Source organism: Drosophila guanche, unplaced genomic scaffold, assembly GCF_900245975.1.
Source record: "Drosophila guanche unplaced genomic scaffold, DGUA_6, whole genome shotgun sequence".
Classification (NCBI taxonomy): Eukaryota; Metazoa; Arthropoda; class Insecta; order Diptera; family Drosophilidae; genus Drosophila; species Drosophila guanche.
The window spans coordinates 313714-383964 of record NW_022995758.1 but is presented as its reverse complement, the minus strand read 5'-3'; the positions used below and the strand labels follow the sequence as shown (position 1 = coordinate 383964).

General features: G+C 43.7%; 8 protein-coding genes, 1 long non-coding RNA gene and 1 other non-coding gene across 10 annotated transcripts in view; 7 read left to right on the top strand and 3 right to left on the bottom strand.

Moving 5' to 3' along the window:
* Positions 1–9081, top strand: part of LOC117590555 (trypsin eta) — a 16807-nt gene extending 7726 nt beyond the window's left edge. The window contains exons 3-6 of the mRNA XM_034283295.1: positions 4620–4814; positions 4902–5172; positions 5239–5583; positions 8959–9081. Coding sequence (XP_034139186.1) covers positions 4620–4814; positions 4902–5172; positions 5239–5583; positions 8959–9081 — 934 coding nt within the window. The remainder of the gene's footprint in view (positions 1–4619; positions 4815–4901; positions 5173–5238; positions 5584–8958) is intronic.
* Positions 9082–26079: 16998 nt separating this feature from the next.
* Positions 26080–26150, top strand: Trnag-gcc. The gene has a single exon. It is a non-coding gene; the product is annotated as a tRNA-Gly (tRNA).
* Positions 26151–34872: 8722 nt separating this feature from the next.
* LOC117590497 (protein a6) lies at positions 34873–37216 on the top strand. Its single transcript, XM_034283159.1, has 2 exons — positions 34873–35274; positions 35352–37216. Exon 2 carries the CDS (start codon positions 35354–35356, stop codon positions 36773–36775), a length of 1422 nt encoding a protein of 473 aa, XP_034139050.1. The 5' UTR covers positions 34873–35274; positions 35352–35353; the 3' UTR covers positions 36776–37216.
* A 1634-nt stretch (positions 37217–38850) lies between these two features.
* On the top strand, positions 38851–40294 carry LOC117590482 (zinc finger protein 74). Its single transcript, XM_034283138.1, has one exon. The coding sequence runs from the start codon at positions 38912–38914 to the stop codon at positions 40253–40255; it is 1344 nt and encodes a 447-aa protein (XP_034139029.1). The 5' UTR covers positions 38851–38911; the 3' UTR covers positions 40256–40294.
* Positions 40247–40528, bottom strand: LOC117590485 (uncharacterized protein C12orf73 homolog). Its single transcript, XM_034283142.1, has one exon. It carries the CDS (start codon positions 40494–40496, stop codon positions 40326–40328), a length of 171 nt encoding a protein of 56 aa, XP_034139033.1. The 5' UTR covers positions 40497–40528; the 3' UTR covers positions 40247–40325.
* Positions 40460–41044, bottom strand: LOC117590484 (small integral membrane protein 4). Its single transcript, XM_034283140.1, has 2 exons — positions 40665–41044; positions 40460–40606 (listed from the first exon to the last, which is right to left on the bottom strand). Exons 1-2 carry the CDS (start codon positions 40816–40818, stop codon positions 40506–40508), a joined length of 255 nt encoding a protein of 84 aa, XP_034139031.1. The 5' UTR covers positions 40819–41044; the 3' UTR covers positions 40460–40505.
* Positions 41045–41115: 71 nt separating this feature from the next.
* On the top strand, positions 41116–43065 carry LOC117590483 (AP-3 complex subunit mu-2). Its single transcript, XM_034283139.1, has 6 exons — positions 41116–41228; positions 41291–41378; positions 41447–41772; positions 41845–42004; positions 42063–42515; positions 42581–43065. The coding sequence occupies exons 1-6, from the start codon at positions 41194–41196 to the stop codon at positions 42764–42766; spliced, it is 1248 nt and encodes a 415-aa protein (XP_034139030.1). The 5' UTR covers positions 41116–41193; the 3' UTR covers positions 42767–43065.
* Positions 43066–50784: 7719 nt separating this feature from the next.
* Positions 50785–57508, bottom strand: LOC117590463 (innexin inx2). Its single transcript, XM_034283100.1, has 2 exons — positions 55637–57508; positions 50785–51907 (listed from the first exon to the last, which is right to left on the bottom strand). The coding sequence occupies exon 1, from the start codon at positions 56858–56860 to the stop codon at positions 55757–55759; it is 1104 nt and encodes a 367-aa protein (XP_034138991.1). The 5' UTR covers positions 56861–57508; the 3' UTR covers positions 50785–51907; positions 55637–55756.
* A 132-nt stretch (positions 57509–57640) lies between these two features.
* Positions 57641–59604, top strand: LOC117590464. Its single transcript, XR_004574295.1, has 3 exons — positions 57641–57746; positions 58252–58739; positions 59064–59604. It is a non-coding gene; the product is annotated as an uncharacterized LOC117590464 (long non-coding RNA).
* A 4260-nt stretch (positions 59605–63864) lies between these two features.
* On the top strand, positions 63865–65615 carry LOC117590462 (innexin inx7). Its single transcript, XM_034283099.1, has 3 exons — positions 63865–64298; positions 64440–65152; positions 65210–65615. The coding sequence occupies exons 1-3, from the start codon at positions 64065–64067 to the stop codon at positions 65559–65561; spliced, it is 1299 nt and encodes a 432-aa protein (XP_034138990.1). The 5' UTR covers positions 63865–64064; the 3' UTR covers positions 65562–65615.
* Positions 65616–70251: the final 4636 nt, after the last annotated feature.

Below are 70251 nucleotides of genomic sequence, written 5' to 3'. Positions count from 1 at the left end.
GACCATGGCCAAAGTCTGGACCAGCACCGGCACACTGACATTGATGGACCGCAATTCATGGCCCAAGCCAGTGCCTCGCCTCTCCCACACTCACTCTGGAGAGTGTCAAATGCATGTCCTGCAAAAGCGGTCAAGTGCAGTGTCAGGCCAAAAGTCGTTGCCCAACAAACGGATTTGGTCCAGTATTCATGAAGTAAAAACTAAATACAATTTTTGGTAAGGTATTGCTGGGAAGGGATTAATTTCAAACGTGTGTAAAGATGAATCACACATGGAAATGTTTGCACCACACTCACTCTCACTCTCTCCCCCTCTCTCTCTCTCTCTCTCTCTCTCTCTCTCTCTGTCTCTGTCTCTGTCTCTCTCCTGTGTGTATGTGTGTCCTTGATGTATCACTTCCGCTGTCTGTTAAGTTACGAGTATGGCCATAAATACGCTCGGCGGCCAAGAGCACACGCGCCAAGCGATTCAGCGATGGCAGCGACCGGAATTCAGACCATTTAATAGCAACACGTCTTTCTGGTATTTTCACACGCTTGAGCATCACATTGGATTCAACGTCACGTTTTAGTGTCGTCCCCTCTACCACGCCACTCACCCAACACCCCAACATCCACACTGACACCCACATCAGTGACAGTGCCAGCAGCCTCATCCTCCTCCCACACTCCCGAAGTGGCAGAGGCGATGCCTAATATGCTTATGTTGAATGGTTGGCTAGCTGGCTGGCTGGCTGGATAGTTGCCTGTGTTTGTGTGTGGCAGACAGACAGTCAGTCGGATTGAACCCTTTCTCACTTACCATTTTAAAATGCCCCAAAAACAGGCACCACGCGCCATGCCAAATAGCAGCAACAGCAGCAGCCACAGAGCCGCAACAGCCACACGCAGCACATTGGATGGATGGGCGGGCGTCAATGTTGATATTTCAACTACAATATTATTTTCACTTTTAGACAGACGTGGACGTGGACGTGGGAGAGAGGAGAGTGGAGAGGGGAGAGGGGAACCCAAAGCACACAGTTAGTTTATTTTGGAAATTATAATAAGCCACTTTGTGGCGGCGCCAACGCCGCCAACGCCGCCTCATCCAGCGGTGTCATGGAGTAGGCGGGATGAGTGGTGCGTGTGTGAGTTTTTGGCTGTGTGGGTGTATGTTTGCCAAAAGTTATACCAGATTGAACGTGCCGTCTACGACGACTGCTCTATGCATGTCTCCCGTTCCGACACATAACTTTCTGTGCACCGTCATCGTCGGCAGGCAGGCAGGAAGGCAGGCAGGCACTCTTCCGGATGTCGATGGTCTTCTGTACAGGCACAGCTAGCAGCATCCAGCAGCCAGAAGTCTGTGGAAGTCACATGGCGGAGTTCTCAACGCAGGACATCGTGTGGGCACTGGGGGGCATATCTATGACTGTACTTAATAAGATAAGCCGCCGCGGCCTCGGTGCAACTAATGTAATTTGTGAGGACAGGGACCCGGACAGAGAGGACAACTTGCGCAGTGCAGCCGACAGCATTTCCAAATTCAATCAGCCGTGCAAAAATGCTTCAGAGTGCATTCTGTTGGGTATCCTTCTCCACCTGCCTTGTGGCTGAACACAAAAAAAAGGAACAAAAAAGAAATGCAATTAAGCTCGCAGCTTGGAGCTTCAAAGGAGTGGCACCAATGGATGTTGTCCACACCGAATGCGGTCACTCGAATAGTTCTAGAAATGGACATTGGCATGGACAGACAGCAGACAGCACGACAACTGGCAGAGATAATTAGGATGATGCTCATTACTCTCGTAACTCTCGTCGAGCGGAAAAGTAATTTGCAGCTGCAGTACTTGGAGATGGTCCCCCAAAAACAATCCGATCTGCCTTTGCTCACACTATCTGCAATCAGCAATTGCTAAGCTACTCTATAACGGAAGAATCAGACACACTTCCCTCACATGTACGTGCATTTTCCTTGGGGAATATTTCATCATCGGCTATCGGGAAACCGATGACCCACGCTGACCCAACTACCATTGACCTTCACCAAGGCTGAGCTGTGGCAAAATGAGAATTGTTGCCGAACAAAATGGCGGAAGTGGCAGTGGAAGTGAGTTCCCCTATCCACCATCCACCCCTACATTTGTTTCACGGTACGTGGGCACAACTTTTATCATAAATTTGAGTGGAGGAGCCCCGCAACAGAAATAAACGGGGGCAATGCTGCGAGTGGGGAGTGTGGAAGGGGAGTAATGTAAATATATTACCAGTGGCCCAGCCACCGAGCCCGCCTGGGAGCACCCAAAGCCAATGGAATGCTAGCAACATACAGTCGGTCGACTTAAAGTTTATTGTAAATATTTTCTTGCTACTCGTACTTGCCGGGATCCGCGAATCTGTGTGCAACCTTCAGGCAAAACCCCCGTGTCATAGCGGAAAGTCTTTACTTTCCCACAGCAACCCAACGGGACAGATAATTTTAATTTTTCAGCGCTTACGCAACTCCCATATGCGAATCAGAGAAAGGTCAGCTGAATCGGTGTTCTTACAAACAGATCCCAAGCAGCCCAATCCCTTTTCGAGCATATCCTGCACTGATGACAGCTGCCAGTTCCCCAGCGGGGAGAGCACACTGGTCGATGGCAATTACCACACCGGCTCGGCCTTGCACTTGGCCGTTGCGATGACGGGAGGGAATCAAATGTGTCATCTAGTGCCAGCACTCTGGAGTTTCCAGGCTTTTGCCTGGTTTGCCGTATGAATAGTTAATGACTCGTATGAGAGTCTGTGCCGGACCTGCTGCCCCTGTCCTTGCCAGAAACCACCGCACACACAGGGGCAGGGACATTAGCAATGGCAGGGTACGGGGTGCAGGGTGCAGTGTGCAGGTTGCAGGGCAATGTCTATCCACCATTGACTGAAACTTGAAAGCTGTAAAATCTTACACTGCAGTTTATGCAAAATTGCCGATAGCAATTTGCAAATTTAATGGCGTGAACAAATTCAATCAATGTATGCAAACAAACAACAGAGAGGCAGAAGCGTAGCCGGAACAGGGGTCACAGCAGTAGCTATGGCTAGATGCGGCATGTACGACTCTGTGTCTGGCTCTGTCTCTATCTCTGGCATTTTGGAAGCAGCAGCAGCCAGTCCTCTTTCTACATCAGAATAGGTTTTTGGCTGGTACTTGGATTTTCGGGCCCTGAATGCGTTTTAGTTAAAACTGCAGAAGGCAACAATAATCAATGCTTGGAATCGTCGTGCTACATCAAAAGATAAGTAATATGTATGGCAGTCCCCACTGTCCCCACTGTCCACTGTCCACTGTCAACTGTCTGCTATCTGTTGCCAGCCAGGTGCCATAACTGTGGGATGCTGGGGGAATCCAATGGGAACCTTTACAGCTGCTCCTCCACTGATTTTACTACTAACATCACATAAATTTCGATTGTGTTTCGGCATTTGCTCGCTTCGGCTCTCTCTCCCCCCCTCTCTCACTCTCTCTCTCTCTGTCTCTCTCTCTCTCTCTCTCTCTCTGTCTGTCTTTCTCTGCGAAAACCCATAGGGGCTGATCAAAGTTGTTAATTGTTGAAGGACAATTAAAAGGTTGTGTGGCCACAGCAGCACAGATAGGACTGGCTCTGGTTCACATGATTACTGGGAGGGAGTCTCAGTCTCACAGTCTCACAGTCTCAGTTCTAGTTTGAATTTGTCTCTGACTCTGAATCTGTGTCACTGCATATGAATATGAATGTGGGTAGTGGGTGTGGGTAGTCGCTTGGTAAAATATGGACACCATTTTTTGTGTTCGCACGGCACAAATTTGTCTTTAGTAAGCGTACAAAATGACAAGTCAACTTAAAAACTTGTGCGAGGTAAAAGCACTGGTCGTAGACTGGGAGTGGCCTGTCATCGTCATGGGGTATATCTGGTAAAATATTGTAAAAAAGCAGCAGGCTGCAAATTAATGATAACGGCCCCCGACCAACACCTACAACTCGGCAGACACCCAGCCGAAGGCGAAGGCAAAAGGCAACGACTTACTCGTAAGTGACATGAAACAACCAACCAACCAACTACTTACTCCAGAATTGCCTTGTGAGTGGTGTGGGCATGGGCAAGGGCAGGAGTGGAACTTGACAAGAGGAGCTGCAACCCATGTCGCCAGTTGGTTGGTTGGCAGACGGGGGAGGTGTGCGAATGCCGTCTTTGACTTGACAAAGTGCACCCAGGAATTTGTCTAACCTGCAGAGCGCAGTAGACCCAACTAAGTAATGCTTCCTGTTGCTCTACACACGCACACACACACTCCACATATAGAGAGAGTATTTACGGGCAAACATTTCTCATGCCTATCCAGATCAAGACGACAGACACCCTGGGATCAGTTGGGGGGGATACAGTAGGGCGTTTTCAGTCAGTTATTACTAACAAACAACATATACTCGCACTTATTTATGTATGTACAATGAGACCGTCTAAATTTGTTGTTTGCGTCGTGATGGCCGTGATGGGCATGGCATCCCACTGGCCACCATCATCCATTGGGAGTGATGATCTTGGCAAACGAGAGTCCGCAACGACGGCTGCTACTGGTCTGCCCGATGCGAAAATGCAGAAAATGTTGGTTACGAATCCCGACTATGGGAACACGTCCGAGTTTCACTTTCTAATCACTGGCGGATATCGGCCAGAGACGAATAATCTGGTCAAGTATGTGGTGTCGGTGCGGACCAACAGGGAGCGCAAGTTCTTTGGCGATAATCACTTTTGCGGCGGAGCAGTCGTATCCTCGACGGTTATATTGACAGCTGCTCATTGCCTCTACTCGGGGTGTGTACCGGGTACCTGATTTTCCTCCCCGCTCTGTTTGTCGTCTATCCTCGTGTCTCATGCTTTTGGTGTCTTGGTGTCTTGCAGCACCACGCGGATAAAGGCCAGCAGGATGCAGGTTGTGGCCGGTACACCGCGACGGCTGCAGCGCACAGGGCAAACGCAGGTGAGAGATGTCCATGCGGCGAAGCCTCATCCCAAGTACACACCAAAGCGACTCAAGAACGACATTGGCCTGCTGCTGCTCAAGAAACCCCTCAATCCCAACGGGCACTTTGTGCAAATAATTCCTCTATCCACCGCCACGCCACAGCCCGGCTTGAAGTGCACCGTCGTTGGCTGGGGCACAGTAATACAGGCAGGACATGCCCCACTTGCCTCACTTGTCCCCCTCTCTTTCATTTGTTTGTTTTTCCTCTCGCAGTTTGGTCCCACGCCCGACGAGGCCGTCAATGGTGATGTGTCCGTCAATGACAATGCCTTCTGCGACTCACTGGAGGGCTTTGGCAAGGGCATGATTTGTGCCTCGGACGCCGCCGATCACGAGGTGGACAGCTGCCAGGGTGACTCCGGTGGCCCCCTCATGTGCGATAACATTGTTGTTGGCGTCGTCTCATTCGGCGCCGGCTGCGGCGAACCCAATTCGGCCGGCGTCTACTCAAACGTTTACTACTTTCGTGATTGGATAAAGACAAACAGCAGCACTCGATATGAGGTAGCCGTCAACCTGCAACTACTCCTAAGCCAGCTGCTTTTGCTGCTGATTCATGTGTCAATAAATGTTTATTAGATTTCATGTTCCACGTTGCATTGCATTCTGGCCATTTGGGTTGTTCTTTGCATTCAACAGGCAGTGGAGTGACGTCAGCTACTAAGTAATCACCGTTTGCTTCTCATCGCGGTGTATCCGTGAACCTGCAACATACAAGCCAGGCAACCAGCCAGCTTGAAACCTGCAAGCGACAAACCAAAATTGACTAAAACCAGCGCGCTCGGCCTGTCAGGTTCCCGCGGACATACTGGACGTGGATGGTGTCCGTGTCCGTGTGAGGTGGAGGCAGGAGGTGGCCAATTGCAAAATGTGGTGCACTCTATGCTCATCTGTGTGTGTCTGGATCGTGGGACGACGGTTTATGGTTTCGCTGCAGGCGCATACACACAGCTGCACTGTTTGTGACAGCAATTATCGCATCAGGTGCAAACACACCTGCACCATGCCACTCGCCCCATGCCGTTCAAGCTAGAGCATTATGCAACAAATAGCAATTGTTAATTTCGCGCACTCACCAACTTTTGATTAGACCAATTAGGTGGCAACAGTATCCTCCTCCTCATCGACGTCCTCGAGCATCGCAGACTTGCGTTCGAGTGAAGTGGCCCAAGTGGCCAATACAGGTGGGCCCCAAGCCAGCCGGATAGGGGAACTTTCCTCATAATTATCATCTAAATGCAGATGCAGGTTCTAGTGCATAGCTTTTTGTATCACAAATGACGCTGAAGTGGAACGATAATCAAAGCTTATTTAATTTTCGAAATAAATTTAAATTAAGTAAAAGACATTTCATTTAACCAATAAACGTACAATTTCCTTAGCTTCGACGTGAAACCCTAATCAATTGATTTTAACTCAATTTCTTTTGTTATTTTTTGGTAGGAACGAAGGAAACAAATTCTTCATAAAAGTTGTACCCCAATGTCACTCGAACATTTTGGACTATCCTAAAACAAACTTTAAAAAAATGGCCCAAGCTCTGCTTACTTTTTTGGCGATGTGAGGCGCGTAACGTACATCAGATGCCACCGTGAAATTATTCAAACAAAACGAGAAGGGACGTGTGAGACGCTTCTTACGCGTCACAACTTTTATACCCGGCACTCAGTACTACATCTGCACCTTAGCGGTTATTTGCCAAATTCTACATTTTTTCTTCATCTATCATCTACATCAACAACACTACTCACACCAATACGCTCCTTTATCTCGCCGCCCTTCCATAAACCCACACACTGCACACTCGCGGCAGAGACAGAGGCAGCGCCCGCACACAAAAAAAAACAAATATAAGCTGCGGGACGGGGTGGGTTAAAAGTCGGCATAGGCAAAGGCAGAGGGACGGCAGAGGGACGGCAGAGGCAGGGGCCGAGTGAAGCAGAAGCAGAGTGTGAATGAGAGGTGGGTTTAGCCACTGCAAATTAATTTCTTCATTCTGGCTATAATAATGATCCAATCGGATCCCAATTTGATGATCTGATAAATATGGTATCTGTATCACTACAGAATGGCGTTTTTAGTTTTCTCTTATCTTCAAAACTGTAGGTTTGGGAGGTTTTCGCTCTTTTGCGGAGGCGGAAAGGGGCGGGGCTAAATAAATTTTGAAATACACTGGTTTCAGTGTGAGCATACAGCAGTCCGGAGCCAAAATTTGGTGGCTCTAGCTCTCTGAGAACTAGCCGGCAAACAAGACGGACGGACGGACAGACGGACAGACAGACATGGCTCTATTGACTCGGGTATTGATGCTGATCAAGAATATAGATACTTTATGGGGTCGGAAACGTTTCCTTCTGTGCGTTACATACAACCGTTATTCACACAAATACAATATACCCTATTTACTCTTCGAGTACCGGGTATAAAAAGGACTAGAGAATATTTTGTATGTTTACTAACTTGCAAAATATGCAGACACTCAATATTTCTGATATTCACACAAAAAATACCACACAGTTACAGTTCTACCCGAAACGCAGAGTTTTACAATTTCGTAAAGCCAAACTCGAATACCATTTGGGGTCATATTTTGGTTTCTTTCAAACTAAGCTTTCGAATAATGACATTTTTTGCTGCTGAATAAAATGATATTTGATGACTTTTTAAATATAAATAAATTGTCTTTAAAATGTTTTAACATTATCCCCCGATCCACTGCTCCAATCGGAGGTAATACAAGGGCGACTCTCGGAGTCCCAGCTGGAGCGTGACAAATGCAACAGTTCCTGGCAGTTAAGAAATGTGTTAGGGGAGTAGAACGACGACTCTCATCTGGATGTCAGTGAGAAATCAGTGCGGAAGCATGTTGATTTAATATCAGCAATGCAATTAGTAATCGCACACGCACACTCCAATCACTTACATATACAATTAGAAAAACCAAAGAATAACAAGTGCGATGCCCAGCCACAGCCGTAGTCCTTAGTCCTTAGACCTTAGCCCCTCAAGTACACTAGTCACGAACAGGGCCACAATGTGGGTGGCCAGAGCCAAGAGCAAACGCTAGACGATGGAAGGCGGCAAAACAATGTTAAATTGATGTGGGGCTGACTCCGACTCGACCCCCGTGTGTATGTACGTGTACATATATACGTGTGTGTGTCGGCCAACCCAGAGGCAAACACACACACAGATGCCATGCGACCAGGTCTGTCATTTCGCATTCGTATTGTGTGTTGTTCAAGTGTTCATAATGAATTTAATCGCGTATGTTTATTGCTCACTTTGCTATGGTAGACTCTTAACAGCCCAGTCTCTGCCTTGCCCTCACTGCTGCCTGCGCCTCCTCTGTCACTGAACGTCAAACACACTCACACACAAAACACTCTCCAAGTCGGGTGCCATCTCCATCGCCCATGGTGTAGTCGACACTTTATCATTTTGTCACGCTTCTTGTTTACCAAGTTGGCTCTTGGAACGGTCCCCTTCTTTTGCATATTGATTTATCATTGTTGTTGCCATTGTACTAGGACACAGTGGTTCTCAGGCTGCAGACAGGCCCTTTTTGCCCTTCGAAGCAAAGAAAATTGTTTGCATATATTAGACACATGTCTGAAATTGCATTTCCAAATGAACTTCATTTGAAAATAATTGCAGTTAAAGTTGTCGTCGTCGCTTGTCGTTTGTTGTCTGAACCAGTTCGTGTGTCCATGTGGTATGTGGACGACCCCAGAAGGCCCAAAAACCATAGACAGGCTACCTGTCTGTCCCCACTTTATCTCCATCACCTGCTTAACATTAGCCCCGTCGGGTATCCCAATCCTGTACCCAAATGAACACACATATCCCTCCCATTCCACAACACAGTGCGTATGGCTAATCGCCAGAATGTCGACGTGCTAAGTGGCAAAACCTACTCTTTATATTCCACAGGGCAACCAACCCCACATCCGGGAGCACCCCATCAACACGCTGGACCAAGAGGATGAAACAATCGCTGCAAAAGCCGCAAAAGGACAGGCGGGCATCCTCATCCAACGATGCTCCTCCTCATGAGCCTGTATTGGTTTATGTGAAGCCCAAGCACACACACACACTCACAGAAGGAGCAGCAGGTGGACCAGTACTTGGGACCTCAACTATGGAACATGCAACGTGAAACCTGAAACCTGGAACCGTACGAGTGGTTTACTCGCGATGCGTGCTGACAAACCGACGGCTAAGCCGAAACGTCAACACGACCAAAGTCAAACCAATCCAAAGCTCAAGCAGACTACTCTGAACCACAAGCCGGCCATGGGACCCAACGCCTGCCAGCGCCATCGACATGGCCATGCCCGTAGCTGGTACCGACCAAACCAAAATCACTATCAATTTGCGTTTGTAAATACATTTTAATGGCATTTCAAAGTGATGCCGAGTTGACCCCGGACCAGTGCCAGCAACAGCGCCAGTCCCAGCCCCAGCCCCAGCCCCAGCACGGCCCCAACCGTTCTCCGGCGGTAATCAATTTAGAAATTTAGGCGCAATAGTCGCGGTCGTGTGTTCAGCGTTGAATCGGAAAAGAGTAAGAGAGAGGATGTGGACGTGCGGGTGTGTGCATCTGGTGGGTGATTGAAGTTCGTGTTATGCCTCGGCATAGACAGATCCGAATGACACCGGAAATTCAAACTACTTCCTGTTTGTCGGTAGGATTCGTTAGGCTGGATTTGCTTTTGGTCTGACGGATGATGGCTTGGCCTGCGATTTGATTTGTTTTCATTGTAACGAGCCTTTTATTAGCCTCCGTGCCTACCCAGACCCATCAGCGTCTATCCTTTACTTTTGCCATATCCCCACCCATGCTTTCATGCTCCCATTCCATTCCACATCCATCCCAGCCATCCCATTCCCACTTCATCCGTGTGTCCTGTTTTATTGGCTCTATTGTTGTTTCTGTTGCTGTGTCGTTGTGGCGCTGTTCGTTAAATGCAAACACCAAAAGGGTTTTCAAAAACAACAATCAACGCCAGCAGTAGCCGACCGACCAACCGACCGACCGAGCATCCCACCGACCAACACCCACCCATACCTTTGGCCTTAGGCTAGAGCGACGGGGGAGCCAGGGACGCAGTGATAGGAACGCCAACGGCAGGCAACCCGTTTCGATTCTGTTTGCACAACATACTGACGGGGGCCACAGCAGTGGCCATCGGCACAGAACCGTCACGAACAGGAGGCCAAAGGCTTCTGGTCTCGGCTCTAGACAAGTTCCCTGTGGTGTATGCTTTTTTAATTGTCTGACATTTCGCGTGCGGCTGTGTGGGTGCTAGTGTGTGTACGCTTGCCTGTCTCTTTCTCTCTCTCTACGTATTTGTGTGTGTGAATATTCCCGTTATTGTCAGTCTGTAGCAAAGCGATTTGCATACAAATTTGGCACGAAGTGTAAATATTTAAGCAGATACAAAGTGTGAGTATTAAATTTTTGATACTAATTAATTATGCATGTGTAAATTTTGCATTGAAAATTATTATAGCGCCATATTTTGGCCATATTTCCCCAACTCTGACGCGCTTTTGGCCAAATCAAATCATATGTTTGACAAACAAGAATCGTAACAAAAATCTGATTTCCATGGATTCAGCCACCAATTGCACTTGTTAGCAGTCATCCGGGTACGGGCACAGACACGAACACGGATGAGCACGGACTCTCGACTTTATTGGCCGCATAGTTGCACTAATTATGTAATTGGATTAAGCACTAGTTGCCCTCCAGGAGAGGCGGGGAATGCCGAAGGATAGCTCATCCTCATCACGTATGCAGAGTAGAATTTGTTGCACGGACAAAATCAGACCACACCATAACCAGTGGTTCCCTCAGATTTTTGCCTTGCTTTCAGCTTTAATTATGAGAAACGCTATTAGACGCTTTAAGACGTGTCACTACTTGTCTACCCCGTACGCAGTCAGTTCGCGCACTCCTCCGCCAGATGGCGCACACGGCACAAGGCACTGTGGTCCCAATGACCACTTTTGTTGTCCTAAATTAAGAACTCGTGAACGAAAAAAGATATTTTGATTTAGTTTTTTGATATTAGTTAAGAATAGCAAGGGGCATGTTTTTTAAGGAAAAAAATTTTTTTTTCTCTAAATGTTAGAAGCAAAATAAGGATGGGAATATGTTTAGCAGTGGAAGATTCCATAAAAAAAAGTCGTAGCACGAATTAAAACAGCTTAAAAATCCAAGATAATCGAATGTTTTGTCCCACAAAGCATTCTCCTTAGGAGTTCTCATTATAAAACAATATTACACTGGACATCAAACTCTAGCCCTCCAAAATAGCTAGTGACTAATACTGTGGGACTAGGTGGCACTATATTAAAAAAACTGTTTCAAAAATGAGTCTTTACTACGAACTGATACATATTGAAGGCCTCACTTTAACATACAATTACGAAGACATCGCCAACTACTAGATGCCGTTCACATTACAAAACACGTAGTAAAAACCCTACTACCCTAATACAGAGCGCCAAAAACCACGTCTTGGTTTTAACTTTTAAAAATTAGCTTATGGCCAAGAAAAGTGGTCATTGGGACCATAGTGCAAGGCAAGGTGCGAGGAATGTGGAAGAGTTAGATGCCACGCTGAAGGGGGTGAGTGCTGATCCACCGAACATTAATTTCTTCATTCATTAACATTAATCCGATCTTCTCCAGATTTACCACTCTGATAGATATGGCCATCTTTAAATTTGTGGTTGCCACAGATTTTCTTCCTTTCGTGGCGGAAGAGGCGGCGAAAGGCAGTGTGGGTGCCACATATTTACATTCGTATGTACTTATGTACATAGAAATGTATGTACATGAATATGTACAGGTGTCATTTGTGCGGTCGGAAGAGGTCGAGTTCGAAATTTTGAAATCATTTTGTGCGATATCCAAGCAGTGGATTTGTGTAACGCACAGAAGGAAACGTTCCCGACTCCATAAAGTATATATATTCTTGAACAGCATCAATAGCCGGGTCTATATTTGTCTGTCTGTGTGTCCATCCGTCCGTCCTTCTTGTTGAAGGATTTCTGCTCACACTGCACTACGTGGCATTTGACCACTTTTTGTGGCATTAATTATTAACTTCCAAATGAAGCAATATTTTCTGATTTAGTTTTTTGAAATGAGTTTATAATAGTGAAAGGAAGGTTGGTTGGAAAAATGGGTGTGGCTCCACCTCTTCTTCAGGGTAAAATCGAATTTTTATTTTATTTTTAATTTGAATCAAACAAAAAATGATTTGATAATGTAAATCAATGGCATATTATACTACAACATTTTTACCCGGATTTGTAAAAGTGGAAAAGTAGAGTTGTTGAGTTTTTTAATGTTGGACACAATAGCACTGCACGTCAGTGCAGATATACTGGAAATGTCTCAACGTTATTATAATTGATCGATTGAGCACGAATTTAGCCAATCTGCACAGTTTTTTTCGATTTGTTTCAAGTTTTCCGTGAAATTGTTCAATTAAATCGACAAACTGTGAAAAAAAGTGTTTCAAAGGGTCTACAAATGAGACTTATCGTTTTCAAAGCTGGTGACAGGTATTACCACTTAAATGCAATGCGAATCGGCATCTTCTTCTGCAATTTTCTGCTTCACTGAGTTTAACATTGCAAACATCTCCGAAAATCCAAACTTAAGGTTATGTTACGAAAACTCAAATATCTACGAAAACGCTAAAAGCGCAATAAAAAATAACATAAATTAGATTAAGAATTGAATACCCTACAATAACTATGCAGTTTAATGCTTCCGGCGGAGACCAAACACTTTGTAAGTCTATTCAAAGACAAATATTCGTCACAAATATGGACTTTTTAATTCAATGTTAAGTCAATTTTTTAATTTCAAACTCACAAACACCTTTTTAATACCTGTCTGAATCGAGAATATTGTAAGAAACTCACTTAAATTGGTGAATTTAGCAATTTTTGCCTTTGCTTAGGTTTTAGATAATCCTTGGACTTCTTGACAACTTTTCCTGGCTGTGGGACAGTCGCCGTTTGTCGGACTCTCTCAACGGGCGGTACGCTAACTTTTTGTTCCTTTTTTCTTGTCATCTACAATCGTTTTGTTTTTTTTCTGCTCCGAATAGGCAGCATCGGTGGTCAGTCGCCTCTGCTCCGGTTTTAGATCATCCATGGACTTCTTGACAACTTTTCCTGGTTGTGGGACAGTCGTCGTTTGTCGGACTCTCTTAACGGGCGGTACGGTTACTTGTTCCCTTTCATCTACAATCGTTTTGTTTTTCTTCTGCTCCGAATGGGCAGCATCGGTGGTCAGTCACCTCTGCTTCGGTTTTAGATCATCCTTGGACTTCTTGACAACTTTTCCTGGCTGTGGGACAGTCGTCGTTTGTCGGACTCCCTTAACGGGCGGTACGGTAACTTTTTGTTCCTTTTTATATACAATCGTTTTGTTTTTATCTGCTCCGAATGGGCAGCATCGGTGGTCAGTCGCCTCTGCTTCGGTGTTAGATCATTCTTAAGCTTCTTGACAACTTTTAATGGTTGTGGGACAGTCGTCGTTTGTCGGACTCTCTTAACGGGCGGTACGCTAACTTTTTGTTCCTTTTTATCTACAATCGCTTTGTTTTTCTTTTGCTCCGAATGGGCAGCTTCTGTGGTCAGTCGCCTCTGTTTCGGTGTTAGATCATTCTTAAGCTTCTTGACAACTTTTTCTGGTTGTGGGACAGTCGCCGTTGGTCAAACTCTTTTAGCATGCGGTACGATAGCTTTTGGTTCCTTTTCATCTACAATCGTTTTGTTTTTCTTCTGCTCCGAATGGGCAGCATCGGTGGTCAGTCGCCTCTAATCAGATTTTAGATCATCCTTGGACTTCTTGACAACTTTTCCTGGCTGTTGGGCAGTCGTCGTTTTGTTTTTCTTCTGCTCCGAATGGGCAGCATCGGTGGTCAGTCGCCTCAGCTTCGGTGTTAGATCATTCCTATGCTTCTTGACAAGTTTTTGTGGTTGTGGGACAGTCGCCGTTTGTCGGACTCTCTTAACGGGCGGTACGTTAACTTTTTGTTCCTTTTCATCTACAATCGTTTTGCTTTTCTTCTGCTCCGAATGGGCGGCATCGGTGGTCAGTCGCCTCTGCTCCAGTTTTAGAACATCCTTGGACTTCTTGACAACTTTTCCTGGCTGTGGGACAGTCGCCGTTTGTCGGACTCTCTTATTGGGCGGGACGGTTACTTGTTCCCTTTCATCTACAATCGTTTTGTTTTTCTTCTGCTCCGAATGGGCAACATCGATTTTCTGTCGCCTCTGCTTCGGTGTTAGATCATTCCTATGCTTCTTGACAACTTTTTGTGGTTGTGGGACAGTCGCCGTTGGTCAAACTCTTTTAGCATGCGGTACGATAGCTTTTTGTTCCTTTTCATCTACAATCGTTTTGTTTTTCTTCTGCTCCGAATGGGCAGCATCGGTGGTCAGTCGCCTCTAATCAGGTTTTAGATCATCCTTGGACTTCTTGACAACTTTTCCTGGCTGTTGGGCAGTCGTCGTTTGTCGGACTCTCTAACCGGGCGGTACGGTAACTTTTTGTTCCTTTTCATCTACAATCGTTTTGTTTTTCTTCTGCTCCGAATGGGCAGCATCGGTGGTCAGTTGCCTCTGCTCCGGCTTTAGATCATCCTTGGACTTCTTGACAACTTTTCCTGGCTGTGGGACAGTCGTTGTTTGTCGGACTCTTTTAGCAGGCGGTACGATAGCTTTTTGTTTCTTTCCATCTTCAATCGTTTTGTTTTTCTTTTGCTCCGAATGGGCAGCAGAGGTGACCAGTCGCCTCTGCTCCGGTTTTAGATCATCCGTGGACTTCTTTACAACTTTTCCTAGCCGTGGGACAGTCGCCGTTTGTCAGACTATCTTAATGGGAGGTACGCCAACTTTTTGTTCCTTTTAATCTACAATCGTTTTGTTTTTCTTCTGCTCCGAATGGGCAGCATCGGTATTCAGTCGCCTCTGCTTTGGTCATTCTAATGCTTCTTGACAACTTTTTGTGGTTGTGGGACAGTCGTCGTTTGTCGGACTCTCTTAACGGGCGGTACGGTAACTTTTGGTTCCTTTCCATCTTCAATCGATTTGTTTTTATTTTGCTCCGAATGGCCAGCATCGGTGGTCAGTTGCCTCTGCTCCGGCTTTAGATCATCCTTGGACTTCTTGACAACTTTTCGTTTTTATTTTGCTCCGAATGGCCAGCATCGGTGGTCAGTCACCTCTGCTTCGGTTTTAGATCATCCTTGGACTTCTTGACAACTTTTCCTGGCTGTGGGACAGTCGCCGTTTGTCGGACTCTCCTAATTGGAGGTACGCTAACTTTATGTTCCTTTTCATCTACAATCGTTTTGATTTTCTTCTCCTCCGAATGGGCAGCATAGGTGGTCAGTCGCCTCTTCTCCAGGTTTAGATCATATTTGGACTTCTTGACAACTTTTCCTGGCTGTGGGACAGTCGTTGTTTGTCGGAATCTTTTAGCAGGCGGTACGATAGCTTTTTGAGCTCGTTTTATGTATTATCGAAAAGAACATAACAAGTTGGCCAAAGATTTGGAGCGGCATAGCAAACAATATTTTGCAGACATGTTTGTTTCTAAAAAATATTTAATTGAATAAAGATTCAATTACATACACATCCAAAACAAAATGCTAGTTGCATGCTTATTTCGTTGCCTTCCGCTTACGTCTTCGTTCGTAAACAATAAAAAGAAAGAAGAAGACAATGAAGAAATCGTGAACCACCCAACCTTATTTTTCGACGTTTGGCAAACGACTGAAAAGGTGGTCGTTCTCGAAAGAGAAGTCGGCATCTTTTCCTGGCTGTGGGACAGTCGCCGTTTGTCGGACTCTCTTAACGGGCGGTACGCTAACTTTTTGTTCCTTTCATTTTCAATCGTTTTGTTTTTCTGTTGCTCCGAATGGGCAGCATCGGTGGTCAGTCGCCTCTGCTCCGCTTTTAGATCATCCTTTGACTTATTGACAACTTTTGCTGGCAGTGGGACATTCTGCTCAGAATGGGCAGCATCGGTGGTCAGTCGCCTCTGCTCCGCTCTTAGATCATCCTTGGCCTTCTTGACAACTTTTCCTGGCGGTGGGACCACCATGTGCTGAAGTAAACGACGAAAGAGTAGGCGCAAAAACTAACGGACCTGGTCTCTACAGTGCGTCGCTGGCACTGCCACGGTCGGCCATAACGACTTTTGGCTTGCTACTTTTCTTCATCCAGATGGCTGTATGCTAACACTGCTACAAGTGTATTTCAAAAATGAGCCCCGACCCCGCAAAAGAGCAGAATTTAGTCAACGCATCGCTGTCTTCAAACCACCGATTTTTGTTTCTTTTATATATATTCATGACTTTTCCTCGTTAGAGTTGTCAATGATTAGGCCATAGTCCTACCTTTTTGCCAAAAATTTTGAATAGGTCTTGGAACGGCATATGTTTATTCCAATGCATTTTTCACCTATACTGGTGCTCCAATAGTGTGACCTTAGCTGTGTACTCCTGTACACTTTACTTTTTTGGAATAGCCATCATATTTAAAAATGTATGTATTTACTGTATGTATTTACTCTTCAAGAATCGGGTATACAAATAAAATCGAATTACGGAGAATATTTGTCGTATGCATGTGTAACCGCACACACGATACTACGAAACCGACTTGAAAAGAAAAAACAAAAAAATTCTTTTTCGGCACAGCTGCCATGTCGCCACTTATAACTCTATGTTTATTCACCCAGTGTACGCTGAATACTCTAAAGGAAAATATTTGCAACGCCAAGTCAATTGCCGTTGTTCATTATTTGTAGACATACATATTTAGATGTTTTCAATCAATTCTTTTTTTTTGGGTCAGACTTCTTCATAAAGTCTCAAGTTTGGAGGAAGGGTATGTGAGCTCAGAAGCAACACAAAAATGACAAACGTCTCAAGCGCTAAAAATGAAAACGCACATGAAGTAGAGTATAGGTACACGCATTGCCATCATGTATGTACAAATGTGTCACCGCACAAAATATACTACAAAACGAGAAGGGACGTGTGAAACGCTTCTTACGCGTCACAACTTTTATACCCGGCACTCAGGACTACATCTAGATGTAGAAAACATCTAACCACTAGATATCGTTCACATTACAGAACACGTAGTAAAAAGCCTACTAAATAAAATGCATCAAAAAAATTGGATCAGTTAATGGTATTCTCCAATTTATGAGATATTTAAAACAGCAATAAAATTGGTACTTTTCCCTGCACATTCTGTGCAATAATGACCGCTAGGTTTCACAGCAGATTTTTCGAAAGTGGCGCCATCTATAAAAATGTCTTATACGCAACTTTGATGGTCATTCTTTTTCTAATACAGAGCTTTAAGAACCGAGTCTTGGCTTTAACTTTTAAAAATTAGCTTTTGGCCACGGAGGGACGGACCCTCCTCGCAACCAATTCGGAATCAAAATCTCGAAATAAAACGCCAAGTGCTGCTGGTTCGACCGAGTCGGAATTCAAATCAATTTAATCTCTTCTTCTTTTCGATTTCGATATTCACCTATTAGATGCATGTTCTTCCTCTTTCTCTATCGTATTCACATATTACATGTATGTTCTATAGCAACAAACTTCTGTGAGTATGTCGTAAATGCAACAATTCAATATCTTAATGCTACAAATTCATTTTACTTATACAAAATACTAATTGCTCCCGGCCATAAGCCCTTTTGCGCTAATTTGGCGTAAACTGCCACCAAAACTGGTCATTGGGACAATAGTGCATCTGCACCTCAGCGGTGTTTTGTCAAATTTTAAATTTTTTCTTCATCTGTCATCTACATCTACAACACTTCTCACACCAACACGCTTGCGGCAGAGGCAGAGGCAGCGCCCTCTCACAAAAAAAAAACAAATATAAGCTGCGGGACGGGGTGGGTTAAAAGTCGGAAGAGTCATCGGCAGGGGGAGGGCAGAGGCAGGGGCCGAGTGAAGCAGAAGCAGAGTGTGAGTGAGAGAATGTAAAAAGAGCAACAAAAGCTGCGGGACAGGGTGGGTTTAGCCACTGGAAATTAATTTCTCCATTGTGGCTATAATAATGATCCGATCGGATCCCAATTTGGTGATCTGATAGATATGGCCATTCACTACGGAATGGCGTTTTTAGTTTTCTTTAATCTTGTAGATTTGGGAGGTTTTCGCCCTTTTGCGAGGGCGGAAGGGGGCGTGGCTCATTTTTTAAATACACTGGTTTTTGTGTGAGCATATAGCAGTCTGGATGCAAAATTTGGTGGCTCTAGCTCTTATAGTCTCTGAGAACTAGCCGACAAACAAGACGGACAGACAGACATGGCTCTATCGATTCGGCTATTGATACTGATCAAGAATATATATACTTTATGGGGTCGGAAACGCTTCCTTCTGTGCATTACATTCAACCGTTATTCGCACAAATACAATATACCCTATTTACTCTTCGTTAAACAATAAAGACGTACTAAGAAAACATATCATACAAAGTTTAATTTTTAAGTTTAAGTTTAAGTTTTTTTAATTAAAGAAAGTCAAGAAGAACGTCAACCCAGCCTTAAATCATTTCAAATGAAAATGAAAACTAAATGAAATAAAAAAAAATTTATATAATTATATAAAAAATGAAATGAGTGAGTTTCAAGAACGGGACAGGGTTGGTCATTAGTTGAAATAGTGCACTTGGAGGTGAATATAAATAAATATCAACCTATAAAGGGTTCCAATTATATTCGTTTACCGAGAAAAATATCAAATACAAAAGCATGTATTAATGTGATTAACAATGATGTTTATTGTTTTAAATGGGCATTAATATCATTCTTAGCTAAAGTAGATAATAACGATACAAAAATTTGTATGTAGTCGAACTTTTTAATATAAACGTAAAGGAGTTCATGGCATAAAATCGGACATAATTACTAAAAATAATAAAACATTAAATTTTACTGGATTAAAGTTTCCAACACCGGTTGAGGACATTAAACATTTGAAGATAATCATCCTAAAATTAATTTAGCTGTGTTTGGATTAGATGTGGATGATAGTTCAAAATTCGGACCATATTATTTCACCAATAATAAGAGTAGTAACCTATTACACAACACATACCTGTTACTTCTCAAAAAGGATGATAAATGTCACTATGTCTGGATTAAAACAATTTCAAGGTATCTATGGTTAGGTTAGGTTGAGGCGGCTGTCGGGGTTGTCAGAGACCCGACACACCTAGGCCGGTTTCGGCCCATTGTGATACCGCATGCTTTGTTCCCTTCTCCCTCGTAAGACCCTATTTGATCCATTATCCCATCCGGATGCCCTTATGAAGCCTGCGATCCGTCTGGGACTAATTGTAAACATGTCCGAAATGTAATTTAGAAAAGGAGCGCCCAAGTATTGGAGTCTCCTTCTACTGAGAGCCGGGCAGGAGCAGAACAGGTGTTCCACAGTCTCCTCCTCGTCCTCATCTCTACAGCTTCGACAGAAGTCGTTATATGTGGCACCCAGCCTGTTTGAATGTGTGCCTATTAGCCAGTGTCCCGTAAGGGAGCGTATGACTGAGCTGCACCTACTCCCACTGAGTTTGCAGAGCTCATCGGTGCGCTTCCTATTAATGTTAGGCCAAGTTTGCCGAGTTATGCGACATAGTGGCACAGTTTGCCATCTGTCATTTATTAGTTGTTTAAAATGTTCTTTTATTTTGAGCTTGCAGGTGGCCATTGGCATACGAATATCCTCCTTATCATTGAGAAGGGGGATTGTTGTTCCAGCTCTGGCCAGCTCGTCTGCTATACAGTTGCCTTCAATGTCCTGGTGGAACGGGACCCATATTAGGCTGATGACGAACTGATAAGCCATCTCATGAAGAGATTTGCGACAGTTTGCCACGGTAGCCGAGCTTGTTGTTATCGCATTCAGTGATTTGATTGCAGCTTGGCTATCACTATAGATATTTATGTGAGTTGCCGCAGGAAGGTATCTATAACAAAAATAAAATATTCTAAAACAACAAAATTATTACTATTACATGTTTTTATGTTTCTCCCCATATTAGATTAATCCGCAAACAATTAACGAAAAGACAGAAAAAAAGTGTATTTATTTAATACATGTCTACAACATTTTGAGGATATCAACAAACTGAAACAACATAGTCTAGAGTGTAATAGAATTATAACTAATATGCCAGAAATTAAGGATTTGATATTAAGATTTAAAAATTATAAAAAACAATTAGATGTTCCTTTTGTCGTATATGCTGATTTTCAATGTATATTAGAAGAGATACATATTAAAAGTTCAGATAATATAAATCTAGTTCAAAAACATATACCATAGGCATATAGTTATTACATAAAATGTTTATTCAATAATAACATGAATATATCGAGTATATCATGTGTGCATCACATTTTATAGAGAACATATATAGAGATTGTTTAATGTTGTATGAGAATCACTTAAAATCAATTATATCATTAATTCCATTAACAATCGGACAATTAAATTCCTTTAATTTAGCACAAAAGTGTTGTATATGTGAAAATGTATTAACCGATGAAAACGATAAAGTTTTAGATCATTGTCATTTAACAGGTGAATATAGAGGTGCAGCTCATAACAAATGTAATCTAAATTATAAATTACCAACATTTTTTTCCAAATTTTATACCCGGTACTCGAAGAGTAAATAGGGTATATTGGTTTTGTGCGAATAATGGTTGTATGTAACGCACAGAGGGAAGCGTTTCCGACCACATAAAGTATATATATTCTTGATCAGCATCAATAGCCGAGTCGATAGAGCCATGTCTGTCTGTCCGTCTGTCCGTCTGTCCGTCCGTCCGTCTGTCCGTCTTGTTTGTCGGCTAGTTCTCAGAGACTATAAAAGCTAGAGCCACCAAATTTTGCATCCAGACTGCTATATGCTCACACTGAAACCAGTGTATTTTAAAAATGAGCCACGCCCCCTTCCGCCCCCGCAAAAGGGCGAAAACCTCCCAAATCTACAGTTTTGAAGATAAAAGAAAACTAAAAACGCCATTCCGTAGGAAATGGCCATATCTATCAGATCACCAAATTGGGATCCGATCGAATCATTATTATAGCCACAATGGAGAAATTAATTTCCAGTGGCTAAACCCACCCTGTCCCGCGGCTTTTGTTGCTCTTTTTACATTCTCTCATTCACACTCTGCTTCTGCTTCACTCGGCCCCTGCCTCTGCCCTCCCCCTGGCGTTGACTTTTCCGACTTTTAACCAAGAGTCGGTTTTTAACGCTCTGTAATAGAAAAAGAGTCACCATCAAAGTTGCGTACAAGAAATTTCATAGATGGCGCCACTTTCAAAAAATTTGCTGTGAAACCTATCGGTCATTATTGCACAGAATGTGCAGACCATTGGACCATCAAAGTTGCGTACAAGAAATTTTCATAGATGGCGCAGCTTTCGAAAAATTTGCTGTGAAACCTATCGGTCCAAGAATGTACAAATTTTATTCCTGTTTTAAATATCTCATAAATTGGAAAATATTAACTGATCCAATTTGTTTGATGCCTTTTATTTAGTAGGCTTTTTACTACGTGTTCTGTAATGTGAACGATATCTAGTGGTTAGATGTCTTCTACATCCAGATGTAGTCCTGAGTGCCGGGTATAAAAGTTGTGACGCGTAAGAAGCGTCTCACACGTCCCTTCTCGTTTTTTTTGTGTGCAGGCGCTGCCTCTGCCTCTGCCGCGAGTCTGCAGTGTGTGGGTCTAGGGAAGGGCGGCGAGCTAAGTCTATATAGTCTATATAGCTTAGCAAGTCATTTAAAAGATATAAATTTATGTACAGTAAAATCATTTTTTGAGAAAACTAAAGAATTTCAATTGGTGAAACGTAAGGGTATATTTCCCTTTAGCTATTTAAATTCGGTTGAACGATTGAAAGATACACAATTACCAGTGAAAAGTTCTGTTATCAATTGACTGACAAACATTTTTCTCAAGAGAGTTATGAGCATGCACAAAACGTATGGAAAGTCTTTAAATGTAAAATTGTATTAGATTATTTATTATTATATTTAAAGATAGAAGTGCTTTTGTTATGCGACATTTTTGAGAATTTTAGAAAAGTATGTAAGAAAATCTATAATTTATTATATGGATATGCTATGTCACAACCTATTCCATATACAAATTTTAAATGGTTAGAACCAGATGTACAAGAAGAAGAAGAAAATTTCAAAAATTTTGATTTAAGCACATGTGCGAATGATTTACCAATTGGTTATATCTTAGAGGTTGACTTAGAATACAATGAAAATTTACACAACAATCATAATGATTTACCATTTTGTCCATAAAACAAAAAGAATGAAAATATACAACAATCAAAATTGATTGCCGATTTAACACATAAGTATAAATATGCAATTCACCAAAGAAACTTACAGCAATGTATTAAAAATGGAATGATGTTAAAAAATATATCGACTGTAATAATTATCATCGAACATTGGCTGTTAATGAATTTGAAAACAATTTTTTTTAACTTTTAAACAATGCAGTGTATGGTATAACTATGGAAAATGTGAATAAGAGAAAGACAATTAAAATGATATGTAGTTGGGAGAGTAGAGGTAGAAAATTAGGAGCTAGAGCACTTATCCCAAAATTTAATTTCTGTAATGCATTACAATTTACTGATGAAATTTTTGCAATACAAATGAAAAAGTTGAATGTTGTTTATGATAAACCTGTTTACATCGGTTTCACCGTACTAGAATTGTCGAAATATAAAATGTACATTTTCACTATGACTATATGATACCAAAATATCGTGAAAACATCAACTTAATGTATATGGACACTGATTCTTTTATCTATGATATTAAGACTATAGATTTTTATGATGACATTCGTTGTGAAATTTATCAACATCAAGATAATGTTTTTGATTTAAGAATGTTAAAAAAAAAAAAAAAAACGATAACAGAGGTTAAAAAAATAAAAGGAGTGAAGGCTAGAGTAACTTCAAAATTAAATCTTACTGATTTTCGCGAATGTTTGTATAAAAAACAAAAACAAATTGGAACAATGTACTTCTTTAAGACGAAATTACATCAAATTTATACACAAGAGTATACAAAAGTCATACTGAGTTATTTGGATGATAAGCGACTTATAAAAGATAATAATACAGACACTCTTGCATGGCGTCACAAAGATATACCTAAAACCATATAAAAAGACGGTTATATAGACTAAAATAAAAACATAAAATTTGAATTGTAATGTTTTGTTTTTATATATTTTATTTTTCTTAAATCAAAATTTTAAACATAAATGTCCACAATTATATGTATTGAATTTTTGTTCATTTCTCTAATTATATTCAAAAGGTGGCTTTAGATAATTCGCAATTGGTTGCATGTGGTTGAAAATCTCCAAAACTATCAAAGTATTCCTTATAATTACCATTTTTAAAATATGCTACCCAATGTGTACCACTACCGCTTTGAATATCTAAATTTAATACTCTACATTCGATTACCCATGGTTTCTTGGGTAAACGATCACGCATTAAAACACCGCGAAAGTGTTTAAAATGTTGATTCCCAAAATCAATTAAATCAAGTCGTTTGGGTAGCAAATCTAATCGTTTTTTTTAATATGGCTTATAAAATAGTCCATAGCCTTTCTTATATGGCTTCAAGAAAAGTCCCTTATCCATTGCAATTGATTCCATATATCGGTTATGTCGCCTCGCCTCAGATAATTGTTCTTTTTCATTTTTTACATCATTTATGGCTTTAACAATGAGTAGCTTGCTCATCCACCACTTGCAAGACCACCAAGTGCCGAAATTGCCGTAAAAAAAAAAGGGGGGGGGGGGGGGGGGCTGGTGTTGTAGATGTAGATGACAGATGAGGAAAAAATGTAAAATTTGACAAATAACTGCTTAGGTACAGATGTAGTACTGACTGCCGGATATAGAAGTTGTGACGCGTAAGAAGCGTCTCACACGTCCCTTCTCGTTTGTGCGAGATTTGTCATCAATGTGTGTCTATCTACATACATATGTCTAGATATGTACATCTTCATCATTGCTCAGACCAACACGTCCTTTTACCTCGCTCTTATCCGACAGAGGTCGCAAACGGCACAAGGTATGATGATCCGATTATTGACTGATTCACCAGTCTGAGAAATATGGTTTTTCTCTACGGAACTTCGATTTTGGTTTTCTCGAATATTTTTGGTTGCCACAGATTTTCTTCATTTTGGTGGCTTAGATAAAAAATGTTGTTTCTCAAATCCTATGGTCTCTCAAAACTAGGCGACAAACATAACTAACGGACAGACAGGCATGGATTCGGCTATAAACGCTGGTCAAGAATCCATACATGGGGTCGGAAACGTTTCCTTCGCACATTACTTCGGCTACAAATCTAATATACTCCTTAACTTTTCGAGTACAGGGTATAAAAAGTGACACCCAGAAGGAGCAAGAGGAGTAGAAAAATCAGTCGCAGGGACAGGAGCAAAAGTTGCAGGAGGAGCAAGAATGTAAAGAAAGTGGAGGAGCAAGCCAAAAGCTCACTTTGCAACACAACAAAACACTTCCGAAGGGCAATAATAACAAAACATTAGGTGCGAACAAAAGGAGCTAGCAAATAGACAAACATGCCAGGAGGTCGAACAAAGCAGAGGATACAATGTAACTAACGCCACGAAATGGCGGGATTCAGTTTGATTGGGATTGGTATTGGTATTGAAGACGGAAATGGACTTGAAAATGGAGATGATGCTGGACTTGTGGTTTTATCTGTAGTTGTTGTGGTTGTGGTTGTTGTTGGGGGAGGTCCACACACAAAGCTCAAAGCAAACACAATGCGAAAAAAGGTTATCAAACAAGAAATTCTATTAAAACTTTTTCACTTTTCGTTCTAAATGTGCTCTCGTCGCTGTCTTTCTGTCCCTGTCCCTGTTCTATACGTAAGTGTTTGATTCAAAAGCCAAATATGCCAATAAATAATTTACTATATACACTTACATACAAACACCGTGCCACACAGCGTCTCTTTCCCGCATACTTAAAGCGCATTAGCCTTCACGGAGTCCGAGTACGAGAGCCATGCACGAGAATATAAAGAAATCTCTTGGGAAAGAGACAAGGCAGCGGCTGCACTGGAGATGATAGGCGCCGATGAGAGAATGCTTAGGCCATGTGGGTGTGGGTGAATGGGACTCGGTAGGGCATCGGGCACCGGACAAGACTTTGGCATACCCTTTGAACAAGATTACATATCGACAGATGTCGCCTGGGTGTTTGTCTTGGCGGCTAGTCGGTTGGATCCACCCTGCTGACAGTAGCCAACGGCCGAGACAGCCCAGGCAAAGGGCGAGTTGTCTGCGAAAGTGTAATCTATGGCCCAGACCACTGCAGGCTATTTGTATTAATTTGTTGTTGCCGACTTTGTTGTCGGCGGCGCCCTCGCTGCTATTGAATATGAAGTGTCCACGAAGCTGCAGCGTCGAAAAAATTATTGGAATTTGTCTCTGCGGCTGCTGCTGATGCCGAGAAAGTTCCTGAAAAGAGCCTGTTGGGAAGCAGCTGGCTCCTTGGTATCCTTTTCTTAGTGGTGCATCTCTTTCCACCCATACCTGCATCTTCCTATTGGTGCTCCTCCTACGTGGAAGATCGATAGAGTTTCGCTGTTGTCTAAGCCAAACCTCATGCCGAGCTTAATCGCTTGGAATTAACAAACAAATTGGAACGTTTTTGTCTACCAGTGAGTGTTTTATGTACTCAAAGAAAACCTTTACTTATGTTACCATTACTTTATGTTATTATGGAACTTTTGAGAGCAAGATAGCGAATCAAACGAAGGTGAAAGTGGGCAAAAATGTTTCTGCACGGGATCGAACCAGGGGCCTTACGCGGCCTCTGAACCTTGTAGCCAGAGGCGAAACACAGGAGTGATCTGTCCCTGGAAATACGCACAGCATCGGTGGTTCAGTGGTAGAATGCTCGCCTGCCACGCGGGCGGCCCGGGTTCGATTCCCGGCCGATGCAAATCATCTCAACTTAATTTTTTTCTTCTACTTACTTTTACATATAATTAACTAAGCTTTATAATACAAAGGAATAAAATAAAAAGGAATGTTCACCCACTGACTTAAGGCTTCTAAGATTCTTTTATAATATTATATGTTTTATTTTTATACCCGGTACTCGAAGAGTAAATATATGTGCCTCCTCGTTTTATTTTGGGTTGAAGTATTTTTCTTTGCTCGATTTACTCTGATTTTCTTATCAGTTTGTGAGCTACCGTTTAGGGTCAACAGCAGCATATCATGCATAAAGATAAGGTACTGGCCTAAAAAGAAAATCATGTTGCATGCACTTATGCAACATAATTAAATTGTTGCGATTTTAAAAATAGTTTAACATTTTACAACGAAAGTGCTGCCATGGAAGGCTAAAGATTTGAAAGCACTACTTTTTCTTCCTGCTGTCGTAGTGTCGGATCCATATCCAGTCAGTTCATCCAGTGGCCGCTTTTCAGTGTCCATCATCCTGTCTCCGCCTTTCGCAGTGCGGCGGCGGCGGCGGAGATAGCTGTTAAGCGAAGCACATCGGATAGCCCCGCCAAGAAAGAATGGAAAACGGAAGGAAAACTTGCAAAGCTTTTCATCCAATTAGAAAGCCTAGTTTCATTGTTAATTGCTCCATCAGAGCATCTGTGGAGGGGTTCGGTGGAATGGGGAAACACACTTCATCGTAGGAACTTAACTTTACCCTTGTCCCCTTCCACCATCCTCTTTTAATTCCTTTACTTCGGGAATTCTCTTTCTCTCTCTCATGCCGCATGCCCAATGAGTTGTAATTAACTTTATCCGAAAATCTTTGCCGCCGCAACGGTCGAGTGCTGTTCGTGGCTTGGGGAAGGAACTTGACTACGGATGAGGCTGAGGCATCTGATGGCTCGTTAGGCCGCATCCGAATCAAGGCGAGTAGAGTCGAGTCTCATCTCATCTCTGTCTCTGTCTCTTCGCACTGTCCAAGTGTTGGCGTTTTTATTGAGTTAAGAAGCTGAAGTTATGCAAAGATGCCCTAATTTATGACCGCTGGTTAGTGTGGATGCGAGTGCGAGTTGGATGGTTAGTGGGACCACATTCCAAGTGTCTTCCATTTGCCATTGGCAGGGCGACAGTGCGTGGTCGGTTGCCACGCGGCAGACACACTTGAAGTCTCCTCCAACGACACCTCCAGCCTGCTGCCTCCTACCTTCCCCTTCTGTGTTTGCTTTTATTTGTTTTACTGTCTGCTGCGGATTGGCTTGACTTGGCTTTGGCGTTGGCTACTGGTTTCTGCTCCTTGGAGAAATGTTGTTTCCTGATTATTTCTGTAATTGTTGTTTAAGTTGTTGCGGCTACATTGGCGCACTTCCTTCCGCTTTGCCTTGTGCGGGTGTGCGCTTGGCTGCCGTTTTCGAGCGTGATTTAATTGAAATCAATTAGCGGTAATGAGTGGTCATTAAGCTGGCTTAGTGCTCATCGCCCCCACCCCGTATTTAGCCCTTGCCCAGACACAGCCACGGCGTCAGTTCATTTCCTTTCCTTTTTGTGGCACTTGGCCAATGCTAATGCGGAACTCCATTCCAGCTTTAGACTTTGGACTTTGGACTGTGAATTGGAATGGAGTGGACTTGAAGTGCGTTGAGTCGATTCGTTACAAGTTTTTTGTTCAAGCAGACCCAAGGGACATGTGAAGACAAATATTTAAACAGAATTTAATGCAAATTGAACACAAAGTTTGCTAAATATATTTCAATTAGACAGAGTGGCAGCAGAAGGAGCAATCCACTAACAATAACAAATTAACTGCTCCACATGCAAACGAGGCACCTCCTCCCTGGAGTGGGCATTCCCCATTCAGAGTTTCCATTTGCTGCCATGGCCACTGCTGCGTCCAGCAGTTCACATATTAAATGAAGGCATAACATTTTGCCCTCCACAAAACGCAACCAAAAGTATTTCTGCCACACAGCCACACGCTCTGCCTCCCGCCTCCTTCCTCCTCCTGCTGGAAGAGAACATTGCGAAAATGGCGGATGAACAGTTGGTTGGTCGCACTTAAAAGTGCATGGCCGCTGGGCGGTAAAAAGGGGTGGGAAAGGGGCAACTTTTTAACTGGGTTCTTAGCATTGCCCACGACACTCTTCCCTGGCCCCGTTTTGCACCGGGCGGTTGGCTCAGTGTTTGCTCCACTTGGCCAAAACGCTACATCCTTTGCTTTGTCGCTGTTCCTGCTGTTGGCTCTTTTTACTTTCTTTTCTTTTCCTTGTGCTAGTTTTTATACCCAGTACTCGAAGAGTAAGTAGGGTATATTGTATTTGTGCACAAAGTTAATGTATGTAACACACAGAAGGAAACGTTTCCGACCCCATAAAGTATATATACTCTTGATCAGCATCAATAGCCGAGTCGATAGAGCCATGTCTGTCTGTCCGTCTGTCCGTCCGTCTGTCCATCTGGCCGTCTTGTTTTTCGGCTGGTTCTCAGGGACTATAAGAGCTAGAGCCAGAAAATGTTGCATCCAGACTGCTATATGCTCACACTGAAACCAGTATATTTCAAAAATGAGCCCAGCCCCCTTCCGCCCCCTAAAAAGGGCGAAAACCTCCCAAAGCTACAATTTTTAAGATAAAAGAAAACTAACGCCATTTTGTAGGGAAGGACCATATCTATCAGATCACCAAATTGGGATCCGATTTGATTATTATTATAGCCATAATGAAGAAATCAATTTGCAGTGGCTGAACCCCGCAGCTTTTGCTGTTTTTTTCACATTCTCTTTCACACTCAGCTTCGTGTAGTCAGCGACCTCTGCCTCTGCCGCGAGTCTCCAGTGTGTGGGTTTAAGAAAAGGGGGCTAGCTAAAGGAGCGTGTTGGTGTGAGAAGTGTTTTAGATGTTGATGTAGCGATAGATGAAGAAAAAATTTAAAATTTGACAAAACACCGCTAAGGTGCAGATGTAGTACTGAGTGGCGGGTATAAAAGTTGTGACGCGTAAGAAGCGTCTCACACGTCCCTTCTCGTTTTTTTTTTTTAACTGTTTTGCTGTTTATTGCAAAATTACACAAAAACAATGCACGCTGATGAAGACGACGACGGCAGCAGACGCAACTGCGAGAGGCAGCAGGCAGCAAGCAGCCCGACGATGATGTCGAAGAGGCAACGGCAAAGGCAATGGCAAAACCAAAAGCAAAAGCTCCAAAACAAAAGAGAGATAACGGTGATGGCATGGGGGAGGTGTAGAATATGTGCACGTGTGTGTGTGTGTGTATGTGTGTGTGGGTGTGTGTGTGTATCAGTGCAACTGCATGCCAAAAGGAGCTGCAGAAGAAGGGAGTGGGTGAGCTTGGTGGAGGCGTGCGAGGAGGCAGCACAAAATAAAAACTTTCCAAAATGGGAAAACTTTTTTCTTCAACGAGGACAACGCAGGACAACCAGCAGCAACGGCCATCGGACCTGCCTGACGCAGGGCGATGTGCCTGGAACGGGGGGGAAAATGCCAGTAACGAGGCAAGTTGAAAAATCTTTATTGTGTATCAAACCATTTGTATTAATTAGAAGCGGCAACGGCAGCAAAATAATTACAACAATGCAAAAGGAAACCAAACCGAAAAACGACGTCCAACAAATGGGGCGTAAGAGGGGGTGGTGGCACGACGGCACGGACAACAGCAAAACAATTGCCACGGACTACTAGTAGTCCGTGCTGCAGCAAAAAATATTTCACTGCGCGATGAGGCAACTACCACTGGGCATGTAAATAAATATGTGTGTCTGTGGAGGGCAGTCGACCTTTGCACGCCGATTGTGTAATCCAAACTGTCGCCAAAGTGGAACGAGCACAGTTGTCAAAGTGGAAGGGGAATGAATACCTGGCTGCCACAGGAGAAGCCAAGGCCAATTAGGTAGCGTTGGGCAGACGAAACACGAGCAGAAAGACTTGGGGAGCAGAAAGCAATGCAGAAGAAGAGCCGACAGATAACCAGGAACCAGCAGCAGCAAGTCCGAGGTACATAAAAGTTCCTCTGATTGAATACGAACCAAGGTTGCAGCAAACGTGGAGGAAATATGAGAGACAGAACCAGAACCAGGAGTGATAATAAACTTATTTATTGCATAGTTTATGCACTGAAGATATCACTCATACGACATGGGTGTCGCACATTTAACATGCATCCACCATCCACCATCCACCATCCAGCCTGGCATAAAATGCGATACGGCGAGTGGAAGTTGCAAAGGATGGGGACAGATACTCGTGCCAGTTACTGCGGCACACACTTATAGTCCTCGCACAAGCACTCCACACCCTGCATCCTCTAGCGGGGACATGTGTATCGACTAGAAGACGCACGATATACTATAACTACAGAAATATAAGTAGGTACAAGCATAATGCGATCGTAAAAAGGCTTTTCATTGCGAGCATAAAGTATTAAGCTACTTTGCAGCATCTTTGCATGCATTACCGAGGGGATAATACACAGACAAACGTCACAGGACACCCAAAGAACACTCTCAACTGTCCTCCTTCTGCTCTCTGTCTCTCTCTCTCTCTCTCTCTCTCTCTGTCACATACCCACCAGCACGTATCCTTCGTCCAGATTAGTAGACACACATGCAGTGGAGTACAAAACGAACTCCCGGCTCCCAGCTCCCAGTCTCTGCCTCAGTTTGTGTCTGTAGTAGAGGCCCGGGCTCCCTTCCTTCCCTTAACCCTCCTCCGTTGAACATATTTTGGAAGTTTACGAGCGAGAATCTTTACCCAAAAGAGGACCCCGGTGTTTGTGTGCCACACAAAAAGGATTGAGCAAAAAGACAATGCGCGAAATTGAATCTCCTCCTGTCATCGCCGCTCTCTCTCTCTCTCTCTCTGTCTCTATCGTATTTGTCGTATGTATAGTAAGTTGCCCAAGAAAATTAAATTGCCATTAACTGAGTCAGTATACATGTACATACATGCATACATACATACACATATGTACATACATATGTATGTAGCTGGTGGTGGGAGACCGACGACAGGGACTTAGTCTGGGATTGCGACTCAGACTCAGACTCCAGACTATTTGCAGTCGAGCAGGAGGAGCATCATCATCATCATCAAAAAAACAATCTGAAATTTATGAAATAAACTCGGGTTTCTCTGGCGATTGCCGCACGGAAGGCTGCATTTACAAGCGCACTCGCAAGTGGCCCAAAAAGGGATATTTATTGCCATTTGCAATAGGTCCAGGCTGTGGTCACGAGCCAAACACACACACACACACAGACTCAATACTTTGAGGCAAGAGATAAATTCACGGTTTGTCATTCATATACATACATATGTGTGTACATCTTTATGTACATCTCTTTGTGTGTACGGATCTGTGTATACATAAATACATTTTTGTTTCGCGACTTTAGTCCGGCTCGAGGACTCACTCACTCTCTCTCGCACATACATGCGTGCAACACAGACAAGGACACACGCTGCTGCTGCTCCGTTGTACGGGCCACGCCGTGCCCAGACCGGGGGCCGGTGGCCGGTGACATTTTCGTTTTGGCATTTCGCATGCAATTTGCAGTTCATTGATTCGGAAGTTTTCCCATTTAACTTAAGCCTCTTTAACAATCCTATTGACGCAAACTTCTACTTACCGCTGCCACAGTGCCACAGTGCCACAGGCTGGCTCCTCATGCCACCGATACTGATATTCCTGTAGCTGGTAGCCAGCAGCCAGTAGCCATTGCCAAACTCCGCCGCCGCTTCAGGTGCGCCGCCTCCGCATTTGATTGCCGTCCACCTAAGAGTCCACTTAGACGGACCATCTGTTCAGTCAGTGAAGCACTCGAGCATATGGCCAATCCTTTCCCCCCTGTCCGCGCATTGCCATTGCTTGATAATTATAATAATGTCAATGGACAGCGAAACGGAGGCTGAGGAGGCTGAGGAGGCTGAGGAGGCAGACAGACAAATGGACAATGGCCATCTAATTGACATCGCTGCTGGACTCCAATTATCTTGCTCTCTCCCTGTCGGGGCTGCTGAATCTGAGGCTCTACGTCTCTGAGGCTCAAAGTAAAATTCCCCCCCTCTCCCCCTTTACCAAATTGATTTCCTGAATGAAAGTGAAACGATCTCCTAGCTGGCTGAACTTTCGAGGCTCCCATGAGTTCCATTTAAATGATCATCAGAGAGAGAGAGAGAGAGAGAGCCATGGGAGGCCGAGGTCGGCGGCATCAGCATCAATGAACCGCTGCCCATGTGCAGCAAGGATTCCCCCGAAACTGGCTGCAGCCAAAGGTTGGATATGCGCCACCAACCCAAACCCCCCTTGCAGTACCTGGAAGTGCCGCTTCCAAGGACAGGTGCAATGTGCAATCTTTTGGTATTTTGTTGGCTTTGCACATTTGGCGTAATGCCAAAACACAATAAATAAAAAAATAAAATGTAGAATGGTGCAGGGGCAGCGGGAAAGCAAAACCACTGCGGCAGACGGCGAAAACACACAAAAAGACAATGCAAACTCAACACCTAAGGATGCCAAACACTTAAAGACGCGGCGACGGCGACGGCGGCGACGGCGGCGGCGGCAGGCGCCCCATCGACTCCAGAGCTGGAGTGAGTGGGAGGGTGCACCATGACGAGGATGCTCTGGGCCCGCAACCCACCATCTCCTTGGAGTCGTCAAGCCTGGCATCAGGCTCATCCTCATCCTCAGCATCGTGTCTGCGGAGCAGCCAGGACGACGTGCATTCATTCAAATCGACTTGCAGCTCTCGACTGGTGCTCCCTTTTTTTCCTCCACTGTTGTCTTTACAAAGGGAATTCATTTTAATGTTAAGGAAGGGACGGAGGGTACGGGACTTGGCTATGGCAGGAAGCGCTTGGCTGGCAGAGGGTCCGGGACGTAGCCGGAGACGGAGTCAAAGTCAGAACGAGTCGATTACTTCTGCGTGTGGCGCGCCAAGATGCGGCTGTGCCTGTGCCTGTGCCTGTGCCTGTGCCGGTGTCTGTGCTGTTTGGCTCCACGGATACGGATTTAAACGGCCAAAGTGCAATCCACAAACACAACAGGGCCAGAGGACAACAGACAGGATACAGAAGACGGTGCAACGCCGGCATTCAAACGCACAGCTAGCGCCCAACTCTGGCCCAGGCCAGAGTCTATAATTTCTGTTGTGGTTCCTGTCTATTGTCTTACCATTGCACCTCCCTCCCTTAGTGGCCCTATCCACCAGCGGTATCCTTCTCCAAGGGCAGCCCAGTACCCGAACCTTCCAGGGAAATGAGCCATTCGCGTGAATTACTTAAAGAGGATCCCAATCCCAGTCCCTTTCGTGACTGCCATCCCTCCTTGGTGGAGCTCATTTGACTTTTAGGTATTCCCTACAATTCTCGCCGTTCTTTAAGCTGTCCCGCACTTTTCTTTTGTGGAGCTTGAATGCCAGGTACAATGGTGGCATGTGGCATCAATCGGAGTTGCAGCTTAGCTGCGCTCCAGGACCATGCGGTTACAACAATGCTGCGAACAACAATTTGAGCAATTTATTTGAAGCCTGGGTAAGGGTAATTTGTAAGGGTATCTACACATGTCCAGCGGTGTTTACGTCCCATACCCTCACACAAGGGTCTGACAGGGGTCTGAGCTGCGATCTGCATAGATTTCTCCTCTGTCCTGAAAGTCATCGATGGTAGATGATCAATAAAACCAGCAGAATACGAAACCTAGATCCCTTGACATACCCATGGGGCAAGAGATCTTGAAGGATCTCCTAAGAGCTCTTCAGAAACACCTCGGAAACTGCGCGAATTCAGGCGCATCTCACAGCAGATATCCAAATGTCAGTCTGTCAAGACAAATTCGAAATGAAAATAACAAAAACGATTCATTTGAACAAATTTAATCGAATATCTTATCAGTGGAGTGAAAGCTCTGCAGGTCTGCAACTCGATTCGAGTGAAAGCTTTCTCCTGAGCGGAGATCTCAAAGCGCCTGCGTCTGGCAGTTTGAGTTTATCTCAAAATTGTGGGTGGCGCCAAATGCTGCTAGATACGAGTCGTTTTTCAGTGGATTTTATGGTTTTAAGTACTATTTCTATTTCTACTTTGGCACTTTTGGCAGTGTATTTGACTGTGTGGCATACGGAGTTGGCTGCGGGTGGCCGGCAATTCATTTCAATGCCCGTCAGAATGGCGGTTAAAAGGGTATTCAATTTTAAATTTGCCGCCAAGCCTGTCGGCGTAATGCACTAACTCGTGCAGGAATGTGACCGCCCAATTCCACTCACATATCGCACAAATATGCCGATGGGGTATGTTATTTTTTAAATAAAAAAATCATTCACTTGCGGAAAATTTGAGGCTGGCGGACATGTGCCAATATGCATCTAATTATTATTTATTGAGTTTTATTTTGTTGTTTAAAAAATAATCATTATTGATTGAATAGTGAAGTATAAGACAAAATGAATCATTACGTTGTGAATATTTCGACAGTTATTTTGACAATTATTCATTATCGTATAATATCTTTAATACCACTTATAATGATTACCACCCTGGTTTTTTGTAGTAAAGATGAAGTTGGGCTTCGATGAGTATTTACTGCTTTAATAGAGCGAGGCTCAGTGGGCTAAGCTTGCTTGTTTATTCGGTATATTTACGGTATATTTTTAATACACAAAAGGTATATTTCGCGTGGTTCTGAGGGTATGGCGGTATATTTGATCGATAAGTCCGCGGTCACACTGACCACAAAATAAACACAAAATAAATCACAAAAATAAAACAAAAGGCGCAACATTTAGCTGCATTTGCGAACGAAAAACTAACGAACGCGGCAAACTTTACAAATCAAAATGTTGTGCAAAAAGTGGGAAAGCGCATAAGCCAGCGCAGCCGCTACAGGAGAGCGCCCTTTTCCATTGAGACGCAATTATGCAAGTTGCAGCAGCCGTAACAACAGCGCCAGCAGATCTAACTGTACTCGCGTTGCTGCTAGTGGTTGGCGGTGGAGTTGGAGGAGGTGCAACAGTTGCTGGACAATTCGCACGGCGCCCCATCGGCCAACAAGGGCTGGAAAAGGACCGGCAAACGGAAGGAGAGCAACAAACGGAACGCAATTGAACGGTTGGGCCACGAGCCTTTTTTTTTTTTTTCCATCGCCTACAGATTTAACCATATTGTGTTCTCTCTGCCACTTACAGATATGACTCAAAGACATTCCGAACCATTTTACATATCGCCCAGGCTATTCGACAACAGGCGCCTCAAGCGACGCCGTGCCAAGTGGATGGAGCGCCTGCGTGAGCACCAACTGATATGCAACGCCGAAATGCGCGCCCAGGCGCTCGCCTCTAAGACTGAACGTGGCAGGCGGCAAAGGCATAATTTAGCCACCGCGACACTGCCTGCAGATGTAACTATCGATTTGCTGTCAGACGACGACGACGAAAATGGCAACGGCAACGACGTCAACGCGATTGTGAAGCCGAGGCCATGGCCGGTGCCGGCAGGTGCGTCATCAACGTGCAACAGCCTGTTTATGCATCAGCCGAACTTGCTGCTTATACCGGCAACCACAATCAGCATGCATCACCAAGACGGCAGCGGCGGCGGCAGGGGACATCACACACAGCGCAGGCCCCCAAAACACGGCGTCATGCGGCAGGGAAATGCAGCGACAACGACATGCGTGCTAGGGAGGGGAAAATCCACTGCCACTGCTACCGCCACGTCCATGCACTCACAATCTCTGACTGAAAGCATACTGATAACCAGTGACGACGAGAACAACGACAATGACATCGCCAAGTATGTGCGCAGGCAGCACTCGATGCGCTCGCCCCCGCCGCTGGCACCGCTGACGCTCTCAGAGACCGTCGAGGAGGTAACCGTGTCGCTGGTGCCGCGCAATACCACCACTGCCAATTGCCAGGCACGCCTACGACACTCACACCCGCCACACTCCGGCAACTACAAAGGCTGCAACATACCGAGAGCACCCCCGCACACAGCAACCACCAATGGCATCGGCATAGGCATAGGCAAAGGCAGAGCAAGTTGCAGCAGCAGCGGCAACGATGGATATCTGGAGGTAGATGTCGGGAGCGGGATTACGGCCACACTGCCAGACGAAACCACCGTGCACACGGTCATTGCGAATCGCATCTATGAGCTCTCGTTGAGCAAGCTGCGTGAGGGACTAGCGTCCAGCGGAGTACCTGAGTACACGCACGATTTGCTGCCGGAGCAGCTGCAGAAGCTCTCGCCAGCGCTGCGTGCCAAAGTGGCGCCTCTGGTGGCGCCGTCACCCCCCACACCCATATCCCTGAAGCTGTCAAGCGACCTCAGCATATCACTGATCTCAGACGACGACGATTGCGAGAGCAGCAACCCCAACCACGCAGCCGGAGGACTCGGAGCCGAGCTGGTCTACCCAGTGGCAGCTGCCGAGGCGCACGCGGCCGCCAAGCTTCTTAAACAGCAGCAGCCCCAGCTGTCGGTGGTGCAGCATCTGCAGTATGCTGGCGGTGGCTTTGCACCGCCCGTGGCCTTGGCACTGCCAGTGATGGCCCACACGGCGACCACATCCACGGCTCCATTACCGCGTCGCCGTAAACTGGGCTGAGGAGCGGGCCAGACAGACAGACAAAGCTGATCCGAGCCGATCCGATCCCGACCCACAACTCCCCAAAAGCCAAGCAGCCATAAATCATTCCCCCACAGCCGGACTCTCGTCACGATGTAGTCGCTGGCTCAGACTTTTCCTAGCATTTGCTAGTAGTTCAAATATAAAGTTAGTTTTTAGTATTTTCGCGCGCCCTCATGATTTTCCCAGTGTACACTCAACCCCTCGGCCAAACCCATTGAATAATATTTTGTTTCTCTCTCTCTCTCTCTTTTTCCTTCGCTCTTGCTTTCTCTGTCTTTCTCATAAATTTAAGTTTAAGCTTTAATGGAATGAAAGACGAAGAACAAAAACAAACGTACAAAAGTAGCGGAAAGAAAAGAAAGAAAAATATAAGGCAGATCCAGAGACGAGAGATTTGTTTGTTGGAAGAAAAGAAAGGTAAAGAAAATGTTGTGTAAATTAATAGGAGAAGAGAAAATAGCAGAAATTTGCAAGGAAAGAAAACAATTGGAAAAATTAACCCAATATTTATATACATATAAAAGCAAACAGAAAAACACACACACACACACAATTAGTTTTTAAGCTATAAAAGTATTTTGATTAAGCCGTAATTTGTGTGCATCAATCATGAATGATCCACACACACAAACACACACCCGAATAAGAATATATGCTTACATATGTAGGTGTCGAAGATGAGAAACTTGTATTATATTTTACCGTTCGATCCACGGCCCCGCCCCTAGATTTCCATGAAAGTAACCTTAAAATTATGAAGTGTTGATATGCTTTCACCAGCAGTTCGAGCAGCGTGTTTTAGTTTCCCCCCTAAGCAATGTAATTGGTAACATGCCAATGATTTCATTAATTATTAACCATAAAATAATATTATTTTCATCTCATCGGCAGAACTAATGTGCGAATATTTACCGTTTTCGGAAGTGCACCACATGGAAGGGCCCAACCTCAACGGCCAGGGCTGTTTGGTTGTTATACCCGATACTCAAAGTGTAAATAGGGTATAGCCACGTCTGGCTTTCCTTCCGTCTGTTCGTCCGGCTTGTTGAGCGCCGGATCTCAGAGACCATAAAAGCTTAGGGCGAAAAATGGCGAAAATCTGCTGTATGCACAATTTTAAAGATAAAAGAAAACTACAAATGTCATTCCGTAGGGAAGGACTATATCTTTCAGATCACCGAATTGGGATCAGATTCGATCATTATTAATGAAGAAATGAATTTTCAGTGTCGACCCACACCCTGTCCAGCAGCTTTTTTTTATATTTTGCATATTTAGCTAAAAGAGCGTATAATATATAAAAAATATATAAAAAAAATGTACAATGTAAAATTTGAAAAAAAAGTAGGGTACAGGTGTGCCACTGAGTACCGGGTCTCACGGGTCTAAAGCAACTATACAAGGAGGCCTCGTCGGTATCAGAGTTATTCGCTGCTTTTCCCAATTCTCGGTGCTCGTTTGCTTCAAACTTTTTCAAAATGTTTATATTTTCAAAACACAGACTACTATTATGTAGCAAACTATTAAAAATTAAATTATGAAACAATTATTATGTTTTTTTCACATTGCCTTGAAATGATTAATCAGCACACTCCATTGTCGTTGCCCTCACACTTACAGCGAGAGCCCTTTCACTCGCACTTTTCACTCGCACGTTTCCATAATTTTTTCCGACGAAACCTCCTTATATAGTTGCTTTATGGTCTCACACGTTCTTCCTCTTTTTTTTTTTGGTTTTTTCGACCCTTTTCAGCTTAAAACTTATTTCATATGAAAAACCAACAAAAGCGAGGATTTCAGTCTTTAGCTCAGTCGTCAACCATTGGCGTTTTATATACACGCTAATATTATTAAACTGGAAGTCAATTAGCGCAGTTCAGGTGAAGGTTGGAAGGTTGGAGCTACAAGAAACAATTATAAAACAGTATTTTGCTCCGCTGTTTTATTAAAGTTTTTCCACCATGTATTTAAAAAGATGGGCTTTGATAGGGTTAATATCGTTTCTTCATCGGTATATTTACGGTATATACTTTGGTATATTCCTAATCCGCTTCGAAATCTGCTTAGAATTTATTTGTTTATATTGCGGAAAGGGCCATATAAGAGGCCAGGATGAGCCGGAAACTGACCAGGGAGACGGCCCAGCAGCACTGTCTCACCTGCTTGTTGAAGCTGGACAGCGGACAGGAGCCGGATGAGTCAGCCATCAGCCAGGAGATGCAGCAACTGCTCCATCAACACCTGGACTGGCCTCTGGAGGAAGAGCTCCAGGGGGAGAAGTGGCTGCCACAGCAGCTGTGCCCGCCCTGTCGTCAAGAACTTCAGCGTTTCGAGCAGTTCCGTCAGCGGGCGATCGAGTGCCGGCTCGAGCTGCTGGATCTGCTGAAGGAGGAAGAGTGCACTGAGCCCTCGTTTGAGGTTGTGTACGAGGAGCCAGCGACTGGGTGCCAAGATGAAGAGTCGCTGCACAGTCTTGAACCACCGGAGCCGGATCCAGATCCAGATCCTATCGACAAGTCTGATGCAGAAAGACTGCCAGAAGGGGGCCAGGGACAGACAGAGAACGAGAACAAGGTGGAGAAGCGAAACTCGCGGGGCGTTAGAAACAGCCTGAAGTGCAGCCTGTGCCAGCACAGCTTCGCCCACAAGCTCACCCTGTCCGCCCACATCCGCAAAGTGCACGAGGGCAGCAAGCGGCCGTTCCAGTGCGACCAGTGCGACAAATGCTACAGCTTCATGGGCGGCCTCTACACGCACATCAAGGAGATTCATGCGACGCGCGAGCGTCGCTATCCCTGCGACCAGAACGGCTGTGATCGCGTCTACACCAGCTCCATTGCCATGCAGAAGCACAAGCGGCTGAAGCACAGCCAGAAGGAGCCGGCGCGAAAGTTCATCTGCGAGCAGTGCGGCGCCACCTTCAACCAGTCGGCCAACCTAAACTACCACCGACGCACCAAGCACCCCACCGAGGATGAGGTGGCTGCCCGGGACAGCGGCAGTGAGCAACACTTTTGCGAGCTCTGCCGGAAGCACTTCCACTCGCGCTACACCCTGCGCTACCACACCATGCAGCAGCACGGAGACCAGGAGCGCCTGTTGCCGCACGAGTGCCAGGTGTGCGGCCGTCGCATGGCCAAGAAATTCATGCTGCTGCAGCACATGCTGACGCACTCTACCGCCAAGATGCCCTGCGAGCACTGCGGCAAGCTGTTCGCCCGCAAGTTCGAGCTGGAGGCGCACATCCGAGCGGTGCACCTCAAGCTTAAACCCTTCGCCTGCAAGTACTGCTCGGAGTGCTTTGCCTCGCGCAAAACCCTGCGCCACCACGAGTACATCCACACGGGCGAGAAGCCCTATTTGTGCGATGTGTGTGGCCAGGGATTCCGGCAGCAGTCGTGCCGCAAGAAACACCGCATGGTGCACGATAAACAGGATGCTGGAGTGTCTGTCTAACAAATCAAATTTAATTAGATTAAGTCAATAAACAATAATTCTTACAGAATATTTTTGTAGTTGTTTATGATTATCGCTTAGGCTGCTGATTGGCGGGTGGATGCTGCTCTCGCTCTATGTAGACGGGCAGGTCTTCGAGCGGCTTGTAGTACAGATGCACCGCCTGGGAGCCGGCCATCATGGCCAGCATTGCGCTGGCCAGGAACTTGCTGTACTGACCCCACGACACGCCAGCTGGCATGATTCCCCCTCAGTTCTGCGACTGCTGCTGCTGCTGCTCCTGCTGAAGGTGTTGGTGGTGCTGATGCTCCTCCACGTAGTTCTTCGCCTGGCGTCGCTTAAAAGTGCTATCTGCAAGCGGAAAGTACCCAGATTAGACAGGGATAGATGCACAGGTAATCCGACATACAGAAATTCGTTTCGCCCACCGTCCAGTTGATCATGGAGAACTCAAGGGCAGCGCCCAGCACAAAGAAGAGTGGCAGGAAGCGATAGATGCCGAAGCGTCGCTTGCCGGGCCAACTGTCGAGGAGACGTCGCACGGAGCCGCTATACAGATTCATGTGTGTGGCCGCAGCGTGGGGGAATTATGTAATTTCGTGGCCGTTTTCCGGCAGCTATTGTTGGGTGGGTCTGTCTGCTGTAGCCTCTGCGGATTCAAGCATCAAACCCCTGTCGTCTGCTTTCGTAGTAACTAGTGGAAGTTCAGCAATTTAGCTGAGAATTTAAAAATTACAAAACGAGCCCATCGCTTTAAGTATATTTTCGTGCTACAACAGCTGTTAGGTTAACAGTCTGGTAGCGCCATTGAGTATTTAATTGTTAGGAATGTGGTATTTTAACACATAAAAATAACAGCGTTTGGGTTTTCTGCGCGCTTGCCAACACTGCCCGAAATAGCAAAATTAAGAACATTTGTAAACAACTTTGGCAGAAATATGATACACAGTCTGTTTATCGTTAACAGCGCGGGGTAAGTACTGTCTTAGCCTGGAACGAACAGCAAACGATTCTCAAACATTTCACCTCACCTAGCGAGGTGTTTCTCGAGAAGCACTGGCGGTCTGTCGTCTCGCGATCCGTTTGCGAATATTTTCTCGATGCTCAGCGCGCTGCACCATATGTAAGGCAGTCAACCCCCCGCGTACAGTGATTCTGCCACGTACTGAACTTAATTTATTATCAATGCAGGATGTGCCGCCGGTGATAGCCACGCCCCACTACTACCTCATCACCGTCCAACGAGAGGCCGTTTCCCTGGTGGCCGCCTGTAAGCAGGAGGTGCCGCCGCTTTTTGTGATCGAATTCCTGCACCGTGTGGTGGATACATTCCAGGACTATTTCGGCGACTGCTCGGAGACGGTGATCAAGGATAACTATGTGGTCGTCTATGAGCTGCTCGACGAGATGCTGGACAATGGCTTCCCACTGGCCACGGAGAGCAATATCCTGAAGGAGCTGATTAAACCACCGAATATACTCCGCACCATTGCCAACACCGTCACCGGCAAGAGCAAGTCCGTCCAAGCCAACGCCGAAACGAACTTCTTCCCATAGATTTAATTTTCCCTTCTCCTTTTTCATTGCAGTGTCAGCACCATACTGCCGTCGGGACAGCTATCGGCCATACCCTGGCGTCGGAGCGGTGTGCGGTACACCAACAACGAGGCATACTTCGATGTCATCGAAGAGGTGGATGCCATCATTGACAAATCGGGATCAACTGTCTTTGCTGAAATCCAGGGACATGTAAGTTCTAAAATCGAGAAACAGAAAAGCTCAAAAAGTTTGAAATTCGCCTTCTCAGATCGATTGCTGCATCAAGTTGTCGGGCATGCCCGATCTTACCTTGTCCTTTATGAATCCACGCCTCTTCGACGACGTGTCGTTCCATCCGTGCGTGCGGTTCAAGCGGTGGGAGGCCGAGAGACTGCTCTCCTTCATACCGCCCGATGGCAATTTCCGCCTGATGTCCTACCACATCAGTTCGCAGTCGGTGGTGGCCATACCCATTTACATACGCCACAACTTTTCAATCAAAACGGGCGAACAGGGACGCCTGGACCTGACCATCGGGCCGCGCAACACACTGGGACGCACCGTGGACAAAGTGAGGCTCGAGCTAACGATGCCCCGATGTGTGCTCAACTGCCTGCTGACACCGAATCAGGGCAAATATACTTTCGATTCGGTCAGCAAGACACTGTCCTGGGATGTGGGCCGCATCGATGTCTCCAAGCTGCCCAATATACGGGGATCGGTAAGATTGAATTAACTGGCGGTATATTCCCACAAAATATCTACCGTTTTGTGTCTCTCCCAAAGGTTTCCATTACACCGGGCACGACCAACATCGATGCCAATCCATCGGTGAATGTACAATTCCAAATCTCACAGCTGGCCGTATCTGGGCTGAAGGTGAATCGCTTGGATATGTACGGGGAGAAGTACAAGCCGTTCAAGGGCGTCAAATACCTGACAAAGGCGGGCAAGTTTCAAGTGCGAATGTAAAACGAATGGCGTCCATCCTGCCCTGCAACGGCAAGCCGCCTTAATTAAGTGTAAATCTTAAGCGTATTCCAAATACCTTGTTCTGGCTGTCACCCCACTATCTCAAACTATCCATCTATCCATTCAGCTTTAACCATTCCTTTCTCTGTCCATAAAAGAGCTACAGCCAACAGCCAGGCCTTCAATGTCGGTAGCTTCTTGTTGTGTGGTGTTTGGCTCGTCGCCATGTTTAAGAGCGCAACCAAAAAAAAATGGGGAATAAAAGAAGCGAGAATCGAATCTCGATACTTGACTGGAAACGTAGTTGCAATTCGGGTCGGGTCTTCGACGTGGTTTGGCGTCTCGCGGTGCGGTGTCGGGGCAAGGCAAGGCAAGGTAAGGCATGCCATGGCAACAGACAACGCAGAAATCCAATAAATTTAAATGAAAATGCAAAACTTGATTTTGCCAGTCAGCTAGCAACGCATACCGCATACATACAATTTGTATATGTATGTACAACGCTATGTGTGATGTATATAAGTGCATTATTTACTTGTATGTAATGAGCCCACAGTGGAGCCACTGGTAAGATGGACATGCACAAAGGGCACAGCTAGTTTGGGAGCTACTCAGTTTCCATGAGCATGCTCTCCCATTAGCTCTGCAAATTTCGCACTGGAAGAGATATGATGCTCGTTAAAAGCTCAGCCTTAACTGCTAAGCCACACCGAGATAGAGAATGAATGAACTTAATTTCTTAATCAGTGTTCAAGCAACTAATCTTCTTGATACTTTTAACCAAGAATGTGAGATTAAGGACAATGCCTGATCAGAATGCATCATCTGGAGTCACCACTGTCTCGTTTCTCTCACTCTCGCGGTCTGTCTCTCTCTTGTTATCTCCTCATATGGCTTGCATTTTTTTGTGTCCCGACGGAGTTGAGCCGGGAACCGGTTTCCCCATCCGTTTCAGCCGTTGCAGCTTCTAGCTTCAATTCTTCTGGGTGCGGCGTGCAACGGTAGCCAACAAGCGCCACCAAAAACGTCGAGCAAGCCAAGGCGAGGACCATAGCTTTGGCTAGACATGTTATACACACACAGATCCGCACAGACAGAGAGAGAGAGAGAGAGAGAGAGAGATCTCTTGACCAGACCAGGCCCAAGTTGACTGGTCGTTCCAGCTCCGTTTTGCTTTGACTGCATTCAAGAGGCCATTTTTCAAGCGTGGGAAATGCTTATTTGGAGCTAGGTATGCCATGAAGTTCTTTGTGGAGCGATTGGGGGATTGAGAGGGGCACAATTTGCTGCACAGCATGGAGCAGAGCATGCCCCGAAATGCTCATCGATTCTGTCGGTTTGTTGCCTAAGTCTTTCGATAGGGCCCTCCTATGGCTTCCATTCTCCACCTCCTCCATTCACTCTGCCAGCCGCAGTCGGTTCCCCACTCCCCAGTAATACGCTTCCCTCCATTAGCATTTCTGGCATTTAGTTTGCTGTTATTGATAGCACATTTCATACGGATCGATTATAAATTGTTTTCATCTGATTTGCATTTTCCACAGCCAGCGGCATAATAGACCCTCGTAATTTTATGGTAATTCTAGTGGAAAACCATTTATAGTTATTTGTAGCAATTTAAGTTACTGTAGAGCAAGCCTCATTACAAATTCTTGTTACTCGCTGAGAAACCTTAGAGATCTCACTTGCTCAACCTCTCTCACATAAGCCACACAGTCTGAAGTGTCTCTCATAGAAGCCTTATAGGGATTTCCTTCTACTTAGGGCTTCCTTTTCTCTCTGGTAAACCTCACAGATGAACTTCTGGGCTGAGAAACTTTACAGATTTAACCTTTAGACAGTAGGTTTCTACTTAGCAAAATTACAGAAATCAGCCTCAACTGGAGCTCATTGAGTTCAGAGGCAAGATCTGCGTCTTGCCATCGCATACTGTCGGCTTTTTCAGTTTATCCCAGCCAAGAAGCTCTATTTGTAACACTCTGTTAAGTGATTTCCACAGACAGCCTGCAATATTCTCCACCCATCAGCCACCAACCATCCCCATTGATGCTTTGCATTTGATCTACTTTACATTTGAAATGTTTGAGCCAGAGACCATCCAAGCTAACACACTATTGAAATACTCTTAAACATTCATTTTCGATGCGCTCTTTATAAAATAAATCACGGAAAATGATTCATTTCTTGTATTAAACATTAAGTTTCATTATGCAATAAGACTATGCAAAAAGCCTCAATGTCTTCTTGTGTCAGGCCTTTACATAAATCACTTCTAAAACCAAGTGAAGAGGAACGAGGATAGGTACACACTGGTATCTATTTAAATCGAAATAATTTCCGAATGTTTTTTGATTCAACATATCTGGTGGTCAGTTTCTTTGCATATATGGGAATTTCCGTTGAGACCAACAGCCAGTAAAAACCTATTTCCTAATGCATTTTGTACCGATATTATTTTAGAAGTTTTTAAAACTTTTGAAATATATTTAATTAGTTTTAGTTTGAGGTGCGAACCCGCTTTTAGGATTTTCTGTTTATTTTGTAAGTATCTCCTATGAGAAAGAAGTTTTAGGATCCCTAAAAAAGATTTAATATCGACTATATTGTATGTGTATACATTTTTAAGACTTTTTTGAACCATTTGAGAAATAACTTTTAATTAAATTGGAGAGCATTATCAATAATTTTGAGGTAAAAGCTAAAACTATTTTGAAACGACTTTCAAATGTTACCAACAATTGCAAACATTTAACACCCTCTCGTAGACTTTAAGGATAGCGTAGAAAGATAAATTGCACGCCCTTCACATTATTGTATTATTAGATAGATTGTTTCTATGTTTAATTATTTTTGCAATCGAGTTTTGATTAAAACGAGAAGGGACGTATGAGACGCTTCTTACGCGTCACAACTTTTATACCCGGCGCTCAGTACAACATCTGCAAATGTTACATTTTTTCTTCATCTGTCAACAACATCAACAACACTACTCACACCAACACGCTCCTTTAGCTCGCCGCCCTTCCCTAGACCCACACATTGCAGACTCGCGGCAGAGGCAGAGGAAGCGCCCCCACACAAAAAATAAAACAAATATAAGCTGCGGGACGGGGTGGGTTAAAAGAGGGAAGAGTCATCGGCAGGGGGAGGGCAGAGGCAGGGGCCGAGTGAAGCAGAAGCAGAGTGCGACTGAGAGAATGTAAAAATAACAACAAAAGCTGCGGGACAGGGTGGGTTTAGCCACTGGAAATTAATTTCTCCATTGTGGCTATAATAATCATCCGATCGGATCCCAATTTGGTGATCTGATAGATATGGCCATTCACTACGGAATGGCGTTTTTAGTTTTCTTTTATCTTCAAAATTGTAGATTTGGGAGGTTTTCGCTCTTTTGCGAGGGCGGAAGGGGGCGTGGCTCATTTTTGAAAAACACTGGTTTCAGTGTGAGCATACAGCAGTCCGGAGCCAAAATTTGGTGGCTCTAGCTCTTATAGTCTCTGAGAACTAGCCGACAAACAAGACGGACAGACGGACAGACGGACAAGGCTCTATCGACTCGGCTATTGACGCTGATCAAGAATATATATATACTTTATGGGGTCAGAAACGTTTCCTTCTGTGCGTTACATACAACCGTTATTCCCCACAAATACAATATACCCTTTTTACTCTTCGAGTACCGGGTATAAAAAACAGCATCAAGACCTAAGACTTTATTGAGCATTTTTTTTTGCTTGCGCTGCGTTAGCTAATGGAGCCTTTGGGCGGCACAAGCACAAACATTTGAAGTGAAAGACAAGCAAACAGAGCATGCATTTGTCATTAGCAGCAACAAGATTGCAAGTTGCAAGACCCCTCAACTCTACGCCATGGGGGATGGGCAGCTTGGTGGCATTGTAATGCTCGAACATAAGTCGTGCAATTGCATTCGCTGTTCGATAATAATTTATGCAACCTGTTGTCGCCGCACTAAGCAAATGTTTAAACTCATGTATAGTCTTGCCTTTGCTTTTGATTTGCTTTTCTTGTTTGCTCTGCTGCTTTGCTGTGCTTTGTTGCATATTTGTTGGTTTTGATTGCTGTTTGCCCAACTTTGCGAAAGGTGTCGAATGCACTGGCCAGCGTCAATTGGAACGGTCCACATCGTTTCGTAAACTATAAACCAGAGCAGCAACCGGTGTCACCTCCTCCTACTCTACACGGTCCTCCTCCTGCTCTGGTGTCTGGGGCATAGAATGTCTAATAAGCATTCGCCTGCCACGTCTGGCCATCTAATTAGAAACGCTGATTGTGTCCACGCGGTAGACTGCTGCTCTACTGAAGGGGTGCAATGGGGGATTTGACTGCCAGAAAACATATCCAAATGACAATCCCTCGGAAATTATATCGCTCGAAACTCATAAGGGCATACCCTGTTCTTTGAATTTATTTTACAGATTGATTTTACAGCCTTCTAAATTTTCGTGAAGACAATTTATTGATCAAAAACAACTTTAAATAAATTTTAAAATCCACGCGTAGACAATACGCATTACAATTTCAGATCATTTTTCTCCATTTAGCTGAAATTACCAAAAGTTACAGAAGGGTATGGGTAGATTTGTATGTACATTGTCCCATGTCTCATCTAAGTGGACTTTGTGTGTCACTGCTGTGGAGCTCATTAAAAACGATTGAAACTTCCGCAAGTTTCGATGGAGGAATGAAAGAAGAAAACAGAACAACTGCATCCAATCCAAAAGCCAAAAACTACTTACTGTACATGAGTTTGAGCATGATCCCGACCGAAATGAACCGAACATATCACAATCACAATCACAAAGCTGAAAGTGTGTTTGTGGCACACACACACAGAGTTGGTATCGGTAAAGCAGTTCCCGTTCCCGTTCCCTACCCTTTGTCTTGCGGTACGGGGATTACTCATTTTGTGGTCTTTAATTTTGTTCCTCCATAAACAAAAACCCCGAAAAAGCTGAACGCCGAACCAAAAAAATAAACCTGACATATGTATACACATATCGGACCCTCTGTCCACGAGGATTTGCATACAAAGTCTCTTGTGTTTTTTTGATAAACAAAAAGATATTAATTGCTTACGCATACGATATGTATACTCACAGTCTTATTGGGTGCGAGGCTCGTATCTGTGTTATGCTAATGCAGGAGTTTTAGCTGATAAACAGGCATCGACATGTCTCTGTTTGGGTTTGGGAACTTCTCTGTCAGTCACATTGTAATCAGTGGAAAATACTCAACAAATGGCATATAATAAATCGATTTATAAGAGGTTAAAGGTCAGCACTGATGAATTGCCATCTGACTAAAAGAGAGAGTGTCATACTCTCTACATACATTCTTATTAATGGTCAACCATGCTCAAGCAAGGAAGATGTCCGCCCAAGAACTATTTCTATACATAGTTGTAGGTGAATGTTAGGAGAATAATGGAAGTAGAAGTAAGGACTGGTTGAGGAGAAACAAACTAAACGTGATTTTGGCCCGATTTGGGTCGAGAATATTTACTTAGCAAGGTGATAAATAAACTGATCTGCTGCTCCTCCCTCTCGCTCAAAGCTAATTTGCAGCATTGAGCCAGAGTGTACAATGAAAAAAAAACAATTGCGACAATAGCACGAAAAAACAAAACGGCAATAAAAATAAATCTGTAAGGCAGTAACAAAAGGAGGCAAACCCGACAACGATTCAGCAGGGGTAATGTCAGAATACAACAGCCACAGTAAAAATACAGCGAAAACAACAGTGAATAAAATGAAATTTAGACGAGTGGCCGTAGAAAACCGTAGCGCAAAACCGCTTACGTGACGACATTACGTAAGATGTTGGCCACCGCCAGAGGTCGCCACCGCTGGGGCTGTGGGATGGCACGGATTTCAAATTTGTGTTTGAAATTGATCGCCACAGTGGGTGTTGTTTTGCAGCGCTGTTGTGTAAATTGCGGGAAACTAATTTGACAATTGTCCGGAAAGAAAGCACATAAGCAACTACAACAAAAGGGTGAGCAACCCCCCACCCAAGTGCAAGGTCAACCAGAAATACTCGCCTATCGGTATGTACATACAACCCCACGTATTTTCCCATGGGGGAGGTATTTTTATTCATCCAAGTAGAGCTGCTCGTCTGGAAATGAGTATGCTGTGGTTCAGACAAAACTCGTGTCGCACGTCATGCAGCAGCGCCCCTCAGTTGGCGTTGCCACTAAGGGTAACTACGAATTAATGAGTACCTAATAGCTTTACGACTAAATGCCAGGAAGTCTTACGACTTGGAGATACAAATTCAAATAGGATTCCATGATCCAGTCAAAAATTGTTTATTTTTGATATACATATGTATCTAAAGCTTACCCTGAGACGTGCCATTCCCACGTTTGTGTGTACGTTTTGTTCTGCGGAATGTTTAAGGTAATGTATTATATCCAAATAAAAATTCAATTCAATCAATTTAGAACTTTGACATTTGTCGCTTAGATAGAGACAGAGAGAGCGAGGGAGCTCCGTAGTTTTCATTAATATATGAGAATATACCCATTTATATTCCACACTTGGGTTTCGCCTTTTCTTGGCAATGCCATGCCGTAATATTTATACGATTGTATGTATCTATGTATGTACATACATATGTATTTATTTATTGAGGGCAATTGCAGCGCTTAATTCAATTTGATATGATACCCGTACCCGTAATTTGCTCAACATCTTCGCAGCACTCCGCATAGCCCCAGTGCCAGGCCCAGACCCAGCCCAGAACCACCACCACCCCCTGCATGGGGCTATGGCATTGCCTTACTTTCAGCATAAATTTGCAATGTTTGTATAATTGTGAAATTGCTGGAATACTCACAAGTCGCGACCTGGTCACCGAATCGTTATTACAGCATACCGTTGAGGTGTTTGTCCGGAATGCGTCGCAATCCGGAAAGGGGAAACAATTGCAATCAGTCTCCGGAACAAAACGTAGATTGAGTATTAATGGATACAAAACTAATCAGGCTATCCATATTTATTAGTGCTATATCCATAAAGGTTGTGTCTCTTACGTATGTAGCTATAAAGTAGCCTTTTTACGTTTCTGATGATAAGTAAATACAATTTTGTGTCCCAGCTAAAGTGTCTTGTTACCTTTACAAATACTTCACAGCTTAAAAGTTCAATTTTAGAACATTTTATAAATTTAAACTTGAGCTGAGTTTATCCAGAATAAAAAGTAAAAATTCACCAAATTAGCCCCGATAAATGTGATTTGTATCAATTAACATAATGTAAGCGTTAAATCACGGAATTTAATGGGAAGTTATTCGCATTTGTTTGTGGCCAAAGGTGTAAGAATAAAACCAGAACTCTGACCAGGTGGTACAATTTAAAGATTGGATTTTACCTCCCCTGATATTTCGCCACCTGTTGCTAGAAATCATCAGCTTTGCTTTGAGTTTTCTTTTTTTCACACTCCTCTCTGATAAGCTTTGAAAGTTTCTTGATTCTCTGTAGAATGAAAGATGGGGTAGCCCCAGGGAAATCTCACGTCAGCTGCAGTTACATGCATACATATAGAACAAAGTTCTGATGATATTTCTTGTGAAGCAGGCAGGTGGGTCAAAGACCATTAGCACCCAGAGATCGTGTGGAAACCAGTTACGATGTTTGCTGAAAGTCAACAAGTTTCGGCAGGTTCTCGTCAGTTAAAATGTGGAACCGGCCTCCACCTTTGAGAGAACCTTTGAAGTGTCGACAAAAGTTGTTTTTTTTTTATTATTTGTGTATTTTGTATTCTGTTGTTTGGTTTTGTAATTGCTTTGGCGCACCCTGATAAGAAAATGGTCTTTGATTTCTCTTGTTTTAATCTGTCATTTATTTCTGCATGAAATGGAGTTGTTCTTGAATGAATACAAACGATAAATCTTAGAAACAAATCATCATGTACTCGAGTAATTTCGTACAATTATATTTAGGCATAAGAATATGGAATTGAAATTGAAACTTAGCCTAAAATGACAAACATTGATTTTTTTATATATTTATTTTTTGATTTCTTTTCGATTTAAACTGTCTTCTAAATATTGCCTTTGAGTCTTTCATTTGTTGCTTGTCTTTTCCATTAACTTACATTTAGTTTTTAATGTATATATTTTTTATTTTTTCTCTTGTATAAATATATAGCTTTTTCTCCCTTGCTCTTCGCTCGTGTATGGATGATTTCTCGTGAGTGTAAAAAAAAATTGGGCTAAACTATATAAATGCTACCAAAAATATGCAAAAAAAAAAGAAAATATTAAATTATGAAAAATTACTATTACTAATTTCTGGCGAAAATTGCTAAATTATATGTGTAAAAATTGAAATAGAATATTTAAAATATGTATGCGTGTATGTGTATTGTATATTATTAGTGTTATCAGTAGGGTTCTCATTATGCTGGCGTTTCTTTACTATTTGTAAATTATTGTTATGTTTTTTTCATGGATATATAGTGTATCCGAATGATTTTTTTGTCTCGTTTTTTTTTTTAGATGTCTTAATCAATGATCACAACTCTTAGCATAAATATTACTCGCATGTGGCATTCGTAAATATATATTGTATGTCTCTTCGTATGTATAAATATCTGTGTAATTGCTTATTAAAAAATATATTATATATGTCTGGATGTATAGGTATATATCTTTATCCCATAACTTAATTCGTTAGCAGCTGCTCCTCGACATATACATACTCGTACAATATAGAATAAAGTATAGTTGAAATGTCTTTTGTCCTGTCTTTTATGGATTTCGCCCAGGGGGCTTATGGAGGCTTTCGGAACATACATACATATATAAATTCTGATTGTCGTGCGCCTTCGGGGGAGTAGCCCCCAGCCCCTGGAACTCGGCTAGTATTTGTTACATTCATTTGTGTACTATTATTATTCATATTTCATATTTTCTCTTGTTTATAGCAGTATACGTTTCGCCACCACTCCAACTGCATCTCTGGCTAACACCCCGTTTTGCATCTATCCCATTTTAAGCATGGAATTCGTTGATATGTGTTCAATTAGCTCGTCATTAGCTCGAAAGGCCTCATCTACATTGACATCCAGCGACTTGGAGCGTCCGCATCTTAACCCAATTTCGGCTGCGTGAAACTATATAAAAGAAAAAGAAATACAATTAATGGACTTAAATCATTTTCTTGTAGGAAAAAATATGTATATCATTTTTAAGATCAATTACAGATGAAACGTTTTTGGATAAGATTCAAAAATTCGTTGACGTTGCTTGTGATGGAGCTTATATGCATTCATGATGTGGTATAAATCTAGAAATGTATATTATACATATGTACATCTTTCTATCTTACATCATTTGTCTGAGCATTCTCATATTAAACATACATGGACATAAATGCATTAAACGAGTTTTTCTATTTCCAATCTTGATATTTGTAAATATCTCAAAGTAAAGAAATTGTGCAAAATCATCATCTGTATGTGCATCTGTATTTGAATCTGTTTCTTTTCCCTATTTCTCAATACATGTGCGATGAATAAGAATCCCACAACTGTTTTACTATCATTACAGTCCATTCAAAAAAACAAAAAAACAAAACAAACCTGCAACTAAGGGAAGCAATAAATCTATAAATCATACTCGGAACATGCTCCACTGTTCTCAGATATGTATGGAATATGTATGGATTTTCATTGGCGACGAGTAAGGGGCATTCTTCCACTCGTTCTCATGCTCTTTGCTAATTGAAAGCAATTAATGCAATTAAAGTCTCATAGAGAGAGAAACCAATTATGTGCGTGAGTAGTAAATTTAATATGAACGCAAAAAAAATAACATAATGAAAAACTAGTCAAGTTTTCCGACTATTGGATACCTGGATCTTTAGTTTAAATTCACTAGTGAGAAAATTCGAAGCCAGGTTGAAATTTAGAAATACTGAAGGTATGTGCATGTATTTCAATAGCTATATAGCTAACAAGATCAAATGATAGTCCTATTTTATGCATCATATCTCAGAGTTATCTCAGAGTTGAAGATCTTGTCAATGATTGCGAGGTATTTAGATGTACTACAAAACAGAAAACATTTAATGGAGAGCAACAGCTTTTCGCGTGTCTGTTTCTCATTTCATTCATGGTGACTCGTTCAGGCAAAAGGCTGTGTAGGGCCATGTGGTTCGTTTGGGGGGAGGGCGTTGATTGAATGTGTAGGTGTGTACAGGGTGTGATAGAACGGTGCGGTCCGGTACGGTCCGAGGCAGGTCCATTCATTCATTCATTGATATCCCAAATTGACGGCCACACATACCTATGTACATATGTACGATACACATATGTACGATACATACATGTACATACATACATACATGTGGAGAGGGCAAGAACAAAGTTTTCATTCGCTTATTTGTTGATTATGATGATCATCAAAAGCTGTTGAGGCTAAACAGCGACCGAGAGACCCCGAGACGAATTGTGTGTTTGTGTTTTTGCTATCATTAATGAAACTACAGTCCGGTACGGATGCGGACACGGACCTAGTCTGGATCTGAGATCTTGTGATCTTGTGATCTTTTCTGATCTCCGAGCGAATGAAAATGTGTGCTAATTGCAGCACTTTGTCGCCAATCAACATCAACATCAGCACTCAACAGTCTAAACAGTCTCAGCAGCCTCTTTTTTGCCCGAATGTATTGTACGTACGTGTATCTCTGTTGCTGTGTTCCCTGTATCTGTAGCTGGTATCTTATCAAGTTTGTTCCTTTTTTGGGGTTTCTGCCTCGTTCTCTCTCTCTCTCTCTCTGCTGAGAACCTCGCTTCTTTCGATTAGATAAGTACAATACTTAGTTGAAGCAATCACGTACGCGACCACACATATTGCCCAACTTCTAATTGGCATTGCATGTCGTCTCAGAGAACGGAGAACCGAGAACGAAATGTGCGCAGACATTGAGCAACTAAATGCTGATTACGTAGCTGACAGGGAGACATTTGAGTTGAGTTGAAGGGCAATGTGTGTGGCAGCTCCAACAAAAAACGAGAAAGGACGTGTGAGACGCTTCTTACGCGTCACAACTTTTATACCCGGCACTCAGTACTACATCTGCACCTTAGCGGTGTTATGTCAAATTTTAAATTTTTTCTTCATCTGTCCTCTACATCTACAACACTTCTCACACCAATACGCTCCTTTAGCTTTCCGGGCTTCCCTAGACCCACACACTGCACTCTCGCGGCAGAGGCAGAGGCCGAAGCAGAGTGTGAATGAGAGAACGTGAAAAAAAAACAAATATAAGCTGCGGGACAGGGTGGGTTTAGCCACTGCAAATTAATTTCTTAATTGTGGCCATAATAATGATCCAATCGGATCCCAATTTGGTGATCTGATAGATATGGTCATTCCCTACCGAATGGCGTTTTTAGTTTTCTTTTATCTTCTTGTAGGTTTGGGAGGTTTTCGCCCTTTTGCGGGGGCGGGGCTCATTTTTTTAAATACACTGGTTTCAGTGTGAGCATACAGCAGTCTGGAGCCAAAATTTTGGTGGCTCTAGCTCTTATAGTCTCTGAGAACTAGCCGACAAACAAGACGAACAGACGGACGGACGGACGGGCAGACGGACAGACAGACATGGCTCTATCGACTCGGCTATTGATGATGATCTACTTTATGGGGTCGGCAACGTTTCCTTCTGTACGTTACATACAACCGTTATTCACACAAATACAATATACCCTATTTACTCTTCGAGTACCGGGTATAAAAACACACACATTAGAGATGGAAGCGAGAGCGGTAGAGAGGAGAGAAAAAAACGGTAAAGATGGTAACGAGATGCATAGGGAGGAGACAAATTTAACTAGAGATAGATAAGTAACGGATGGTCAGGGATGATTAATTCGGTAAGTAGAACCATCACAAATCAATATGAGTTGAAGACACATTTTATATGTATGATACACGAAAGTGATGCTTGGCTAAATATTTATTGATTGGACTGCAGTTAAAGTTTCGTAACGAACAATACAAGCTCTCACAGTACGCATACAGCCCACCGGTTTGGACAGGTTCGACCATCCACAGGGTAGCCGTCAGAGAAATGCCAAATGCCAGATGAAGTCGAAGTCGAAGTCGAAGTTGGCAAGAATCTTTTGCCTTGCTGGCAATGATCTTTCCAGCTACTATCCGCTGGTCAAACTGGTTTTCCCTGTCCCTCATGTGTGTCTTTCTGTGTGTGTGTTTGGTAGTGGGACAGAGCTAGAAATAGCTGTTGCGCATGCGCATTTGCCGTCTCGCTTTGACTGGAAGGGAAATCAAGTGGAGACCCAAGCCAGAGCCGGAGTCAGAGACAGAGCCGGTTGTTGGGCTGCTTGGGTTACGCTTAAATGAGCGCGTAAGACCAGAAGAATTTCTCTCTCTCTATCTCTCTATCTCTCTCTTTCTCTCCCTCGCTCTTGTTAAGCCTCTCGGTGTAAAAGTGCTTCTTTGCTGTATTGGAAAACATAGTTTTTTATTGTCGTTATGAAGATCTCGCTTAGTTCGTTCGCTTGTTAAGACTAAAGATAATGGTAAAAAAAAAAATGGTGGGTGTGTTGGTGGTGTCTTTCGGTTGTTTGAAAAACTACAATCTACGCATGGATGGATGCATAATCGTTGTCATAATCCAAGTTTACAATCAATTGAAAGGTTTATCAACTAAATCACTACGAACTAATGTCTTTCTTTTGCCTTAAGATCGATGGAGGGTTCGGTTTTTTGGGTTTTTTGGGAATTGTAATGGAAATATATGTAAACGTTAGGGATGGAGCTTCTTTTGAGAGTTTGTGTGTAGAGGTGGGTGTGTGTGTGTGTGTGTGGGGGACACTTACTGGCACTCTGGCACACTGCCACGCCCACTCCTTGAATGGATGAGCACCCCGTTCTTATTCTCGTTCTCGTCCTCGTCCTGGTCTTCCATCTTCATCTTTGTGTTGGTCTTCGCTTAGATTTTAGGCATCGAATGGTCGCTTATGAGCACTATGCTCATCTTCCACCATTTCGCGCGAGAGATCGGATATCACCTCCTTGTAGATGAGTGGATCGATGTTCTTTCCCAGCTGGTAGAGCAGGAACCAGTCACCGATGTTGCACTTGTTGGCCACCAGCTCGACCTCCTCGCTCTCGGCCAGTCGGGAACGGGCGCGGAGGAGCAGGTGACGGAGCTTGGGGCCGACAACGACGGCGATGCGATAGATCAGTGAGATGCCCGACAGAATGCTGAGGATGATGAACCAGAACCACAGGAACACGTAGATCTTTTCATTGACAATGTTTAACGGCAGCACGCACAGTCCGTCGAACTTCTGCACATCGCCGGAGGGACCATATTTGTGGAACGTACATTTGGTCACTTTTGGAAAGACCCTCGCCATCGGATCGATACGCTCATCGGGCTCCATTTCGGTGAACTTGAGCACATCGCTGCCGTACGTGCTGAACTCTCCGTCGAGGAAGAAGTCCACAAAGTAGATCTGGCCAATCACATTCACAAAATTGAGGGCCTCGCAGACAAAGAAGCGGAAGGCGTAGAAGTTGTGCCGATTCAAATTTCCAATGAAGTATTCGACGAGGATCTTCTTGCGATCGTTCTTGCACTCATCGTTCACGATCGGGCTGTTCAGGTCCATGACGAGCATCTTGAGGCGTCCACCCTCCCACGACTTCCAGAGGTAACGCGGCACGTAGAAGAGTATCGCCTGGAAGAAGAGCACAAAGCACACCCACTGGTAGTACTTGTGGTACTTGACCGCATCCTTCCCCTCCACATGGGACCCTACGCCAGGCTGGACCACATCTCGGCCGGTCACACCGGTGAGACGTTCCGGCACCGTGAATGTCGAATAGATCCAGCAGTAGGTGTCCATCACACCCAGCGGTATCTCGTCGACGATGCAGTCGATCGGATCGCCGATATACTGGCGGGATGTCACCAGCAGCGAAAAGGCGATCAGTATAATCACGGTAGCTTTGTAGTGCATCCGGAATACATTGTTGTCGATGCACACTTGGTCGATCTTCAGCAGCCCCTTAACGGAGCCGAATACATCAAACATTGTGGAGTTTCTGTTGTCTCGTTGTCTGCGTTAATGCTCTTGTTTTGGTTAATTCGAATTATTTTACCGTTCCGGTCTTACTTTGATTGATTACCGTGTTGTTTGTCGTTTACGGCTTTTTGTTGCTGCTGCTGCTCTTGCTTATGGCCTGCTGCTCACTTTTCCAACATAACTCTTCAGTCTCCGGCCCAAGAATAATGCACATCAAGCGAAAACAGTAAAAAAAAATATTCTTAATTCGTGTGGCTGTGTGCGTGTTTGATTATTTGATGGTGTGCGCCTGCGTCTGGGTCTGGGCACGATCAACAATTGGTCTTGGATTTGGTCACACAGGCGCGCTCTGGTTAGATCGATCCCCCAGCGAGCTTTCGGCTTCGGCGGAGTGTCTTCGGGTGCGCACGCTCTCAAACACACGACGGACGACGCGACACAATCGTACTCGTTAACTCGAACTCAAACTCAAACGAAAAGCGCGGGCGGTCGGGCGGTGGTGGTGGTGGTGGTGGTACTGGTACTGGTGCTGGTCTAGGCGGTAGCGTAGCGGCGACGACGAACGACGACAACGGCGACGGCTGGCGCGGTGTTACCCAGGTAGTATAAAACGCCGACACAGCAGCGGGCACTAAAGCGTACACTTCGGATATCGGTTTTCGTCTGAGCTCTGAGCCCAAACTGGAGGGCAGTGTTTTCTCTGTCCGCGTTCCGTTTTGCCAAGGAGAGAGAGGGCAGAGCAAGAGCGCGAGCCCGCTCCGCTTGAGTCATTTCAGATGCTCTCTCATGTGCTGCATTATCGTGGCTGGGGGAGCGACCACCAAACACCCAGTTATGCTGTACAGATAGAGTGTAAGAGAGAGCAAGAGCGCGGCGCGTGAGATTCGTCGGGCAGGTAAATTGTGCTGTGCTATGGGGTGGATCTTGTTTGAGTCGCCACTCAATCTCTCTCCCGCTCAGGCCAGACTTGTACTTGCTCTTATTTATGAAAGGAGAGGGACAGAGAGAGAGAGAGAGAGAGAGCTCGTGCTAAACATCGACATGGAAGCTGTGCTCCCAAAAAGGGTGACAATTCATTTAAGTTGGATGATGGGATATGGGGAAGGGTGACTCACTAGTGATGCCACCACATGGTGGTCCTGGGAAGTTAAACTAAAAGAAATTACAGCAGCTGCAGCTAATTATCCCTCGACTCCCATCACTCGAGTGATGTGATGGCAGCTAGGAATGTTACTTGTGTATTAGTCTGGCAACGCCACCGCTCTTGATGTTGCAAATGCAGTTGAGTTGAGCATCTCTGTCGCGCTTTGTCTCCACTCAGCAACAGCATCTCATTTTCCCATATTCAAAATCTTTTGTTTTGATGTGTTTGTGTGTTTGTGTTTGCGATTGCGTTGCAGGGCGACAAGTTCTTGGAACCCGTCGTGCAGTACAATGGAGTTGGTTGTGTGTGGATGCTGGAGTTGTTTGAAGTTGGAGTTGGGGTTGCAGTTGGAGTCAACAAAGAAACAAGTAACCAGGAGAAATATACATATGTATGTATACGTACATACATACGGAGATGCACAGGGAGCGAAACGGATGGAGCGAGAGAGCAAAGTTGAGACAAAGGCTAAGAGAGGATGGAACCCGGCTTTCACTGCATTTCTATATTACCTAAAAACACACACACCCATACAGACTTACGCTGATTATTTCCAAAGATGTATTTACCTGTGCGTCCCATGCATTGAGAATGGAAGGAAACGTGATTAGAGTGACTCTCCCATGATATGCTACATACATTTTGCGGGGTTTTCCATAAAACCATGAAGAAACTATAGAGGAGGGCCCGTCGTCGGCAGCGTTCCTCGGGTCATTTCCCCCCAACGACCGTGCTGGAACGCAAGTATGAGCAACTTGTACTCTTATTATTGTAAAGATTCTCTCTCTCTCTCTACACGCTCTTTCACTCGCACTTAATGACAGCATTGTTACGTTTCCCATTTAAAAGCAGACGGGACCTCCTTTATAGTAGCTTCATGCCTGAAACATAGAGACAGTCAGACAAAGAGTGAGAGAGTGAGAGAGAGAGCGAGCAAGGCAGAGCCTCGACGACTACCTGTTACACTCGTTCTCGTTAATGTTGCTCTCCTTCTCATTGTTGGTATTTTCACCTTCTTCTTTGTGTTCTTTCGTTTGCCTGTTTACCTGTTTTCTTTTTTCTTTCAAGTCCGACACCATCCATAAATTCCAAAACCCAGAACAAGACGACCCATCGTTAGGGTCCCCGGTCCGCGACACTAAGGAAACTATCTTGAGTTTTAAATTAAGAAATCCACTGGCTTATCTATACCATAAACGGTGTTATATATCATTTTTAAAAATGTTCATACATACAGATGTAGTACATGGTGTGTACATATGTATGCAAATAGTATATACCATACATTATATACCCTCAAGAGCGTTCATTCGATTGTACAAAATAATTAAAACGTATTCTCAATGTCGTAATAGCTGACGATAGTCGTAGACACTCTATGTACTACCCAGTATTAGCTGGAATGCTGATAAGAAATTATAAGGGTGCTCTTTCCTGACATCACAGCTTCAAGATCTCGACAGATCTTTTATAGAGAGGCAACTAAAGAGAGATAAACAGTTTAGAATCATTTTACTCATTTATACATTAAAAACAACTATTATATCAAGGCCTCTACTAATCTAATCTAAGATCATGGAACCACATTTTAATGTATTTCGTTTTAAACACTGAATTCTGTAAGAATAGCTTAACTTTATAAGAAATTTGGAAAAATGTACATAGAAGAAAATCATTTTACTTAATTATTTGTATTTTCAACATCGATTATATTTACATTATGCCAAAATTTACTCAGTTTAAAACTCCATAAAAGTTTACTTAATCTTAAACTTACAACCCATTGAGACTAAAGTAAGGCTCTGGTCAAAATACATTCAGCACTTTAACTCCTAAACAACTTCATTAGCCAAAATTTTTGGATCGAATTCGTTTCAGTACGCCCCCAAACATTTGTTTGAAATTCTGCGTGCGTAGTGCTGGAAGAACGGGGGTAAAACATGAGAAATGAGTCCTCCCATTGGGCGGTTGCCAATTAATAATGATTGCCGTCAACAACCTGAGAGCCGAGCCAATAAAAATCAGTTATAAAACCATTAAGTCGATACACATGCGGGCACATGAGTGAATAGAAGATACAATGCCGAGAAGGCTACTGTCCGGGCTATAAATAGCACCAGAAAAACCGCAACGAACCGAATCGAAAAGCAAACCCGACACCGAAGCCTTAATTGTCTAAAGCCCGTGTATAAATCAGATGGAATGGGATGGTCCCTATCCCCCATTCTCAAGTTTCGCACAAGTGTGAAAATAGTTTCGCATAAAACTCGTGAGATTTGCAAAGAACTTCCAAAAATGTGAATCTCCCTTTGTCTTGGTTTTGCAAGCCCGAAAGAAGGTCTCAAGAGAGACAGACTATAAATGATCCTCTTTCTCCCGCTCTCTATTTGACTATCTTATATGTAGATACTTGGACACACTCGTACTTTGGGCGGTGTCTGCCTAATCAATTTAAAATGTCGGCGTCGCTCTTGTGTGCCGCACCATCATTAAAGCCAACGGAATCAAGTTCATTTCGCATGAATAATTGGCAATAGGTGGCAAATACCCCAAAAAATGGTTTTTGAATAAAAAAACACTCACAAAAGTAAACGCACCACAAAGCTGAGACATTTCAGATACCAAGCTTATGACCTTATCTAATCACAGGACATTTGAAATATTATGCAAAGAATTCTTCTAATGAAGTTACCAAAAATAACATCCTGAACTATGGATACGAGATTCTTACGTGTGTACCTCACAGATCAAAGCAATCGGAAAGATTTCTAAGGAGGCACCCGTGGCTCGACATACTCCCTGTCTATATTCTGGTGCGGAATCAAGATCATTTATACTACCCGCCTGATCAATGGCATTCTTCGTCTGCAGAGCGTTGTGCAATTTGTATGAAACATAAACTCGTACTTTCACTTTTTTAGCAGAATTTTGTTGCAACGAATGCGAATTCAAGTACGAGCACTCCGTGGTATCGTTTCTGTGGATAGACGGGCATTGCTTATGAGGTGTAATTGTATCTGTGGCTGAGGGTAATGTGTGTTGATCGCCTTGCTTGAATGGTTTGAATTTCAACATCATTGCGGTTTGCTTTATTTAAATTTCAATGCGAAAATGCCACAGATAAATAAATACATATGTATGTATATCTACGAGTTTTTGGCAAATGTGTTAATGAAGCGATTCGATTGATATTTGAATATGATTCAATGAACTTTCGCGCAAAACGAAAACAATTTTCCAATGAAAGCCGAGAACAGGAAAAGGCAAAATCATAGCCAGTCAAGCGTCTAAAAATGTGGCAATTACTAACACGATTTCAGAGAGAGGCGGTAAGAGTGGGAGTGGGGGAAGAGGAAGGGAGTCACTGTTCATGGTTACGCATTCCCATTCCTATTCTCGTTCCCGTCTCTACCTGTACGGCTGTACGGGTATCTTATCCGGCAACGTTCGACTCTTAACCGCTTAAGTAATAAGCACAAAATATGACTTCGTCGTAGTTGCTGAGCTATTTAGATAAGCGTCAGTTAAGATACAGATAGAGATACATATAAAGTATGCTGACACTGATAGTGTGGGAATCTCAAGCAACATTCCAATAAAAAAAAAATCTACAAAAAAAGTATAATAAAACAAAACGAAAAAGAAAGCACAAACTCATACAATAAAATGGAAAAATGAAGAGCAGACCCTGACTGGTTGTCCGTCTACAGATAAGATTGTAATTTCATAGAAGATTAAAGAGAACTGACGTATGTAGAGACAAGACCTCCACCTGTCCCACCCAAGAGTCACGTTATGAGTTAGGAGTTATGACGAACACCGATATGAAATCTTTTTTCCAACGCAAACAAACGCGTTATTCCCATCTTAAGTTTAAGAACAACAACAGTCTATGGGCTGTGTTCTATGTGTGTTCGTCACTGATCTGGGTCAACAGCTACATTCCCCCCTAACCACTGGGCCACATTTATCCACTGTCGTTTGTCCGTCGATCCATTAGCATAGACAACATTGAATCGCAATTGCGATTGATAGCGGCGGCCCTCTGATGCGGAGAGCTCTAGTTTACGGCGGAAACGGAGCTTCACAGCTGGCACGAATAGCAGCTGATTCATGAGCTATTCAAAAGGAAAAAATTCATTTTCACTACGTCATTCGATTCCACTTTCATACTTTAGACGTTCATCATCGTCTCGAAATGTTCGTGGCAAATGTATGTGTGTCGTGTGCATTCGTAGGGAAAGTATCCATTCGCTTATGTGATATTTGCACAGCAAACAAAAAAAATTACAAGAGGAGCATGCACTTATGATCATTTCCTTTCCGTCAGTTACTCTAAAAAACGAGAAGGGACGTGTGAGACGCTTCTTACGCGTCACAACGTTTATACCCGGCACTCAGGACTAAATCTAGATGTAGAAGACATCGCCAACCACTAGACATCGTTCACATTACAGAACACGTAGTAAAAGCCTACTAAATAAAATGCATCAAACAAATTGGATCAGTTAATATTTTCCAATTTATGAGATATTTAAAACAGCAATAAAATTGGTACATTCTTGGACCGATAGGTTTCACAGCAAATTTTTCGAAAGTGGCGCCATCTAACGTTCAAAACCGAGTCTTGGTTAAAAGTCGGAAGAGTCAACGCCAGGGGGAGGGCAGAGGCAGGGGCTGAGTGAAGCAGAATCAGAGTGTGAATGAGAGAATGTAATAAAAAAAGAACAACAAAAGCTGCGGGACCTCCATTGTGGCCATAATAATGATCCGATCGGATCCCAATTTGGTGATCTGATAGATATGGCCATTTCCTACGGAATGGCGTTTTTAGTTTTCTTTTATCTTCAAAACTGTAGATTTGGGAGGTTTTCGCCCTTTTGCGGAGGCGGAAGGGGCGTGGCTCATTTTTGAAATACACTGGTTTCAGTGTTAGCATATAGAAGTCTGGATGCAAAATTTGGTGGCTCTAGCTTTTATAGTCTCTGAGAACGAGCCGACAAACAAGACGGACAGACCGACAGACGGACGGACGGACAGACGGACAGACATACATGGCTCTATCGACTCGGCTATTGATGCTGATCAAGAATATATATACTTTATGGGGTCGGAAACGCTTCCTTCTGTGCGTTACATACAACCGTTATTCGCACAAATATACCCTACAATATACCCTATTTACTCTTTGAGTACCGGGTATAAAAATGGATTCTTGTTGACTAAAACATTTTAGACATAGTAATCGGAAAATCCCATTCCAAATTCCTCTTTTTTGTGGGTCTTGGGGATATCTTTTTACGTGTCTGAATGAAATGGTGATCGAAACAAGATTAGTTTAATTATTTCTGCCCTCATGTCATTGCGTGTTCCAAATTTTCGGTTCAGCTGTTTTCGTTCATGATTCAATCATTCAATGTGGATCAAATTTAGTCGTTTTTCTTTAGGGATTTTTCATTTGGAAAAGGGAATCTAACAATTAATGAAAGGTCTGCCAGTCGAAAAAGTACGTCCATAGAATGGAATCTTTATGAAAGGAAAGAGCATCATATTCCTTTGTTACTTTGCTGCTACTTACTTGGGATTAAACTCTTGGCTCATTCGCTTTCGATTTTCTCTCGCGCCGAAGACATTTTGATCAGGAATTCCACCTGCCAGCTGTAGGTTCTACTTGAGCGAGTAACATTCGATAAGATAATCAGTGAGTGGAACGCTCTTTACCCAAAAACTCAATTAGGCAGCGGAGTTGGCTCTTTGGGCCGCAGTCTTATCGAATCTGGGAGGCTCTTTTGGGTGGGCCTTAGCACCAAGAGAGCACCACTTGAGGCTCCCTTCCTGATAACGCCAATCTGACGCCTACTCTCCCAGGCGGCCAGTCCAGCGCGTTACCGTAGTCGAAACAGTTAGCAATTCCCCGACAGTGTGCGGACAACAGCAACGTTTTGAGGAGCTAGGCCACTGGCACACCCAACCCTCCGACAGTTCTTCTCCGAGAGAAAACACCCCTCCCGTAGTGTAGTGTAAACGTAAGGTTACAGAGCTAAAAGGTGAAACTAGAACTAGATAACAATGCTGAACACATTCAGCTCGGTGAGGCAGTACCTTAAGTTCGATATTACGCGTGTGATCATCGACAATATTGTCTTCAAGCTGCACTATCGCTGGACCTTTGTGATCCTGCTGGTGGCCACACTGCTGATCACATCCCGCCAGTACATTGGCGAGCATATTCAGTGTATATCCGATGCTGTGATTGCACCAGTGATCAATACATTTTGTTTCTTTACGCCCACTTTTACTGTGGTAAGTCAATCAGAAGCCAAAAGTCAGTAGTCTTAATTGGGGTCACCAATTGGTGACCATCTGACTGCATTTCGGATTAATTGGAGATCTGCATATGGTATTTATGATTTATAATAGTAATAAACTTAAATCTCTAATCAGGTGAAGCATTACAACAATACAGCCCTGAAGAATGGTGAAATCTTCTCGCCTGGCATCGGACCATTCAATCAAAACGAGGATAAAATCAAGCGGCATGGCTACTATCAGTGGGTGCCGTTTGTGTTGTTTTTCCAGGCTCTCTGCTTCTATGTGCCGCACTTTCTGTGGAAGAAGTGGGAGGGTGGACGGATCAAGGCCTTGGTCTTTGGCCTGCGTATGGTGGGTCTCACCAAGTACCTCAAGAACGATAGTTTGCGGATTGGCAAACTGAATATACCCTCGATGGCGGAGGCGGATGAGCGGATAAAGGATATTCGTCGCACAATGATCGATCGCATGCGCTTGAATCAGTCGTGGGGAGCACATTTGGTATTTGCCGAGGTGCTCAATCTGGTGAATCTGCTGCTGCAGATCACCTGGACGAATCGCTTTCTGGCCGGAGAGTTTCTTACACTCGGCCCAAAGGCCCTCCATTCGCGATGGGTGGACGAGATGAATGCTCTGGATATAGTCTTCCCCAAGGTGACCAAGTGCAAGTTCTTCAAGTTTGGCGCCTCCGGATCATTGCAGGAGCACGACACCCTCTGTGTGATGGCCCTGAACATCATGAATGAGAAGATTTATGTGATATTGTGGTTCTGGTATGCCTTCCTGTTGATTGTCACCGTTCTGGGTCTTATCTGGCGCCTGTTAACGTTGTTCTTTTACAAAAAGTGAGTATGGCAGAGAGTCAAACCCAAACCCTTTTGACAATCCCGTTTATTCAATAGCTTGACCTTCACCCGCTGGTCCCTGTATTGGGCCAAGCCGGGTAAAGTGGACGAGAACGAGATCTCAGCGGTGATCGACAAGTGCAACTTCTCCAACTGGATGTTCCTCTTCTTTCTGCGCACCAACCTGTCCGAGTTCCTGTTTAAGAAGATCATCTATCATCTGGCCAGCGAGTTCCCCGATCCCGATCGCGACAATGACATCAATGCCTATCGCGATCGAGTACCCCACTATCCCGACATCAGTGGCCTGGACACAACTGACTCTCCCCTGCTACATTTGCGTCATCCATCCACGGCTCCCCATCAGCAGCCATCGACGTCAGGGATAAACACCAAACAGCCCGTCTAAACAAGAAACCGAATCCGATACCAAAATAATTTATTCATTTTGATTAAAGCTAGGCAATTAATTATTTCAAATGCTGTTTTTTTTGTAACTATTTTAAATATATTTATTGTTAAGTGTAAATATGTATGGATTTTTCTTTATTTTATTTCATTTTATTTTCGTGGGAGCTTAACAGGTTTTGAATCTGGACAGCAAAGCGGTAATTTAAATTTCGGAATTTAAAATGAAAAAAAAAAACTTCCACTTTGGGGGTAGCTCTGTGAAACGTAGGCGTGGCGGCTGACAGTTTTGTGGTTTGTGGTGACCCACTTTATGGCCTGTTCCAATACGGCTTTGAAAGTGTCTGCCCACAAAAAGCTGGGGCCCAGCCCAGTGAAGTTTTTTGTTTGGATGGATTGTGTGTGCTTTGGAAATTTCAATGAAAAGATTCAGAGATATTTTTCCATGTATTTGCTGGGGTTTTCTACACTGATAAGAGCTGCAAATCGAGCCTCTGGGAGACTCAATCATTTCTCATAGAGTGCAAGCCTAAATAAATAAACATGGGCTGGGAGTGCCCTTTGGTGTCCGATACTCAGCCCAACAGATGATTTAACACTCAGATAAGAGAACATTTTGTATGTCTATGATGTCTATGATGAAGATATGCAAGCCCAAAAGCAGACTTATCCCTTTTTGAAGTCCTCATAAAGCCATAATATGTGTGCAGTACATCTGCAGTAAATATCCTAAGCTACAAATCGCTGTTGTGCTGTGTGAAACAACCAATTAGTATGAGAAGCCTCTGGTCTGGCACATTTTTGCACAGACTTTTGGCAAGTATTTCCAAATACGATGACGTCTCTCGCGCCATACGAGTCTAGGTGTAATGGCAGGCTAGTTATGACACCTGCTTAGCACCAAGTCGAGATGTCGACGAGACATTCGGACATTCGTTTCGAAACTCTTGAGAAGTTGATTTGATGACAAGATTTCGCGTTGATAGTTTGCGGTCAATGTTAACCGGATTGGAATGGCTTCGATTGGGATTGGTATTGGTATTGGAATTGGAATGGGTTCGCATTGGATTGGATTGGATTGGGTTTGGGTTTGGGTTCATTCATTTGGTCATGCAAAAGTTCAACTTTCGAAACTGTCCAAGTCCAATGCGGGCCAACAGATCGACCATCAAGAAAAAGAACAAACACAAAAAAAGAGTTGGAAACGGAGTGCCGATCAGGTTTACGATCGTATCTTTTGTCTCTGTCTCCTTTTTGGGTTCTCTGTACGTATCGAATCGAACCGAACGTTGTGTGCATATCAAGTGACTTCTTTCTTTCGTTTGCTTTTAAATGCCCAACAAAGCAGAAAGACAGCTCCTCGAATGCCACATATGTACATAAATACATACATGAATATTTTTTATGTACATATATGTATATCAAATAATAAATAATGTGTTCAGCTTGCTCTCTGCCATGCTGCACTATCCACCATGAAGTCGCTTTGCTATCCAGAGAAGACTGATCTTCCGCTCCGATCGTAGTCCGCCATCTTCCAGAGGTAATCAGGTAATAATGCAAAAACAATTAACTTAAAAATTTAATTTTATTTGCTTTCAGCCTGTTTCTTATTTAACCTAATATTTCATTTAAATATATTTTGGTGTGTGTTTTTTAATGCCAATTCCCAAGCTTTGGCTACATTTTGCAAGACAAGGAAATATTTTCGACTTAATAATTTCGATTGAAGTTTTCAATAAATATATTGTATGTATTATAGAATAGCTCATTTTTAAAGCTTCCAGGAGACTCAGAATACTTCTGAGTTTTTACATTATAAATGCAATAAGAGTAGAGTATTCACCTATGGCATTCTTCAAACTGTTTTTGTTCCTTGTTTTCTTTTCCTTTTCTTCTTTTTTGCTGCTGGTGAATGACCGTTAGCATTTATGAGATCGAATCTAGAGATTGAAGTGGTTTTTTTCCTCGATTTCTCGTTTTTGGGCATCGTTCAAGAATGCGTTCTGTCTTTTGTTCTATTAAGTTGTCTTTTGTAGCAGACTTTGAGCTCTTTTCGATTGGATTAGGGTGTATCTACACTAGGGGGAGAGGGAAAGAGAGAGATCGATCCCAAAAGGCAATTCAATTAAAGCGGCGAAGGCAGCGGGACTACCTTCAATTATACAAATTGATGCGACAATTAACACTTTTGATCTTTTGCCTGGCTGCCTCACATCGAGTAATATTGGAGGGAGGCTGACCTGTGGGAGGGGCGGGAAGGGTTGGGAGGCTGGGAATTTGATGCCAATAAATTGCATGCAATTGGGACACTTGTTGCATACATTTAGCCATCCCAATCTTGGCATGCAAATTTATTTCAATTGCATTTAATTTGTGCGGATTATCAGATACCACCAAGACACAAGGTGCGGGGCAGTGGAGGTATGTGGGAGGCGGGAGGTGCTTCCAGACTTGCTCTACAGCCTCCCAAGTACGAGTAACAATTTATAACGATTTATTAGCAATTTAGAAACATTCAACTGGGGCCCGCCTCATTTGCTATTCGAATTTTGACACATTTTTTTGTTGCAGCTTCCTTCCACGTGATTCGACGAATTACAGATACTAATTGCTCTGGCGGATAGGGTTTATGGCGTTTCAGGGAATGTACTAAAGTTGGGATAGATTAGGATGAAAGATGCTATTACCCTTATTTATTTTGCCACCGTTTATTGTCTCAGGAGATGTATTAGACGGTTATGTATCGGAGGGTAAACGACAAATAAATCTTTCTAATTGCGTTGTCTTTTATCGTCGTGCTTACGACCCCCGACACAAACCTTTGGACAAGTTTTTTGGGGATTTACCAGCGCCCCCAACACTCCCCCCAAAAACAATTGCGTGTGAATAACCTTCACTGCGTCGTTTTCATTTTGGTTCTTTGTGTCCTTTGTGTCGTCATACTTTTGTGTCCTTGCTTCCGCAAATGACGCCAACAACTTTCATCCACAAAAAGCATAGGTCAGTGCGAGTCGAGTGAAATTTGGGACGTGGACTCAGTTGAGTGAAAGTTGGAAGCAGGAACAGGAAGTAGGAAGCATGAACAAAGGATAAACTCTCCTTTTCTCTCTCTTTCTCTCTCTGGTTCTCTGTGCACCGAGAGTAGATCAACCCCCGGACTAATGACGCAGCAGCCTCCCCTCCTCATCCCATCATCCAAGATTCGAAATACTCAGATTCAGTTTCAGGTTCAGGTTCAAATGTTTATGATTCGGGGTTGTCGTTGTCCCTTCTCGGGGGTTGGTTGTACCAAACGAGCACGGGTCTCTCTCTCACATGGGACTCTGCCCTGGTGTGTGTGTGTGTGTGTGTTCTGTGTTGCATGTGGCATGTGGCACGTTTCGAATGTTGGAAATTTAAGAGAATTTTCCAAATGCTTGTTGTCTGTGTCTGTTGTCTACATTTGTATGTACATATGTACGTCTGGACGTTTGTGTCTCGTCTGCATTTTGTTTGTGGCTATTTTGGTTGCGCTTGGCAGTGACCTTGAGCATTCGGCATCGCCTGTGTTGCCGCCTGCTGACAGATATCTGCTGTCTTCAATTTCATTACACAGATGAATGTCTGTCTCTCCCACCCCCTAGATTTCCAGCATCAACAAATCTCATCTCAATGCCCTCTAAACCGATCCAACAAAATTATGTTTACCGATCTTGTGTCTATCAGCTAAAATGTTGTTAACCTTTCGCTTCATAGATTTGTATATACCGATGTATGGACACATATGTATGTACATATTGCACAATCACAATCGGGAGAATGTATTTTTTGGACCACAAAAAAAGTAATAAAACAAAATGGAAAAAAAAAAAATTTTAAACACAGAATGTATTAGATAGATTTTTTTGATATATTTGATTAATTTTAATCCATTCATTTTAATCAATCTGGAAGACACTTCCCTGACCAAACTTAACATGAAATTTTATCAGTATCCTCTCTGCCAGCGACATGCAATGTCACTTTTCAATCATTTGTACGTACTAACCTTCGTTTTGATTTAAATATTGCCAAACAAAAAACACATATTATTTTTTCCATTACACATTTTTAAACCTTTGGGAACGGCAGATCGAGATAAGAAAACAGTGGGAGAGGAGAGGGCATTAGTGTCAGTGGAAATGCTGATTAATAATCGACTAAGCGTAGCGATTAGACTGCGAGTATTTAAGTTGTCGATCGCCTAGATCTTTGGATCTCTTTCTGTGAGTTCGCTGCCTCTCTTCTCTGGTGTTGGTTGGGTGTGGATGTTCAACGCCTGCTCAATGATAGCACCTCAAGGCGCTTTCAATTTATACAATTACGCAACAGTCCGGCTCGGCTGTTTGTCCGGCACGGCAGTGTTCATCCAAATTATGGGGTCTTATGGAGCCTATGGGGATTATGTATGTGTGGGCGGAGCAGAACGGTGCCTCAGGTTGCCTTCTTTGTGCCTTTAATCGACCGGCCACAATTTGCGCTGGCTTAAATGATCTCTAGCTCAATTGCCGAATGGAAGAATGTCAGAGCCAATTCCGATTGATGACTGCGGAGGTCAGTCAATCGATTGACAGACAGAATCTCTCAAAGACAAGCCGATAAGTCTTAGTGAAGTGTGTCACAATAGCCAAGGTTATGTTCTCTTTATACCTCTGAGATGGGATTAACCT

Coding starts and splice junctions, on each gene's coding strand:
- LOC117590497 (XM_034283159.1), top strand. CDS start 35,354: ATGACTCAAAGACATTCCGAACCATTTTACATATCGCCCAGGCTATTC.
- LOC117590482 (XM_034283138.1), top strand. CDS start 38,912: ATGAGCCGGAAACTGACCAGGGAGACGGCCCAGCAGCACTGTCTCACC.
- LOC117590485 (XM_034283142.1), bottom strand. CDS start 40,496: ATGCCAGCTGGCGTGTCGTGGGGTCAGTACAGCAAGTTCCTGGCCAGC.
- LOC117590484 (XM_034283140.1), bottom strand. CDS start 40,818: ATGAATCTGTATAGCGGCTCCGTGCGACGTCTCCTCGACAGTTGGCCC. Junction 40,607..40,664: donor GGTGGGCGAAACGAATTTCT/GTATGTCGGATT, acceptor TTCCGCTTGCAG/ATAGCACTTTTAAGCGACGC.
- LOC117590483 (XM_034283139.1), top strand. CDS start 41,194: ATGATACACAGTCTGTTTATCGTTAACAGCGCGGG. Junction 41,379..41,446: donor CTCAGCGCGCTGCACCATAT/GTAAGGCAGTCA, acceptor TTATCAATGCAG/GATGTGCCGCCGGTGATAGC. Junction 42,516..42,580: donor TGCCCAATATACGGGGATCG/GTAAGATTGAAT, acceptor TCTCTCCCAAAG/GTTTCCATTACACCGGGCAC.
- LOC117590463 (XM_034283100.1), bottom strand. CDS start 56,860: ATGTTTGATGTATTCGGCTCCGTTAAGGGGCTGCTGAAGATCGACCAA.
- LOC117590462 (XM_034283099.1), top strand. CDS start 64,065: ATGCTGAACACATTCAGCTCGGTGAGGCAGTACCTTAAGTTCGATATT. Junction 64,299..64,439: donor TTACGCCCACTTTTACTGTG/GTAAGTCAATCA, acceptor ATCTCTAATCAG/GTGAAGCATTACAACAATAC. Junction 65,153..65,209: donor ACGTTGTTCTTTTACAAAAA/GTGAGTATGGCA, acceptor TTTATTCAATAG/CTTGACCTTCACCCGCTGGT.